Below are 70,892 nucleotides of genomic sequence, written 5' to 3'. Positions count from 1 at the left end.
ACAATATAGAAATACAAGAGCAGTTGGAACGTTTTTAGCTTGGTAGTCACAGCCGGTCCTAGGAAATCCAGGACCAGAAGCAAATTAAAAATATTTGGCTGTTAGTAAAGAGATTCAAACCCTGGCTGGGGGTAAGAAAGTCTGTAGACTTCACATTTTACCACTAGGCTAAAAGAAAATTTTGGAAAATTGTGGCCGAAATTTTCTTTAAAATAAAAAGGCCGGAAGCCACTTCTTCATTGGCTTGGCCTACGGGTCGGCTCTGTTGGTAGTCCAACGTGTGAGACCACTGCTCAAGTAAAGATGTAAAACTTGATAATGACAATTACCGCCTATGTGTCAACGAATTAAAATGAAAAGTTTGACGGAAGTGATAAAGATGGTGAAATAATAATACTATTTCTCAATAATTGAACATAATAGAACATGTCGATGCTCCTCACCCCCATATATGCATAACAGTGGCGTTGAGTGTAACATCCCAAAACCGGCCAGCTTAAAAATTTAAAGGAGAGTGGGTTTTCTACGGCACAATAAGAAATCATAAGGTTCTCCTCTCCTTTTTCTTTATAAATACAAGCCTCCACCTCCTTTTTCTCTCATCAGAAACTTAGAAGCAAAGCAAAGCTCTGCAAAGACACCCCAGAGTCAGAAAACCCTAGCCCTCAGCTCGTCTCTCTCTCTTGGCTGCCGACTCTCTCTCTTCTCTCTCTCCTCGCGATCGCTCTCTCTCCTCTCTGTCTCTCGGCTGACTCTCTCTTTCTCTCCTCGCCATGAGCAGCTGCGAGTGGTGCTGGTGGCCGTGTGGTGTTGTTGTTCCCGGATCTCATCTCTCTGTTGCTTCCTTGTTACAGATCTGATCTCAGGTGAGGTGTTTGAAACCCATATTTCTTCTCATGCTCTTTTATATTGTTGAATGAGAAACTAGGATTGATTAGATCCTGATTGATGTTAGGGTGATTAGAACATGATGAATTCTAGGATAGTAGCTGCATAGTTCATATTGCATAAGAACGCTCATACTGTTAAATGACTTTAACGGACTGCTTTGTGTTGATGTGGTGATGTTTGATGTGATTCTCTGATATGAATGTTTGACATGAATATTTGGTGAGAGGTAGGATGTGTAGGAAGAATTAAACATAGGTTAATAGTACATTGTTAACCGGACTGGATAGATGAGTGGTAAGATCTATTTGGTTGCATGCGAAATGCATTGAGTGTGACACCGAAAACGGGTGGCGTCCAGAAAATGAATTAATGAATGAGTCCAAGTAAAAGGAAGAGAAGGAAAGGAAAGGAAAAATGGGAAAAGGAAATGAATGATGAATGAATGAAATGTAGGCCACTAGTAAAGGGTGGGTAGACAAGAAACACGGGACCATAGCGTACAAAACCGGTGGATAAGATTAGCACTACAAGAAAACAGCGGTATTCTGACGGACATTCCGACGGAAAATGAAATCCTCGGAATATCCCGAGGAATTTCCGAGGATATTCCGAGGAAACACAAAATTTGGTTTCCTCGGAATTTCCTCGGAATATACCGACGGAATTCCGAGGAAATATTAATCCGTCGGAATATTCTTATGGAATACCGAGAAAAAATGTATTTCTCGGAAAAAACCGATGAATTCCGAGGATATATTATAGCCGTTAGATAGCCGTTGAGGGATTTTAAAAATTCCGAGGAAATTCCGACGAACTAGCCGTTTCCGTCGGAATTCCGTCGGAATTTTCTCGGTCTGTCGGCAGGATTTCAACTATAAATACAAGCACTCCTCTTCCTCTTCATTCACTCCATATCTTCATCCTCCCTCTTACTCTCTTTACACACGAATTTGATTCATAAAAAACATGTCTTCTTCAAATTATTTTCGTTCTTGGATCGATCGACCTCATTTGGATCCGAACACGAGATTGCTTACGGAAGAATACCAACGAGGTATAACCGAATTCATGGGGTTAGTTCACCGACAATCGAAAGCAAAAACAAGTATGTTAAAATGTCCTTGCTCTAATTGTAAAAATAGAAAGGTTATTAAAGAGTGGGATGTTTGGACTCATCTATATTTGAGTGGGTTTACACGAAGTTACAAAATTTGGTATCATCATGGGGAAACTGATTATGAACATGGTAGTACTAGCGAACCTCAGCCAGCGGTTAGATTAGAAGAACCAATTAGAACGGATGTAGATTATGGTGTAGGTACTGAGCAGATGGTAAATGATCATTTTAGAGGGGAAGATTTACTCAATGCACAAGCTAGGAGATTTTATGATATGTTGGATGCTGGAAAACAACCATTGTACGAAGGTTGCAGATATGGTCATTCAGCTTTATCATCTGCTACAAGATTGATGGGCATTAAAACAGATTATAATTTGGCTGAAGACTGTGTGGATGCGATTGCTGATTTTGTAAAAGGTATTCTACCCGAGGATAATGTAGCTCCTGGTTCATACTACGAGGTTCAGAAACTCGTAGCTGGTCTTGGTTTATCGTATCAGGTAATAGATGTATACAGCGACAACTGCATGATTTATTGGAGGGCGGATGAACAGCGGGTTACATGCAAATTTTGTGGAAAGCCTCGTTATAAAGATACGAGTGGAAGAGTTCCAGTGTCATATAAAAGGATGTGGTATTTGCCTTTGACGGAAAGGTTGCAGAGGTTGTATCTATCTGAACGCACAGCGCAACCAATGAGATGGCATGCGGAGCACTCAACAGATGGTGAGATCAGACATCCTTCAGATGCAAAAGCGTGGAAGCATTTCCAATCAAAGTATCCTGACTTTGCATATGAGAGAAGAAATGTCTACCTTGGACTATATACTAATGGTTTCAGCCCGTTTGGCAAGAGTGGAAAACAATATTCTCTATGGCCAGTCATTCTTACACCATACAACCTACCCCCAAACTTGTGCTTGCGACGAGAGTTTTTGTTTCTCTTGATTCTCGTTCCCGGACCAGAGCATCCTAAGAGATCACTTGATGTGTTTCTTCAGCCACTAATATATGAGTTGCAACAACTATGGACTCAAGGTGCTGAAACATACGATGTTTCGTGTAAAGAAAACTTTCAAATGCGGCAGTACTAATGTGGACAATAAGTGATTTTCCAGCATATGGTATGTTATCTGGATGGACAACGCATGGAAGGCTATCATGTCCATATTGTCAAGATAACACTGATGCTTTCCAACTAAAACACGGAAGGAAAACGTGTTGGTTTGACTGTCACAGGAGATTCCTACCACCTGATCATTCATATCGTAGGAGTAGAAATTTGTTTACGAAGAACAAGAGGGTGTTTGACAGTCCACCTCCGGAAATTTGTGGGAAAGATTTGAAGACACAACTAAGAGATTTTGGTGCAGAAAGGACGCCAGACGTCGGTGGACATGAGCATTTTCCGGTAGATGCTGTTGGAGACCTAGATAAGTGGCACAAAAAAAGTATTTTCTGGGATCTGCCATACTGGGAGGATCATCTGCTAAGGCATAATTTAGATGTCATGCATATTGAGAAGAACTTTTTTGACAATCTCATGAACACGATCCTTAATGTTCAAGGTAAAACAAAGGATAATTTGAAGTCAAGACTGGATTTAGTCGATATATGTGATCGTTCAGAACTTCATGTTGATGAGAATGGTAGGGCTCCTTTTCCCATATACCGACTTGATGCAGAGGGAAAAGATGCGTTCTTTGATTGGATTTCAAACGATGTGGAATTTCCAGACGGTTACGCATCTAATTTGCGTAACTGTATCGACAGAAAGGAAGGAAAGTTTACTGGCTTGAAAAGCCACGATTGCCATGTAATGATGCAGCGCCTCCTTCCGTTTGCCTTCAAGGAACTATTACCACGAAATGTTCATGAAGCAATTGCAGGGATAAGTGGTTTCTTCCGCGATTTATGCACGAGATCAGTGACTCTTGAAGGTATTGAAAATTTGAAGACTAACATAGCCGTGATTCAGTGCAACCTTGAGAAGATATTTCCTCCCTCATTTTTTGATGTTATGGAGCATCTTGTTATTCACCTGGCAAGAGAATTGGAACTTGGTGGTCCTGTGCAGTATAGATGGATGTATCTGTATGAGCGGTATATGTTCCATTTGAAGAAGATGGTGAAAAATTTAAGTAGGGTAGAAGGTTCTATAGTCGCACAGATGATCAATGAAGAAACTTCAAACTTTGCCGAGTACTACTTTCCAGCAGAAGTTCAGACCAAAAACATAAGACCTGCTCGGCATGATGATAGAGGCGAACGGGCAACATATCATGTTACGGTTCCAGACATTTTCACTGACGTTGGACGACTTAGCGGAAAACCAAAGGACCGTCGACTTACTGAGCAGGAGCGCAGTAATTTGCAAACATATTTGCTCACAAACTGCGAAGATGTTCTTCAATATGAGAGGTAAATAAATTAGCTTACAAATTTTTATTTTAACAAGTTGAAATTTAAATCTTAATTAATTACATTATTGTCATCATATATACAGGATTTTCATAGCAGAAAAGCGGTTCGAATATAGATACGCTACAGAGGACGAACTAGAAGAAATGAAGCAGAGATAATTTTCTGGATGGATGTTTACTTATGTGAGTGCTTTAAACAAATTAAAATATCATTTATCACATATTTATACTAATTCACATTTATTGATATAACATGTATATGTGCTATTCATATAGGTGTCTGCTGGTTTGGCCAGAGGTGAAACATTTGACGATTGGATACGCGAGATGGTCGTTGGACCAAAATTTGTTGTGAAGTCATATCCGAGATTTTGTACTCGAGGATATGCATTCATAACTCAGAAGAGGAGACGTTCGAGTACGACTTATGATGCTGGCGTTTGTTCTGCATCAGGAGATGATGTATACTACGGACACATACATGAGATTTTGGAAATCAAGTATTTGGACATGGTTGGATTGCGCTGTACTGTTTTCTATTGTGATTGGCACGACAACACTCTAGATCGAGGTGTGAGAACAGATGCATTTGGTGTTACATCAGTAAATTCGAGGCGAAAGCTGCAATATTATGATCCTTTCATTCTTGCTTCTCAGGCCGATCAGGTAATTAAATGTTAATTATTTAGAATGATTCATCGTCATGTGTATTAATTTATAATTTTACTAATAATTTTTTAAATGTTACAGGTTTGTTATATCAAGTACCCCCGGGTAAGGAACAGAGATGATCCATGGGTTACTGTTACATGACTCAACCCGAGAGGCCGAGTTCAGGGAAGTTCTGAGCTAGAAGACCCACTACAACCAAGCACATCCGGCAACTTAAGTGCAGCAGAAGATTTAGCTGGAGTTGGCCTTGTAGTCGATTTAACCGACTTCGGAGAGGAAGTTGTCATTCACGTAGAGGATGAACCAGTGATTGGAGAGTTTCACCAAGATCCAGATTCAGATTCATCTGGTGATGATGACTCGGAAACAGACTAGCATCGACTTATTTTTTTTTTTTAATAGAAATACCGAGGAAATTCCGAGGGAAGATAAGGGTTTCCTCGGAATCTTCCGAGGAAATTCTGAGGAACTAAGGGTTTTTAACCGAAAACAACGTTTTGCGGATTGAATAACACGTATATAACCTTCATTACGTGTCTTAACCAGATTACGAAGTCAAACTTTGGTGTTTTATCCAATAACAAACACTTTTCCGATTGTATGAACGAAATCCCCACAACATAAGAGAAACACTTATACACTTTAATGAACGGTAAAGAGAATACTTACAATTCGTTTTGAAATTTTGTTATTTCATGGTTTATGATCATCTATACAAAGAATCCTCAATGGTATGCATTACAATTGTATAAGAAATGAAATACGGCAAAAAAAATCGATGTTTTGAAACCTCAAACACTAGTTCCTCGGTATTTCCTCGGAATATTCCGACGGAATTCCGAGGAAGATAAGGGTTTCCTTGGAATTCCCTCGGAATATTCTGAGGAAATTCCGAGGAAGTTGGGTTTTTAAACCGAAAACAACGTTTTGCTGTTTGAATAACACTTATATAACCATTATTAAGTGTCTTAGACTGATTATGAAGTCAAAAATTTGTTCCTTACCCTATAATAAACACTTTTCCGATTGTATGAACGAAATCCCCACAACATAAGAGAAACACTTATACACTTTAATGAACGGTAAAGGGAATACTTACAATTCGTTTTGAAATTTTGTTATTTCATGGTTTATGATCATCTCTACAAAGAATCCTCAATGATATGCATTACAATTGTATAAGAAATCAAATATGGCAAAAAAAATCGATGTTTTGAAACCCCAAACATTAGTTACTCGGTATTTCCTCGGAATATTTTCATTTAACCGGGCAAATATTTCGCGAAAATTGAAATTGGAATTCCGAGGAAATTCCGACGGAAAGTTTCCGTCGGACCCTAGATTTTATAACCACGAGCCGCTTCTTCTTCCCCATTTCTCTCTTCTTCCTCTCCGGCTCCTCTCCCTCCTCTCCGGCGATCTCCCCCTTCTCTCCGACGATATCTCCGGCGAATCCTCTCTAAACCTACACAAATCATGTAAGGACCCTATCCCACTCTCTTAGGTTCTATTTGTTAGGTTTTTGTGTAGATTTGATAGATTTTTGTTAGGGTGATTGGTTAGGATTGTGATTTGGTTGTATAATAGGTTTAGAATTGTGATTTGGTTGAATAATTTGTTTTGTTGAATTGATTTAGAATTTTCTTATAAATTTTTTATTTTTTGTATTTATAAAATCGATTTTTGTATATAAATTCGATTTTTGTGCATAAATTCGATTTTTGTATTTTACAAAACGATTTTTGTATATAAATTCGATTTTTTAGATTTTACAAAACGTTTTTTGTATATAAATTTGATTTTTTGGATTTTACAAAACATTTTTAATATCTATAAAACTTTTTTGTGATTAAAAACTATTATTTGGGATTTAAAAAAAAAAAATATATATATATATATATATATATAAATTTCTATATTTATTAAACATTTTTAATATTATTAAAACTATTTTTTGTAATTATTAAACTATTTTTTATTTATTAAAACTATTTTTTGTTTATTAGAACTATTTTTATATATTTATTAAACATTTTTAATATCTATATAAATTTTTTTGTGATTAAAAACTATTATTTGAGATTTAAAAAAATATATATATATATTATATAAATTTCTATATTTATTAAACATTTTTAATATTATTAAAACTATTTTTTGTAATTATTAAACTATTTTTTATTTATTAAAACTATTTTTTGTTTATTAGAACAATTTTAAATATTTATTAAACATTTTTAATATCTATAAAACTTTTTTTGTGATTAAAAACTATTATTTGGGATTTTTTTTAAAAAAAAAAATTAATTTATATATTTCTATATTTCTATATTTATTAAATATTTTTTTTTAATTTACAGGTCTCATGATGATCAGACCCGGCCTCGACAGCGTCGTGGTCGTGGTGGTACGGGGAGCCAGTCTCGGGATTCCAGCCATTTTCAGGATTCCCCTTCGCCCCACAGCTCCTACCATACATCTCCCTCTGCTGCACCCGCTCCTGCTCCTCTCGCTCCCGCTCCTGCTCCTCCGGGTCCTCCGGGAGTGATGAGTGTTGCGGAGTTGGTTCGACAGCCCGGTCGTGACCATCTTCCCTATCTCACTCCGTATTCACATGGACGGGGTCAAACATGGTAATTAAACATATTTTTTTCATTAAAATTTGATTCATTATTAAGTGTTTGTTCTTTTTATTAGGTTCAACCGATCTGGAAACGGGATCAGCGCATGGATCAACCGTATGATGTACTCGGTCCTCGACGAGGGACATCCGACTTTCACTCACTTCCCTACCGACAAGCAGCATCTGTGGTTTCGTCAATTTGCGGTAAGTATTCTAGTTTTTTACTTATATTTTTAATCTTTAATATAAATTTTCTACTAATTGTGTTTTTTTTCCAGCAAGAATTCAACTGGAATTCCGATGAGATGCTCTTTATCTATCACCACTTCATCCATAAAATTATGGACAACTATGGGAAGCAGATCCACGAGCGGAAGAAGAAGTGGAAAATCAACAAGGTTTGTTTTTAATTTATTAAACAATTTTTTAATTTATTAAACAATTTTTTAATTTATTAAACTATTTTTTTTTTATTAAAAGGTCCCAAAGTCGATAAACAACACGGTCTGGACGGAGTTGTGTGCGCATTGGGATAAGGAAGAGACGAAATAAACTTCTTCCACCAACTCCACCAACCGCAGGAGTGACAGTAAAGGGAAGGGCGTCTTCAAGCATAACTTGGGTGCTCAATCTATTGCCTCTCTCGGAGATCGCATGGTAAGTTCAGTCGCTTTTTCTTCAATTATTTAAGTTTTGAAATTTTATTTTTTGTGCATTTCTTCTAATTTCTAATGTTTCTTTAATTTATGTTTTTTTCAAGGCGGAAGAAAATGATAGCGAGCCGGTTGATGATCTCGCCCTAATGAAGAGGGCGTATACCAACAAGAAGACCGGCCAGATTGATGACGGTCTTGTGAGGGAAGTGGCCAGCCTGGTCCAAACTCAGGTGCAAGACGAAGTGTCTCAGCTTCAAACCGAGGATGACGATTCGACGGCTTCGACCAATTTGTCCCGGTTTCGAATCAACGAAATCGTTGAATCCGTAAGTTCTTTTTTTTTAAAGTTCAATTCATTTATTTCTTGATTTAAATTTGGCTATTTTCTATTTCAGTCGGTTCCAAAGAAGAAGGGACGTTTGGTCGGTTTGGGCCGTTGCACCCGGTCGGTTCCTCCTTCTTCTGCACCCCCGCCCTTTGTTGATCCAGAAGTACTTACGGCTCAGTTGAAGGACAAGGATGATCGGATATCTTTGTTGGAGACCCAGATGGCGGCTCAACAGGCGGGCTATGAGGCACAGAGGAGGCTGAATCAGCAAATGATGGAGATGATGCAGAGGATGTACCCGAACGAGGTGTTCCCGAACGTCCCAGATCCGTAGTTTTTTTTTTTTCAAAAACTCGGAATATTTTATTTTTATTTGTACAACTTTGAATATAATCTAATATGTTTTCAATTTTAATTTTAATTTTATATTTTCGAATTTAAATTTCAAAAATTTTATTTTTAAAAAAAAAATAATTTTTTTTTAAATTCCGAGGAAATGAACTCTCGGAATATACCGAGGGACATGTTCCTCGGAATATACCGAGGGACATGTTCCTCGGAATATACCGAGGGACTCATTCCTCGGAATATACCGAGAGACTCGTTCTTCGGAATTTTCCGACGGCTCCGTTCCTCGGAAATTCCCGATGAAAATTCCGAGGAACATTTCGTCGGAACTTCCGAGGATTGGACCATCGGAAAATCCATCGAAATATCCCGAGGAAGTTCTCCCTCGGTATATTCTGAGGAGCTTTCCGACGAACTGGTGGTCCTCGGAGTTTCCTCGGAATTCCGTCGGAAATTTCCGAGGAAATTCCGAGGAAAAATGAATTTCCGAGGAGTTTTTTCCAAGGACTTGTTTCGTCGGTATGTCGTCGGAATAACGTTATTCCGACGACATACCGACGATTTTTTCCCTCAGTATGTCGCTGTTTTCTTGTAGTGTAGAGGTGCCGGGTAAGATTGAGTCACGCCGAGTCTTGGCGGAAAGTGGTCGTAATACACTGCAGGGGCACACTGCATCCAAGGGACCGGGTGTTGAGCATACCAGGGCAGGGGGTACATAGGGATGCAGCGAGAAAGAGGTGGTATGGACCGCTTAAGTTGTGTAGGTCCTAGAGTTCTAGGACGACTGGAGTCTTAAATCTATTTTTTGTGTATTGAGTGATGACTGAGACGACTGGAGTCTTAAATCTATTTTTTGTGTATTGAGTGATGACTGAGATCATTGCAATGAATGTTGTATGGATTGGAACTATCGTAGCTAGTTATGTTAGGATGCATTGAATTGAATGTAGTAGCTAGTCGGTTCTCGTTTCGCATTGAGCAGTATAGAAACTCGTGTGGAGAGGCTGGTATAAAATCGCTTCACTGAGTATTCTTTACTCGCTTTTCCTTTTCTCTTTTTTTTTGTCGCAGAACTGTAAGTAGTAGTGTCGAAAATGGTTGTGGTGGGGGATTTTTACAGAATGAAACACACCTGAAGTTTTTGGGACCTGTAACGAAACACATAGAAATATCGAATGTGGAGACATGTGTGTCTCTAACTCCGTGCTCGGAACCCTGGTTGGAAATGGGTGAAGCGGGTGTTACACTGAGGCAACGGTAATTCCAACCTTCCTTGCCAGATTCAAAAGCAAAAACAGTGGTAACGTTCGCCCTTTGATTCCCCGAGAGATTAACAATAGCTATTGGAGAAGGTTGAACAAAAAAAAAAGCTATTGGAGAAGAAATTAATATAAAAAAGTTGGTGACGAAAATAGAAGCAAAAAAAGAAAATTGAAATTTATGTGTTCTTTGGTTGCGAGAAGCATAGATGCGGTCGCATCGGTTATTCTGAAAGGTATTTTAGCATATATGACTAAAATATGTTAATACTAATAATAATTTTCAATAAAAAAAGTAAAGATATTAACAATTATTTAAATGTGACAGGTGAGTTTGAAATGCTGTTATAAAAACAGGTAATATGCCATCTCCCCCAAATTAAGCGACGGGTGCTACAATCCGAGTCCACAATGTCCACAGAGGTTTCCGGTATCGGTAATGTGATCAATGTGACACTACCAGAACCGCCACCAAGTCTTCCTGGTCGTCTCTGGGGTGAATAGTTCTTTGATTCTTTGTTTTAGAGACTTTTTTTACAAACTTGAAGATATATTTTGAATCGTTTTAAGGATGTATATAATTGCTATAATAAATTTCGTTTCAGCCGCTAATTGCCCTTTAAATTTTTTTAAGCACATTTTTTTTTCAACTGAAAACCCTATGACATTAGTTATATGAATATGTACTCTAAATATGAATTCATAACCACTAGCATCTTAAGAACATTTCATTGACAGATATTTAATATGTGTACACAGATACGTCAAGAGATGAACACCACAAGTATTTACTTCTATCTCATGCTATAAGTCATGGGAACTTGCAAGGTGTAAAAGATTACCTAGACCAACATCCAGAAGCCTTGAGTGAATGGATAGACAATACCGAGACGCCATTGCTCAAAGCTTGCAACACAGGACAACTAGAAATCGTCAAAGAACTGTTAAGCAGAATGTCAACCCTGGAACATTTGTTGACCCCGAGGGTAAAACAGACTCATTCCCGCCTTACACCGCTCATAGTTGTTGCGGCCACCGGGAATTTGGAGATCGCCAAGGTTTTGGTTGCAAAGTGCCCCAAGCTCACTGAGATTCCTAGTAGTTGTGGGATATTTATACCCGTCTTAAAGGCAGCTCTTGATGGTCATAAAGAGATGACAAGTTTTCTTTATCTCAACACCCCTCTTCCCATTTTACTCGCTAATGAAGGACAATTCGGTTCCCGTGTCCTTTCAACTGTTATACAATACGGATTTCTCGGTTATTCTTAAAACTTATGTTTTAATTTTCTTTTTCCAGTCAATATCCTGCAATTCGATTTGAATCCGGACGGTAACATATAAAAAAGTTGAAAATTCTATTGGTGTTTTTATTCGTAGATATTGCTAGGGAGATTTTTGAACGGTGCCCAGGCTTGATACTCAGTTCTGGCATAGATGAACGTCATGGTATTCCACTTAATCATTTGGCTCAAAACGCTGAATTGTTTGAGAGCAGTTGTGATCTTCCATGGTGGAGCCAAAAGATCTACTCGTGTAACTACTCTCTTGATTTCTTACATAACTGATTTTAAGTTAACTAACACAAATTGATTTTAAGTTAACTAACACAAATTGCGTTACTATATTATGATAGAAATTGCCTTACAATTTACAGATCATGTTATCTTATTATATATAGGTATACAAGTAGGTCCTCCAAATCATCAAAATGCTTCAGTTTCAAGCCAATATCGAAGTAAGCAAATTGGTCACGATCTGTAATGTAATTATAACATGTAATAATGGTTTGTTTCTGTCTACCTCCGTGTTAGGGCTACTCTGGTTGGTATTGCGGCTCTTTCCGAAATCGTTTGGTAGGTCATTCTACTTAAAAAAAGCTATCATATTGTCAGGCAAAATATGAATCAGTAGACTATCTGATGGTTATTTTTATTAAAGTGTATAGACTCATTAGATTGATGGGAGTATTGCATATTGGTCAAATAAGTGAGCTAAAATTTTCTGAAAAAAATGCGTTGCTAAACTGAAATAAATTTTGTACACTTAATCGCTTAATACACTAGTTCAGTTTAGAGGTATATTTTGAATAAAATAAGAATACAAATAATTGACACAAAGATGAATACAAATTAGGAATCACAAAATGTGCAAATTTATTTTTGAAATTTTACTCAAATGTTTTGTTTTTCCAATATAGCTGGTGTTTTAGCCGGGGGGGGGGGGGGGGGGGGGGGGGATCAAATGGGAAGGAAGACCCATTCCAAGACCCATTCCATCTAATTTTATTTCGCATTTTCATTTTGCATATCGTAATAATACTACGTAAAATAAACATATTGTAAATTCAATCCCCATCATTCTTGATGATCATCACGTTTATATATATAAAGAAAAAAACTAATAAGTATTCCTGATCAGCAATGTATTGTCGTATCTCGTAAGAAGCATCCTTGTTTCTTTGACGTAGGAATTAATCGCATATATGAAATGAAAGAAACACACATCAAAGCAAACAGTTTCCTAAAGCTAGTGTGTGAGTACTTATCTCCCAAGGTCAAGGATGGACGTTGGATGGTTGCTGCCGGTATGTCACTCATATACGCGACCACGAAGGGTAACAGGGAATTTGTGGTTGAGATGATCAAATCTAACCCTCATCTTCTACGGGATTTTCAGGCTGATTACAAAAATATCTTTCAGTTGTCTGTCCAAAAACGAAACTCGAAAATATTCAGCCTTATTTATGGGATGGGTGATAGAAAAATAATATTGCTTAGTGAGCAAGACAATGTTAACAACACGGTTCTTCACGTTGCTGGAGCTCTATCACCTTCCGATGAACTCTCTAAGGTTTCTGGGGCTGCTCTCAAGATGCAAAGAGAAATTCAATGGTACAAGGTATGGTTTTTGACTTTTTCTTTCTTGACCTTTAATTTATCACTAGGATAAGACGGGCATGATGAATTTATTTGTATATATTATCGATAATATTTTTTGTATATTTGATAATTTTATTTATACATATACAATATTTTTGTTGTTATTATATAATTTCTTTCCGAGGGATCGGATCAATTTTTATTAAAAATTATGGAACAAAACTATAATTAATACATCATGGGTTGATCGGATTGAACATTAAAAAATCATGACATAAAAACCTTATTTTTTCCATCGAACACATTCTTGAAAAAAGTGAACAGTATTGTTTTCACAGTTGAATTATTTTGACTTTTATCTTCCATATGGTTTTGAAAGCTTTCAAATCAACCATCGAATTGATACATGTCATTTTAATATTTTTAGTCGTATACTTAAGGAAAACTTATATTTTTGTAATTCAAAAGTCGTTTTAAAAGTTTCAAAATATAACATATATGAAAAATCTAACATATAAGAAAAATATAACATATAAGGTATCCTCATTTTTTGTATTTTAAAGTCGTTTTTTTAAAAAAAAATAACATATAAGGTTTTCTCATTTTTGTAATTTAAAGTCATTTTTTTTATTATATGGTTAATGTGATTTTTTAATTTATTTCAATAATATAAAATTAAACAAAAATGAAGAAGGATGCAAAAATTGTTATCAAATATTTATTATTCATAATCATTAATTGTCATATATATATGTAAATCATATTAGATAATTCCGTAGTTTTTTTTAAGGAAAAAATACACACTTCTTATATTTTAGGTTAATATGATGTTCTCTAGTGTTATATAATTATGAAAACGGGACAACTTTAGATTAAACTATAGTTTATATTAGATGCTCTAGAATTCTTAGAAAAAAAATTAGAAGGTATTTAGATGTGCCACATAAACAATGTATTTTTTTAATTAATACAAAATTGAGGTTACATCTTTTCAAATGCTTCTCAATTAATATATAGGGAATTCCGCGGAAAGCTTTGGTGTCGCATAAACATCTTACTGAACGTGATCTATTCACTTTCCAAAGTAAAACCTTATATTTGAATGCCCTTTCTCAAAAATAAGAAGCAAAACCTTATATCAAAAATATTAATTGTATTCATAGTATTATTTAACACATAATTATTTATATAGTTGTTAATTTTATTAAATATTTTTTTAATAAAATAAGAAATACAAGCAATCTAAGTAATTAAATATAAAAAGGATAAACTACTTTTAAACTCTTAAATATTGTTAGGTAGAAATTTTAAAATATTTTACTATAAATATAATATATTATCAGTTTTTCAATCAAATGGTTATGTTAATATTAAATCTATTTAGTATTATTAGAAGGTATTTACAATTTTAAAATAAAAAATAATTATTTAAAATATAATGGTTAACTAATTCACTTACATTGTAAATTTTAAATTTTAAAATTACTTTTACCTTTCATTTTAAAACTTATGATATAATCTGAAGAATATATAAAAAGTTCAATTATAAAATTCCAATTTGAATAAAATAAACTAGGTGCTTTGCCGAACATGCAGACATGATCTTCTTATAAATATTTATTAGTTTATATTTTATTAATTCAAAAACCAACATGATAAGTTATTATTTCTGTTTTTTTTAAATTTTAAATCAAACAGAAAATTATTTATATATAAAAAAATTCATTAAAATATATATGCTTATTATTGTATTGATTGTTTTAAAAAAATCACAAATTAGAAATATTTTAGAAAATTTCTTTATGCAAATATTTTTGCTTGATTAATAATTAATTATGAATTCTTTTATATCTTAATTTTCAATAATATAAAATATTATTTCTAGATAACAGCACAACATATAAAAAATATCTTATTTTTAAAAAATCTAAGATTATTAATAAAAAAATTTATTATATAAAAAAATTAATACATGTATAAACGATGTTAACCACTCTAGCTTTTAAAGTAGTGTTCAAATGCGAAAAGTTACTTCAAAAATAATATTATAGATTGTTTCACTATATTTGATTTAAACTAAACTTTTTTTTTCATTTGCCGTGAATGATCTACAGAGAAGTGATTTCCAATACTAAAAGCACGTATAATTCTGATGTGAGTATACATATCTTTGGAGAGCCTCCCGAAACTAAAATTCTGATCGTAGAGAAAGTAAACAACTGTTCTAAGTCTCCCAAAATCAACTTGCAGATCATCGAAAGAATATTGTTGTACAAATCTTATGAACCTCTCAAAATTAACATGCCAATCGTCCGTCGGACCGTGGGACAGTCGTGGAATCCCACTTGTGATGGACGGTCAGGAGCGTTACCGAATATATCCTTAGTTATTGGCGTTAGCCGATGTTGATAACGCCTGGCATCAATAAAACAACGTGACCATATATAGTATTAAACACGAAAATTTCACTTTACCGGATTATGAATAAACTATATCAGGATTATGTCGGAAAACTCAAGTCTTTGGTTTTGAAAATTTGATTTAGGAAGTGGAGAGCCTAGTGCCAGTAGTAACAGCATCATTATACAATCTAGAAGTCGTGACGCCACGTCAGGTATTCGAAAAAGCTCATGAACCACTCCGGAAAGAAGCAGAGGAATGGATGAAATACACTGCATCTGCGTGTAGCTTCGTCGCTGCTCTCATTGCAACGGTTACATTCCAAGCCATATTTACTGTCCCTGGAGGTACAGACGAATCTTCTGGGGACCCTCTCCATCTAACAGACTCTCGCTTCATGATCTTCACAGTCGCCGACACACTATCTTTCTTCTCCTCCTGTACCTCGGTCGTCATATTTCTCACTATCCTCACCTCGAGATACTCTTTTGATGACTTCCTTATCTCACTACCCAGAAAGATGATTCTGGGTCTCTCCATTATGTTCTTCTCTATAGCAGCTATGCTTGTAGCCTTCTCCACTGCGCTTTTCACGATGCTACGCAAGATGCCACTGCTTGTGATTCCTGTATTGCCACTAGCTTGCCTCCCCGCCGCTCTCTTTGTGCTGCTCCAGTATCCTCTTCTCGGGGAGATGATTTCTTCTACATATGGAAACCGTCTCTTCAAACGTGACACCAAACCTTGGTTCTGACTCTGGTTTCACCTAAATGCTTTGTTTTGATACTCATTATGCAAAACTCTTATCTATTTATTACCCAAATAAAAAAGAAAAAGCTATCTATTGGGAAATGTGTGTAGCTAAAAGCTAAAATACTATCTGTCTTCTTTGTGTGTATTGTTTTCGATTTTCTCACTTATTCAAATATCGTTTTATCTTATTTTTTGTTTTGCTTTGTTTATCTTAAACAACAGAAAGAACAGTTTTTCGGTACTATTGACAAGACTATCCAGCACTTTCTCAGCTATCAATTACTACACGATGGAGCACTTTCATCTAGACACTTTCTATTGATGAAATCTCCAAAATACCACACCCTAAAGTCTTAAATACTCGGTAAACATAGTTAATTTTCACCCTCTTATTTTCATCCTTATTTTTTGTTTTTTTTGTCACTTCTTTTCAAATTCTCTATTTGTTTTTATTGTTTACCTTTAAACTAAACAAACCAAAATCACTCAGTATCCACCATATATTTCTCTTCGAATTCACCCTTCACAATTTTCTTATCACTGAAAGTCCACTGATCACTGATGAATGCCCAACTTGGACGGACACTTTCGATAAAAGCTCGATTCCTCTAGCAAAAAGATGAAAAGACTTGCTCTAGTTTCTCACGGCGCCCATCTCCACATTCAGGGATAAGAAAAGTAAGCTCTCTAAAATTCGTCGACCACCGTTAAAACTTTGACAACCAATTTAGCAACGTTTTCATGCTATTCAAAGTCTCAGCTACACCTCCAACATGACATGTTTAGTTTCTCACTTACATATTCCTATCTTACGCACTTTTTAGTTCTTTAAATTTGGGTCATGTGCCAATTCATTACATCACTAGACACAATGCAAGACTTGGAGATAGTATGAAAATCAATAACTGTGAAGTGGCATTACTGGAGATGGGTTAGTTCCAATTCAAATCAACCCTATATATTTCAGTTGATTTCAACCATAAAATTTTTCAGTTGTTACATCTGAAACTGCTCATCTATATATGTGTACCTACAGATTTCAATGGATTTTCAGTTGTGCCGAATTAATCCACGATAGTGCTGATAAAAATCACTCAAACCATGATCCTTCGGCACACGTCTCCCACGTGGACAATAGTATCGTCCACGGTACACACTACACATATGTCAACGATTCAGTTGTCCGCGGCTTATAATTTCACGATTCACAAGTCCATACTATATCTGTGACACCTGACCCATCGTAGCTGAAATGGTCAGTAGTATCAAGGCACCTTCAGTTACAAAATCCGAAAATTATGTTTTTCAACAAAGAAGGATTCTATGATGCCTTTGACAAAAAAAACCCAACATGAACCGAAACTTCAAGAGGAAAGGGAAAAATGAGGAATGCATATTTAGACCAAATCTTAGAAAGGGAAGCTCTAGGAGTCTTGAGATCATTACCCAATATTCACCACACAACATAACAAAAACTCTAAATCAAGAACAATCAACAAATAACGAGGATAAACCCCCAACAATGCCAACATAAGACCACACCACCTAAGTTCGGTACCCGCGTTCCTCATGTTAACGCGTGAGAGCTCACCACCTAAATCGGTACCCTTGAGTTGGCCTTAACGCAATAATGTTACCTATATTGGTTCACGCGTGATCCACCACCAAGCTCACACGATCTCGCCACCTCATTCGATCTCCGCGCAATCCAAGCATGTTGTCTACCTGCTCCAGCGATGAATCATGCCACCTCACAGGGTCTCCACATGATCCAACAAGAAATGATACAACGACAGAGATGTATGTACCTCAATCACGTTACACCGGTACACATAGGCCTTAAGCCCTTTCCTATATCATATACACTACCCACAAATGTTTAATCCTCACCAATGCAATCACCCTCATACAAGCCTCAATCGGCATGCAGCAATATTTATGTTAGCAACATATGAGTAGATCTAGGCGTTCACATATTACAATACAATATATATATATATGTGTATATATATGATATTGTTCATTTATCAAACAGATATGGGTATGCTTATTGATAACATATGGATGAATATTTTACATAAAAACTCCTACTATGAAGCGAGAATGAAATAAAGAAGAAGAGATCACATCAATCCTCACCTTAGCCATAGATATGCGAATAAAAAAAGAGAGAAGAAGCGGATATGTAACAATAAGGCTTTTATCGAATCGGATCTACAAGAGAAAGGATTGATGTTACCACCAAAGACCTGAGAAGAAAGATCTAACATAAGAGAGAAGAAGGAGAAGAAGAAGAAAACAACAACTAGGGTTTACTTACCATCACCGTGGCCAGATATAGAAAGAAGACAAGAAATAGACCAAGATCTAATAAGAAGAGAGGCGGATAGGTCAATAAAGGAATTCGTCGTAAATTCATCGTAATATACTCTATTCATCGGAAAATTGTCAAAAAACTCTGACGAAGTGTGGATTGGGTTTCGAAGCATAACAAAAATAGACCGAAAATATTCATTGATACTATATTGATGTTTTTAGGGTTTTATAATCTTCAAAATGTTTGAAACACTTGAAAACACACAAATTCAATATTGTAAGATGAAACACGGTAAAGTGTTTGCTTAAGTATATAAGTGATAATGAGAAATGTTATGTATATGTCGATGCATACATCATGAGAATGTAAAGCTTTATAGTAATTGGTAACTGTTAACTTAACATCATTTTTATCACTTAATATATGTCATGGTGATTTTGTAGGTATCCAGTTTAACATTTATTTTGAATATTTCATATCTGAAATCCAAATTTGCTGGAAATACGTCAAACATTTCTGACAAAACTTTACAATTCGTCAAAAATTCATTAATTCGTCGGAAACTTCCAACAAATTTCTGACAGAAACCTAAACCTCAATCCTATACCCCAAATTGGTTAACATTCCTCGGGAATCTTTGGTATTATTAAAGACAAAATCTCCCACATTGAAAGTTGGAAGAGATCCTAAATAATATATAAGATATATGTGTCAATTCACTTATAACCAATTGTTTGGGTTGAAAACTCATCTAGCTTACCATGGTATCATACCCGATCCAAAAAGTTAAACCTGGTCCATTATCGATCCAGCCCAAAGTCGGTTCATCGATCTTTGCCCAAACATTCCGAGATTGATGCTCAAAGAGTCATCATCTCGAGAGGGCGTATTAGGGACAAGTGTCTCATATCGGAAGTTGGAAGAAATCCTAAATAATATATAAAATAGATGGACCAATCACTTAATCACCAATTGGTTTTATTTTGGAAGATCATCTAACTTAACAGGTATTTCGTTGATTATTTTTGACGAAAATTTGTTTGTAAAAATTCTTTAGATATTTCCAATGATGTACAGACAAATGGTAACATTTAAATATTTTTCAGAAATCCGTCAGAAATTGCCATGTTTCCTTGTAGTATTGGTGGGAATGTTACCACAAAGAAGATATTCGTAATATTGAGATTTGGTGTGACGGGATTCCTTTAAGAGACCAAGTAGAGGAGCTTTATGGGATAGTGGAATGGTCCAAAATCTTATAGACCATGGACTGCAGTGAAACTGATAGACTCATCTTCCTGGAAACATCTGTCATAGTCATGGTTTATTTCGTCCCGGCGGTTTGCAACTATCACTCTCATCTTAGGTGAGCTTTTAATATTATTTTGTGAGATGATGGAAGTAACTTGTAATCTATATTGGTAATTTGATATTGGTTTTAAGTTTTTATTATTACTAGATGTTTTGTCCGCACATGCAGACATAATTCTTTTATAGATACTTATTAGTAAATGTACTATTAGTTTAAATATCAAAATATTTAAATAAAACATTAAATTTGTAATATTTCAATTTTTAACTTCTATTGGTTTAAAAACATTATTTTAGGATAACAACATTAATGTTTTCATTTTAAAATATGTTGTTATCTTTAATAGTTTTAATTATATTAATTTATAAACAATTATCTAATCAAATAAACAAATATATAATTGGTAGTATAAAGTGATGTTATTAAACCAAATTCTTGGAGTTACTAAAACCTAAAAAATCTCAAATAATTCAAACACAAGAATGTTAAACAAAACTCAACTTTAAATACTATATTAATCAAAGCAAATAAAACTATTGATATTTGTATAATTTTATTGTTCCCATAATAACTGAACAAACACTCAAATGGATCAGTTATATTGGCAAACAAAACATTGATATGTAATATATAAGATAAGAACATTTCCTACCTGTTGCTAATTTCATTTTTAAATGTTATAATAGAGAAAAAGTAAGCTATAAATAATCTACATGTTTTAACTTTAAAATAGAGATTGCTATTTTCCTATAAAATAGTATTTCTTTATTATAAAATCATAACTTGTTATTTTCAAATGCTCTTTTAACTTTCAAATTTAAATAATTATAACTAAAACAAATCATTTTGGAAAAAACAGTTTAAAAAAAAATAGAATCACAGTTTTCTTTACATAATACTCTTTTAAAGAAACTTCAATTTAAACAAAGTTATAATTATGTCAATCTCTTGAAAAAAACATAAGTAAATATAGTTATTTTAACTTTTTTATAAATATAAGTTACCTGTTGTAAACAAAAATTAATATTTTGAAAATATGCTTTTTGGAAGCAGATATTTTAAAAATATTTTCAAAAATAATTCCATTCCCGATTAAAAAATATTTAGAAAAATTAAAACCAATGATGTTAAATTTTCAACTTAAATAAGAAATAAATGTAGTTCTCGCAACTAAATAATAAGAATTAAAGATAAAATACCACAAAAAATCACGTTAAAAAAATATAAATCAAATTTATTGTTATTGCTTATTTACCACGTTTTAATATTTTAATACTAAATTAATTTGATAATTATTAAAAATATGCCATGATATATTGCACTTACAAAAAATACAAATATTTTATTTTTTATAAAATTATTTTTAATATTTTAGTATAGTGATAAATCCAATTATTATATGTATATATACTACTAATTATAAAAATTAACAAATAAAAAAGAAATATGTATATAAACAAAAAATAAATACATGGAATTATCTTTTCTTTTTCCAAAAATGTTTTCCATTTATTTTTTAAGACAATTTTATAATATTAATTTGTTTATCAGTTAAATAAAGAATTACAATTATTCATTATTGTGACAAAAAAATATAATTGTTATTTAAAGATATCAAAACTTTTACTAGTCTAATTAAAACTATGACGAAATTTAAAATCGTGAAAAAACTGACAAATAAGCAAATTAACTTTTCTCTAACAAACAATTCTCTCAAATAGTCATTTTTAAGTTTTTGTCACAAAAATAACATTAAAAAACGACTAAAATAGCTTCTTTGATTTTGAAATTTTTAATTTTTATTTTTTAATTTTTGAAAATTTGAAATCTTATCTCCAAAACTACACCCTTTAACTTTAAACCCTAAGTCTAGATTAGTTAACCCTAAGACAAAAAATGTATTTTTACTCTTTAATAAAGATTATTTTGGTTATTTTCTTCATCGAAAACTATTTTTCTGAAAAAAAAATAAAAAAAAATCTAGCATAGAGAAATTTTTCAAAAAAACAAACAAATTAACTTATTAAATAATAGTATAGATTATTCATTCGTGTTTTTGGAGTGATACTACCTTGCAATTATATCCGTTTTTAAAGTTATTAGTAAAAATTAAAAAGTTAAAACCATTAAAAATAACCGATACTACCATCATCATCAATTTTTTTTACAACGTAACACTGAAGAAAGACTCAGAAACTCGGGACCACTCCGAACCCGCAGTAGACTCCGAAGTCGCCTCCATCATTAACTCTTGAATCAGTTCGCTTAGCAAAACGTCCTTTGAATCTTTGATCCTCGGCCTCACCTCGGCGTATGCTTTACGTGATGCGTACCTAATCGTCTTCTCGAACTTCCGATTCCTCCTCTTCTCTCTATACCTCAAAACCCTAGCCTCCCTCTCCGCCGGAGATAGCTGCACAGCTGGTGTTGCCGTCGTTCTTGATATCTCCGTCACAGCTCCACCTTCAGGCACCAACGGTACATCTAAGGATGTTGACGAAACCTAACATTAATTAACAAACACAAATCAATCAAAGTTTCCAAGATCTGACTAGCTTCTCTGGCGGGCATTCAAATGAGTCGAAAGCAATAACTTATATTCTCTCCAGCTTTTCATTCATCTTCTTCATTAGTTTATTAAAGTTCATCCAACTTTTAATGAAATGACACTAATAGATTGTAACATGATGAACAACTTCATTCGGATTTCAGTATAACTTTCCTTGTCAATTGATCATCAGATGTTATAAATCCATGATATGGATATGTGGATTGCCATTAACCATCAAGGAGGTTTACATCCGACCAGACTATCCGGTCCGTCTACACCCGTCTCCGGTCCGTCTACATCCGCCCGAGACTAGTCAAGATGAAGACTCATTCAACCGGAGCATTTATGAGCTTTGACCAAGACTATATCTTTGTGGTCAATATGTAATAAATGTGTAGATACTCTCCTTGTTGTAAACCCTTATGAACCTCCACTATATATTGATAGTGAGAGCTAATGAGAAAGACACAACTTTCACAACAACACTTCTCTCATATTTCTAACACGTTATCAGCACGATTGTGCTCTCCACCTGAGAAATCTCTCTCAGCCGGCGATCCTTTTTCCGGCCAGCTCCTCCGGTGCTCAGCCTTTGCTCCACCGGCGCTCAGCCTCCTCTCCACCAGGCCACCTCTCTCTCTCCGCCGGAAAACTCCTCTCTCTCTCAAATTCCGGCCAACTCTCACGGTGGTCCTCTCAGATTCTTGTGGTGAAAGAAGGTAAACAAATCAAAACCTTGAAATCTATAGAACACCATTATGTCTGAAACAAATCTAGGATCTATATGAATCCATAACTTATAAACAATCTATGGATTTAAAATATTGATCTTGTTTCTATGATCCATATGATCCATATGAAACTTGATTCTAAAAGTATCTTGAATCCATAAAACTTAAAATTCTCTAAAGGTTCTATGTTTCTCTAAAAAACTTATAAACTTATCAAAATACCTAAAGATCTACATGAATCTTGTTTATAAAAACTTATGAATCATAAAATTATTAGAGAAAGCTTAAACCTTTTTGATTCAATCCTTTTGTTTGGCCATTTTACCAGATGTGATAAACATAAGTGTATAATCTGGCCAAAACAAAATTCCATCAATCCCTTGTTGTGCCATTTTCGGCCAGAACTCCTAAAATCAGTCAACCCATCAATAAAATCGAAATTAAAATCATTCATTGCATATCCTTGACTATTAATATTTATTTTGTAACTATCAAAGTTTTAAAAACCTTTTATGATTTTATAAATGCATAATCGATTTTATAAATGCTTGTTTGAATTTATTAAGTGCATATCTTTGACTGAAAATTATTTCTAAAGTTTTATAAGCCATAGTCTTGTTTTAAAATTGATATGTCATAAGGTAGAATAAAATCTGGTTGAAATCATTTGATCATATTGTTAATTAAACCAACCATGAACCGATTTTATATCATACTGAATTTTGATCACATAAGTTTGCTAGTTAAAATAAAACTTGATCTAGTTTCATCCTTGAACCTGATTCTATGATTAAATTATGAACTGATCATTTGTATACCTGATAGTATCATTTAGTAAATCATTAGATCGAACTTGAATCATCCATGAACTGACCTTTGCATGCATCCAACTATCATATTGTTAAAACTGGACATAGGTATCACATAATTGAAACCAAACATACATGTTCGCATAGCTTTAGCAATGATGATACTAGTGCGTCTGAAGTGGTTCATGTTGTTTGCATCTAAATGATTCACACTGTTTGCATATAGTTAGACAAAATCGGTTTCCATTTAAAATTTAGTACATTTGCTTTATTCAAAATTATAAACCAAGTTTTAACCGATTTTGAAAATCTACTTTGGTTTACAAATATCTTGAACATTATAAAAGTTATTTGTCTTGTCCATGATGCATTTTAATCCATCCATATTGATTGACAAAATTTTTATCTTAATACATATAAAATATTTTCTGAAAATAAAATGCATAATAAACCATCAATCTCCTTGGCATATAAATTCAAATCCGGAATTATATTATGAATCCTTACTCCTTTATGGATATTTGATTCAGATGTCGAAAATCAACAACCTTGAATATGCTTCCCTCAATCTCTCCGGAGATAATTACCTCCAATGGGAGCTTGATACCAAAATCCTCTTAAGGTCCAGAAACCTTGGTGATACTATCACTGAAGGCACTGAGCCATCAGACAAGGATAATTACAAGGCACTTGTTGTCATTCGCCATCACCTTGCTGAAGGTCTCAAGGACCAGTATCTCACAATTGAGAATCCTCTGGAACTTTGGACAGAGTTGAAAACCAGATTTAATCATCAGAAAACTGTGATATTGCCAAAAGCCCTTTATGATTGGAGAAACCTGAGAATCCAAGACTATAAGTCTGTGGAAGAATATAACTCGGCTTTGTTCAAAATAGTCTCAAAGTTGAAACTTTGTGGTGAGACTATTACTGATGCTGATATGTTGGAGAAAACATTCTCCACATTCCACACCAGCAATGTTGTGCTTCAGCAACAGTACCGAGAGAAGGGTTTCTCCACTTATGCTGCCTTAATCTCTTGTTTGTTGCTAGCTGAGCAAAACAATGAGTTGCTCATGATGAACAGTGAGCTAAGGCCTCCTGGTGCTAAAGCATTGCCTGAGGCACATGCGGCCGTAGAGCCAAAGGATGAGACTCCAAGAGAGTCATACCATGGTCGCATGAGAGGCCGTGGTAGATGGCAAGGTCGTAACCGTGGATTTCAACCACGTGGCCGTGGATTTCAACCACGAGACCATCTTGGTCGCAGCCAATCATTGGCTCGAGCTCGACCAAATCTGCTTGCTATCGTTGTGGGATGACCAATCATTGGGCTAATAAATGCAAAACTCCCCAACACCTTGTTAAGCTCTACCAGGAGAGCATAAAGGGCAAGAACTCTGAGGCAAATTTGGTCCATTATGATAATGAGAATGATCTGGACCATGAGGATGATCAAGCCCATGGCAGAGATGGTCATGAGGATTTTGAGACTTCAGACCTCCTTACAAGTGGCTGAATATGAAGATTTCGATATCATATTGCTTTTGTTAACCTCATTTTAAAGAGTGCCAATATCAATACTATAGCAGGCACGGCCAGCCTTATTGAAGGCCATGGCCCGGCTCACTTAGTGATGCCTAAAGGCACGCATTTAGAAATTTCTAATGCATTATATTCTCCAAAATCAAAGAGAAATCTGTTAAGTTTCAAAGACATTCGCATGAATGATCTACATGTTGAAACTAGGGGCGAGGGAAAGAAAGAATTCCTCTTGATTTATGAAAATGCCCAAGGCCATAAGAAAGTCCTAGAGACTATCCCTGCTATATCAATAGGCCTCTATTGTGCCAATATAAAATCGAGTGAGGCTAACACTTCAATTCCTAATGAGTTCAGAGAAGCCTTTAAACAATGGCATGAAAGGCTTGGCCATCCTGGCAGATCCATGATGCGCAAAATAATCTCGAGCTCAACTGGCCATTCCTTGAAAGATAGGATAACTATCCCTATGAGCATTACATGTATTCCATGCTCACAAGGAAAATTAATAATAAGGCCATCACCTGGAAAGGTGAGTAAGGAAACATTAAACTTTCTGGAAAGAATACATGGTGATATATGTGGACCAATACACCCACCTTGTGGGACATTTCGATATTTTATGGTCCTCATTGACGCATCGACCAGATGGTCGCATGTTTGTCTATTATCATCTAGAAACTTAGCATTGGCAAGACTATTGGCACAGATCATAAGACTGCGAGCCCATTTTCCAGATTTTCCACTAAAGACTATACGTCTTGACAATGCAAGTGAATTCAGTTCCCAAGCTTTTAATGATTACTGTATGTCCATGGGGGTAAGTGTGGAACACTCCGTGGCACATGTACATACACAGAATGGATTGGCCGAATCCTTCATTAAAAGAATCCAGTTGATTGCTCGACCATTACTCATGAGGTCGAAGCTACCAGTATCAGCTTGGGGACATGCGGTATTACATGCTGCTGAATTAATACGCATAAGGCCATCCAGTGAACATAAATATTCTCCATCCCAATTACTCTCGGGTCATGAGCCAGACGTATCCCATATCAAAACATTTGGATGTTCTGTGTACGTCCCTATTGCACCACCACAGAGAACAAAAATGGGACCTCAAAGGAGGATGGGAATATATGTTGGTTTTGATTCTCCAACCATTATTAAATATCTTGAGCCTACTACTGGAGATTTATTTAAGGCCAGATATGCTGATTGTCATTTTGATGAATCAGAGTACCCAACATTAGGGGGAGAAAATAACAAGCTGGGCAAAGAAATTGTATGGAATCAAACATCCTTATCATGGCAAGATCCTCGGACTCAATCATGTGATTTAGAGGTCCAGAAAATAATTCATATGCAAAAGCTAGCTAATCAATTGCCTGATTCCTTTGCTGACCCGAAAAGAGTGACTAAGTCCTATATACCAGCTTGTAATGCACCAATAAGTATTGATGTCCAAGATGGACACAATCAAGTGGCTACAGAGTCTAAAGCACGTCTTAAGCGTGGTAGACCAATTGGTTCCAAAGATAAAAGACCTCGGAAACTAAAGAAAGGTGCAAAAGAAACCGAGGTCATAGATTGTCCAGACAAGGCCGAAATGGCCATGCCTAAGGTACCAACCAATGAGACTCGGGACGCCGAGCCTCATGGTACTGAAGGTGCTAATGATGAGATCTCAATTAATTATTTAATGTCTGGGACAAGATGGAACCGGAATGATGTCGACATCAATGATATATTTGCATACCAAGTAGCCCTTGATGTTATGGACTTAGATGAGGATCATGAACCCACGTCTATACTAGAGTGCACTCAAAGATCAGATTGGCTCAAATGGAAAGAAGCCATAAACGTGGAGTTAGAATCATTTAAGAAAAGGAATGTCTTTGGATCGATTATCCGGACACCTTATAATGTTAAACCAGTGGGATATAAGTGGGTATTTGTGAGGAAAAGAAATGAACATGGTGAAATTGTAAGATACAAAGCACGGCTTGTTGCACAAGGATTCTCACAAATACCAGGCATCGATTATGAGGAGACATACTCCCCTGTGGTGGATGCAACTACATTTCGATTTTTAATAAGTCTGGCCATCAAAGAAAATTTGGATATGCGGTTAATGGATGTTGTAACCGCATACCTTTATGGTCCACTGGATAACGAAATATATATGAGATTACCAGAGGGTGTTGAGCTCAAAGCTAATAAAGGTTCTCGAGAAGAACACTGCATAAGGCTGAACAAATCCTTATATGGACTTAAGCAAAGTGGTCGAATGTGGTATAATCGCTTAAGCGAATACCTTGCCAAAGTTGGCTATAAGAACGACCCTATCAGTCCATGTATCTTTATAAAGAAGTTTGCAAACAATGGATTTGTTATCATAGCAGTGTATGTTGATGATTTGAACATCATTGGAACCCCTGGGGAAATCGCCCAAACAGTTGAATATCTCAAGAAAGAGTTTGAAATGAAAGACCTAGGTAAAACTAAAGTCTGTTTGGGGTTACAACTTGAGTACATAAAAGGAGGAATCCTTGTGCATCAAAAGGCATATACAGAAAAGTACTCAAGAGATTTAACATGGACCAGGCTCACCCATTGACCAGCCCAATGGTCGTGAGGTCCCTTGGAGTGGACACTGACCCATTTCGTCCTAAGGACGAGAATGAGAATGTCCTGGGTCCAGAAGTGCCTTACCTCAGTGCCATAGGAGCGTTACTGTATTTGGCTAGCCACACTAGACCAGATATATGTTTTGCCGTGAGTCTCCTAGCCCGTTTTAGTTCATGTCCGACCCAAAGGCACTGGAATGGAATTAAACATATCCTACGTTACCTTCAAGGAACTAAGGATTTGGGTCTATTTTATACCAATGAAACCAAAGATGGTTTAGTAGGCTTTGCTGATGCAGGCTACGTATCTGATCCACACCATGCACGGTCCCAAACCGGTTATGTGTTCACTCATGGTGGTACTGCAATATCATGGCGTTCCATGAAACAAACTATAGCAGCCACATCATCAAATCACTCAGAAATCTTAGCCATGCATGAGGCAAGTCGTGAGTGTGTATGGTTGAGGTCAATGACTCAACACATCCGATCAGATAGTGGAATGGTCGAGGACAATGGTTCGACCATCATATATGAGGATAATGCAGCCTGCATTGCTCAACTCAAAGATGGGTATATCAAAGGTGACCGAACCAAATATGTACTACCCAAGTTCTTCTTCACACATGAGTTGCAGAAAGCCAAGGAGGTCAGCGTCACTCAAATCCGGTCAAGTGAGAACTCAGCCGACCTCTTCACCAAGTCACTTCCCACCAGCACATTCAAGAAGCTTACGCAGCAGATTGGCATGCGAAGACTCAAGGACCTTCAGTGATGTCCAAATCAGGGGGAGTAATGTGTGTTGTACTCTTTTTCCTGTCCTTGGTTTCCCTTTTTACCACATTGGGTTTTGGGTTTTCCGGGAGAGGTTTTAATGAGGCAACGTTAGCACATTACAAGCCCGATATGGTTATGGCATCCAAGGGGGAGTGTTATAAATCCATGATATGGATATGTGGATTGCCATTAACCATCAAGGAGGTTTACATCCGACCAGACTATCCGGTCCGTCTACACCCGTCTCCGGTCCGTCTACATCCGCCCGAGACTAGTCAAGATGAAGACTCATTCAACCGGAGCATTTATGAGCTTTGACCAAGACTATATCTTTGTGGTCAATATGTAATAAATGTGTAGATACTCTCCTTGTTGTAAACCCTTATGAACCTCCACTATATATTGATAGTGAGAGCTAATGAGAAAGACACAACTTTCACAACAACACTTCTCTCATATTTCTAACATCAGATTAACTTTTGGCATTTCTGCAATTGTCACTATTCTGCCTTTTGAGATTCTAATATGTTTTTCTTTTATGTGGATTTCAAAATTTATCTTTCTTTTTATATGTGCACGGATTGAGATATTTATCAAGCGGAGTAAAGAAGATGGGGAAAGTTGGCGAGTGAGTACCAAGACTGAATCCAAGATACATAGCGTCTGAGTGAATCAAGGATGTGGAGACTTTGATAGGCTCTCACATTTAAAACAGAAGAAACGTTTGACCACATTTAATCTTCTTATTGGAAAAGAAACTAATTATCACGAAAGCTTAATACTATGAAAAGTACAACTGTTTACCACTCGGATAGCTTTTAATTAAGCTTGTGTGGTGCAATAGATCATTTTATTCGCATATGGAGAGTTCCAACAACCTGGAAAACAAAACTAATCATTAAGATATCTGTAAATTCAAAGCGAGACGACTACCTTTTAATTACGTTTGTGCATGCAGAGTACAACAACAAAAAATACTTGTATATAAAGCTTGGAAACCACAATGAAGTCGGAAGAGAAAAGCAACCAAATAAAAATAGTTGTTAATGATGGATAAAGAGCAAAAGAAGATTTCGAAAGAAATGATTAAAGAGATGGAAGAAGTTTTGAAAGAGAAGAAGGAAGAGGTTAAGAAAGTACTGAAAGAGAAGAAGGAAGAGCTGAAGAAAGTAACCAAGGAAATGGAGGAAGATCTGAAGAAAGTAACCAAGGGGGTGACTGAAAAACTGAAGGAGTTTGAGGATACAATACAACAAGCACAAGAAGAATTGGATAGGGTACATAAATTTCATGTTCTCGAGAGCTAATATGTGTTTTTATTATGTGTGTTTCATTAATCTATTATCTTTCTTCTTATGATTGCAGGAATTGAGAGATTTATCAGGTGATGGAGTAAAGAAGATTACAGAAGCTGATGAAAAGCCCTTGGAACAGGCTATGTCTTGCTTGAAATTGGAGGAAGCCCTCAAGGATCCAGCTGATGCATCTGCAAGTGCACAAGTGCTAAACCAGCGTCCTAAGCGAGTGACAAAACCGAATCCAAGATACAAAGGGTCTGAGTGGGTTTAAGGCTGTGAAGAGTGAGACATCAATTGGTTTTTAATAAGTAAAATGCAATAATTTTGTTTTTTAAATTTATTAATAATATAATTGAGAAACTTTTGAGACAGATGTTTTCTTACGTTGAGAAATTGATTCAACTAAGAACATGAGGCCAAGTCTTCTACTTCTGTTAACCTTGCACAATATCCAGTGATGTTTAAGGCAATACACCTTAGTGCATTTCAACAATTAGTGTTAATTGGCAAAGTGAGTAAACTCAAGAAAATAAATAACAAACTTTCAGCAAGGTCGGGTCAGTTCAGGAGAAAGGCAAGATCACTGATTGCAGTAATGAAACATACCGTAGCATATAGGTTACTTATCTCTATCTCTCGCAAGAGTTTCTGATCGCTCCTCTATCTCTGTTTCGACAAAGACCCTAAACCTTGTTGGTTCGCACTTGCCCCAATTACCGAACATGAAATGGTACCAATCCATGCTTTTCCTTAGGAACATCCCGGATCTCTAGTTGTCCTCGTCAATATTGGTTCAAAGATTTACCGTTTGTAACTAAAAAGATAAGCAAAAAAGAGTGTTTGATGTATCTTAAATAGAGATCCGTTTGGTGGGTTTGTTACCACTTACCACAAAGACCAAACAGAGAGGAGCTTTTTATGGTCCAAGATCTTAAATACGATGGACCGCAGTGAAACCTGGTGGCGTTGAATCTTCTGCCATATTATGATTTTGCGAGATGATGGAAGTAATTTATAATTTATATTTGCTGATTTGATATGGTTTTGGAGTGACACATATCAGTTGTTCGACGTTAATAAAAAACATTTTAACTATTAAATATTTCTCTAATAACCGTTACTTTAGCTACCATCATCAATGTTTCTTACAAGAACACACTGAACAAGACTCAGAAACTCGGGACCACTCCGAACCCACCGTAGACTCCTCCGTCTCCTCCATCATTAACTCTTGAATCAGTTCGCTTAGCAAAACGTCCTTTGATCCTCGGCCTCACCTCGGCGTATGCTTTACGTGATGCATACCTAATCGTCTTCTCGAACTTCCGATTCTTCCTCTTCTCTCTATACCTCAAAACCCTAGCCTCCCTCTCCGCCGGTGACAGCTGCACGGCTGGTGTTGCCGCCGTTCTCGAAATCTCCGCCACAGCTCCACCTTCAGGCACCAACGGTACATCTAAGGATGTTGACGAAACCTAACATTTAACAAAACACAAATCAATCAAAGTTTTCAAGATCTGACTAGCTTCATCTCCACGAGTGAGAGAGAGAGAGCTTACAGTTTGATTAATGCAGCTGAATCCGTGTGGGAATGTTGTTTTGGAAGCTGAGATGTCGAAGCTGAAGTAATCTTCGCTGAGAAACAGAGCTTTGGTCTGAACAGGAACGACTCCGTCGTTGCCGGAGCTATTCTCCGACGCCTCCATCTTCGGATCAACAACCGCCGAGTAATCAAGATCGGCAAACAAGTTTGGGATCTCTACAACTCCTTCCTTGACACTCGAGTTAGGCAATAGCCAAGACGCAGCCTCCATGCTGACGTCAGCATCTTCAGTGTTAAGGAAATTGGCGGAGGAGGAGGCGGATTTGGCGGCCGATGACGATCCTCCCTGAGCAGAAGGAGCGTCGTAGAAAGGCGTGACGGGGACGCGCTCGTGGCGGCGGGAGAGTGGGTTAGCGGAGTGGATGTCTCGGTCGCACGTGACGCAGAGCGCGGCTGCGTCGGCTTTGCACGTGACGTGCGCGGGAGATTGCTCGCAGACTTGGCAGAGCCAGACTCGCTCGTGACGCGAGGCGAGTTTGTTAGCTGAGTGGATTTTTCCGTCGCATTCGCCGCATAGGAACGCCGCGTCCGCGCGGCAGAACAGAGTCGCAGCCGCGGATCTGCACGAATCGCACGGTCTCGACGCCATTGATTAACGTTTCTCTCTCTCTCTCTCTTCACTTTCACTCTCTCTCTATTAAAGACAGAGGAATCATAAAATAGAGTCAGCTTCTACGCTCCTGACTCTTCATGGTCTGAAAGTGGCGCTTGTGGCGTACGCGCGGGGCTCAAGTGGGCCCATGGAGATCTAAGAATAGCCAATAGAGTAATGACGTGTTAGCAAACCTTAGCCGAATAGTTGAAAATTAAGACATTGCGGAGAAGTGGGGAAAATTGAAAGTACATGTATCGGTTTCGTGTTCTTCTCACGGACTTTCACGTAAGGAAAATGGACATAGGAGAGGTGTGGAAGATAATTAAATTCTACTCTCTCTTCGTTTTTGTTTGCCGACGCAAATGATAATTAGACAGCTTAGCTGTTAGATAAGAGTTCATTGTAGCACCATCTTTGTCTGCATTACCAGTAACTTCAAAGTGTTTTAAAACATATTGATTAAACTTTTTCGTGTAATTATATTCATTTGGTAATTTTAAAACCTTTTTTGGATGAGTGAAAAATGAGAGAGAATATGCAACTGATTGATAAAATCAAGTGGTCCACTGAGATTTAATTTGGGAGCAGAAGCATGTGTAAAGGCCACACAGATCTTTAAAGCAAGAACTGTCGGTGTTCGTGTTTTGAATTCAATCATTTTTTGGGTTTATTGTGGGTTTTACTCTCTAGACGTCTTCTTATCGTTTTACTGGACTGCGAACAATATGATTTAGAAAATATATAAAAAATTTGCTAAAACACTTTTAAAGTTCTTATACCAGTGACCCATTTTCACATCAATCCTAATTTTTAAAAATCATATGAAGTAGTTTCCCAAATTATTTGTTTAGTGTTCAACTAACACATTTAAGTACGTTTGACATTCTCCAGTTTACAAGTTTATATTAATGTAAACTTAAGCTATTGAGTATTGAATTATGTTTGTTCTGTAACCGGCAAATTTAATTCGAAAAAGAAAGAAAAGTGGAGAAAAACTTGATGAGGCAAACATTTGTATAAGTTTTTTAATTAACTTGTCAATAAGTTACAAATTCTTAAACTCGTATTTATAAGCGTAAAAAACCTGATTTAGGTCATCGTTTGATTAACAATGTTGTTTGGTAACAATGGTCAGTTAAACGTGCAGACATTTTACTCTGAGAATCGGGGTCAGCAACATGAATCATATCATGTTTGGACTCGGGTGGTAACACATCGAAGTCCGAAAACCACTAGTACAAACCTCTAAGCTGTATATATAAGTCATGGTTAATAGAACGAAATCATTTTAAAAGGCGAAGCCGTTGAGTAGATGAAGATGAGTTTAGCCACTTCCCGACTTCAATGCATTACACAACCTAGAGAATATTACCAAGATTGCAACGGGTTTTGTTTGATGTTTTAATTTAATAAAAATCATAAAATAATAAATCATTTACTATAGTATTATGATTGTTTTTTTTCATGTTGTTTGAAATTTATTTTATAATAAAAATCCGTTTTCACAGATAAGTTCAAGTTAATATTTGTATTTTATAATCAAGGCGCATAAATGAGTTGTTATAAACTTTATACTAAGGATTAGAAAAAATACTATACATAAACATTTAAACTAAAAACAATCCTAAATAAGAAATGAAAAGTAAAAAAAGATGAAAGTTAATTACATCAATCGAATCAATGACAACATTATATATGTTCTTATGTACTAGTTTAATGTATTATTAAATAAGTCTTTAAAATTTTATTTTGCTAAGATTTTTTTAAAAAGGAGAACATTCTATTTTACAAATCTCTTTTTTATTTACAATCTTATTATATAAATCTTATTATTATTTACTGTCATATAACCTAGTACAATTATCTTCTGTTTAGAATTTCAGAAAAAATATATTGCTATCAAATAATTATTTTTAGTTATTCATAAATATTTTAAAATTGTTATTTTTTACAATTCATATCAATACTAATTTTACACTTTTTTGTTAATTAAATAATTTTTAGTATCATGTTCATCATCAAACACTCTATTAAAAATATTATCAAATAAATTTTTACAATTCTCTTTTGGTTAGGACTTAAAAATATTATAAAAATTATTTTATTTAGGATTTTTTTTAACAAATAATCTTTTACTATTATCTTCTGATTAGGATTTTAATAAAGGAAAATTACTATTAAATAATATATATAATAAGAATTTTAATAAAAAAAAATTTTGTTAATATATTAGTATATATATTTTTAATTATTAGATAGATTAACACATATCACAATCTTAAATATATAATTGTTATGTGTCGCGATCATTGTTAATAATCAACTTTGAAGAACAAAGTTTTATATAATAAGATTTAACTATTCCTAGTAAAAAAGGCATCTTCCCACTGTTAAGAAACTTATAAAAAGGAACTATATATATATATATAATTTTTCTTTTTCTTTTAAGGAACTATATTTTCAGCTGGGAAGTAAAGGGAATCAATATTTTCGCCGGCAATTTCGTGAGTATCTCGATCATCACATATAGGAAGGAGCGGTTCTTCATTGTCAACTTACTACTGAGATTTCATGGTGGCTACAAGCCTACAAGACAAGCCCAAGAAAAATCTCCAACTTAAATAGGTTCTTAACTTGTCGTCAATACAGTTAAAAAAGGTTTTACCCTGAGCTATAGCGGCTAAGCAATCAAAAGTGTTTTGGTAAAAAAAAGCTTTATTATATAATTTAGATTATAAATTAAAACTTTTCGGGGTATTCTTTAAATCTGCAGAAAATTTTCTTAGATAAAGTAAACATGTTATATCTCTTAAGGGTTCCAATCACAAATCCGTGTAGAGTGTTTTTTCTTTTCTCTCAAAAGGAAACAAAAAAGAGTAATAAGTGAACATGTCATTGATATTAACTCTTTAAAATGAAGAACTAAGCAAATTACTAAACATAAGTAAAGAAGATAAGATACAATGTTGAGGGGACGACGAGAAAGTGTATGAAGATGAATCTACCCACTTCCTGACTTCAATGTATTACTCAACCTGAAGATCAAAAAATGGACAAGAAAGATGAATATTTTAAAACCAAAACGAACATTGATGTGATGTAAAATGTAGTGCTTACCAGTCCAAACCCTCGAAAAGCCCCTCGCCTTTAACAGCACAAGTTTTGAAGATTGCCCATTGGCGACTCTTTATCTTATGCAACTCCAAGGCTTCTGTCACAGCGGCATCATCGAGTGCACCAGGAAGATCCTGTCCAATTGGTTTAAGGGAAACTCAGTAACAAGTTTTATTACCGGAAATGCTTACAGAGAATGAAAATAAATATTCTTCTTCATTTACAGGAATCAATACAACTTCCAGATGACTCAACCAAAAAATTATTCAGAAGAGCTACCATTACTAACCTGCTTGTTTGCAAATATGAGAACCACCGCTCCTTTCAATTCCTCTTCCTGTAAATCAAGGTTCAGAAGAGAGCCAGAGTTAGAAGAAGAAAGTGTCTATAACAATTCTTAACAAGAAACTAAACCAATATAGACGGCCAGAAAGCTCTCGCTGAATTATCTTGAAAATAGTTTTTTTTTTTTTTGATGAAATGTTAAATTTATTAATCATCAATGAAAGGAATGTTTATGCACAAAGGAAATTAGAACAGAAAACAAAACTCTTGATCCTATGAAGAGGAAGCCTCAGCAGCATTTTACCTCCAAAATTGCATGAAACTCCTCTTTTGCCACCCCGATTCGATCTGTGTCGCTTGAGTCAACAACGTAGATCACTGCTTGTGTATTCGGAAAATAGCATCGCCAGTATGGTCTGTCACAAAAACAAGTAGATATTTTGGAAAACACATTAACAACTAAAACTTTTGATTTCATGCAATTTCCATTGTTCCAAGAAATGATAAAAAGATGTCATTAAGCTACCTGATGCTCGTTTGTCCACCTGCCACAAGAAAACTCTAGTTAATATATTTTGTCTTCCACGGAACCAATTCATTTATTCAAAAAAATGTGAAACGTAACTTAGCAACTATATGTAAAAATCTACTGAACAGAAAACTTAATATTCATGCACTTATGCAGAGCATTCAACAACCTAAATAGCAAGTAAAACGTGGTACTAATCGAATCATCACTTTTTTTTTTGTTAGAAAAACGCAGAGCTTTTTGTCAACCGATATTCAAATACATTGAATTATATTCTTAAAGCCTGATTAGCCAGAAGAGAAAATATCATGGAACATAAACTTCAGCTCATGAAGGATATGTAATCTAAAGGGTCCAAAGTCAAACAATTTTCTGATCACTAGTTCGATTAATTGATCCATAGACAAACATTCCAATGATTCACATGTGTGACGTGTCACTCAATCATCTGATCCAGTCAACATGGAAAATGCTTAACAAAAAATAAAGCATACATTTTGTTAGGAAACGAACCTAAATCCCAGACCTGAAACTTGATATTGTTGTACTGCACAGTCTCCACGTTAAACCCAATAGCTGCAAACCAATAATAGCAATCTCAAAATTTAACAATTATCAAAAAAATCAGATCCAGAGATGAGTGAGAGAGTACATACTCGGAATCGTGGAGACAACTTCCCCCATCTGAAGCCGATCTGTAATTTAAACATCAAATTCACTAAAATAGACAAATCTAAATCACAAATACAATATAGATGGAGAGAGGGGGAGTGATGTTTTACAGAGGATAGTAGTTTTGCCAGCATTGTCGAGACCGAGGACGAGGATCCGAGCTTCTTTGTTGCCAAACACTGAAGAGAACATCCGCGTGAACAGGATTCCCATCTTCTTCTTCAGATCAGATCAAACGATCTAAGACTAAGAGAGATTCTCCTCGACCATTCGACCTTCTTCAGATCTTTCTCCTCTTTGAGAGTTAGTGAAAACAATCCCCCGAGAAAAGGACGACAATATACGTTTTAAAAATCATATTATTATAATAATGAAATAGTTGTATAAACTATGAATTAAATGTAACTAATAGTAATATTAAAATTTTATTTAATTTCTTAGTTGGATGAAAGATTTAATATAAAAGATTTTTTATAAATATTAATACTAGGTTTTCAAATTTTGATATATATTATAGTTGTTAGGTAATAGTTGTAGAAAATATTTTGGTTTAAAGTTCTTATAAGTATAAACTATGCTACAGTGTATATAAATTAGAAAATATAAAATATATTTATAACTATAATATCTAAATTTTAAATTTTAAAGATTTTTAATATTGTAATTCATTATATATATATTTCAAAATATATTTTGGAAAATTTGCTTTTTAATTTATCCATCCATAACTCTAACATTTTTTGTGACGCCAAAGACCGCTACTATTCCGAGATGATAGTAGCAAAACCAATTGAAACCTAACTTTCACTAAATCTAAGAAATTAAATACATATTAAATTCAAGTTTTGATAGGTTCACAAAACGCAATAACATCAAAATAAATTGTTTGAAATACTATGTATTGGCTACCATATAAAAAAAAAAATTTAACCAAAAACATTTTAACATTTGGGTTTAGAATTTAATAAATATGTTTAGGATTTAGTATATTAAGGTGTGGAGTTGAGTTAATAAAATCTTATAAATGATTATTAAATATTTAGAGAACTTATGAAAACAGTCAACATATAAAAATAAATTGGAAAAATGATATCAAAAGTTTGTGGTAAAATTAAAATTGTCTGGGACTAACGAATCTTTTATTGATGTTCTCCATAGTCCATACACAACAAACATTCAGACAGACTGGTTGTTGCTTAGTTTCTGTTGTACTTATTCAGACAGACTGGTTGGGTTACTTGTGTCTGATTGGTTATTTGCTTGGTTTACTTCCTGAGTGTTGTTGTTAGGCATGTGTGGGCTTGATGAACACGAACATTTCTCCACCCTGTTGAGGTACGAATCCATGTCTGGTTGATTAAACTCTTGCCACAGATTATTCACTTGAGTCTTCTTGAAGAAAAAGAAGCTGAATTTCCCGAGGGTGAAAACACACATGGCAAAGGCAATAAGAAACAGAACCCAGAAACTGTCTACACCGAGCTGCCTAGATTTTGTAGAAGGATTTGGATCCGGGTTGGTGACAGGATCAGGGCAGGTTTCGTCTTTGTTTTTGAAAAATGCTTGCTCAAGATCCCTCCCTTTGGTTGACTCTGCTACTTTTAGGATGGCCCTTGATACATCAGCAACCAGAGGTGATCCAATTGGAAAAACCTGCCAAAAAATGGGAGCATTTAGTTTAGAAACTGCCACACAGAGAAGTTTCTAAGGGAGACAAGACTTACAAAGCCAAATCCATCAACGCTGAAGGGTTCTTCAACCACTTGATAAGCTTTGCAGTACTGTCCAAGAAAGAGCCTCATATAAGGTAATTCCATGAAAGCTGCAGAGACACCGCCATTTTCTGGTCCTTTTCTCATAAGTTCATCGCAGTCGTCTGCGGTATCAAAGGGTATGAGGCTAGATCGAGCGAAACCTGCTTCAGTAAGTTTTCCAAAGATGAAAGATGTCCTTGTATATCCCACCTTTTCTCCTTTCTCAATCAAACTTCTCATGCTTGTTATGGTTGGATCAAGTTGTCGTGTTGTCAAAAGGGACGCCAAGCTGGCCGTGTAACTTTGAGTCAACACGAGCACAATAAAGTACCATGTGATAACCAGAAGCCTAGCTCCAAAGCTCAACACTCTTTCTCCTGCAAACGGGAAGACTAAGCATTAATAAGGAAAGTCATGATATATTCAGAATGATATACTGAGATGTAGAGAATTTACTTGGAGCAAAAACCATGGTAGAGAAGGCAAACCAGAAGATTGTACTAGCTTGGTACTTAGCTGGTCCCCGAAAGTCGGGGTTAATTCTATGTTCAACAAACCAAACAGTAAAGCCAATAAGGAAGAAGAAGAAAAAGGAAGTCATCCACAGTTTCCACGTTAAAGGCTTCAAGAAACTGATACTGTCTCTTTTAACTTGGTCTTCTACAGGGACAATCAACCCCACTCCTGATTTAGTGTAGGGAAACGTGAAGTCGACATAAGACGACCTATTTGCCAGTATAGTCGTATCTCCTACAACCGCGTCATATTTCTGATTCAAAGTAAAGGAAAGAGAACATACTAATTAAGATGCATAAATAAGATATATGATACGTTCACAATATATGATACAACACGATAAGATAAATAAGTGTTTTTTTTTTGTAATTTATAGTCATACTAAAATCATAATAATTATTATATCTAAAATTTGAATAAAATTCTTTTATTTTTTTTTGTCAGCATATTGTTTCTTTTTCATTTCAGAGGAATTCATAACTTGTTTTTTTCTCCCCTCTTCAAAACATCTTAACATGATTTTCACATTCTATCATATATATATATATTATTTTTATACAGGAAATAATCTAATAAGAACAATAGAAAAAACAAAATTATAAAATTTCATCAATCTATAAACCCTGAATACAATTATTCTCCTTCACATAAAACATGATTGAAATATATAATTCTAAAAAATATAATTTTTAAAAATAAAAACTCAATAAATTGATAAAATTTCATAATCCCAACACTATGGATTTATAGATTTTTACTATATATAAGGATAAACAATCTGTTGGGAAGTGATGGTCAAAACTCACCCCGAGATACACTTGGTAGACCAGGTCGTTGTGATCCCCGGCTGGTGTGCCATCAGATTTCTCGAAAGGAAAGAAATCATAGGAGACGTCATAAGGCATTGCTTCGGTCACAGCCTTGAAAAAAGCTATGCAAAAACCTTCGACTACTTGTGAATTTGTGATAGGATCCTTTCTGACCCCTACAAGATCGGTATAACCAGTTCTCTTTGGAACTCCGATGCGTAACCTCTTCCCGTTTGTTGGGATCTCCCATCCTTTGGGAACAGAATTAGCCTCTCCAGGCCATATAATATGTTTAAGATGATCTTTCCAAGTGGATAAAGCTCCCACGCTTTGCTGTTCTTGGTCTAGTTTCTTCACAAGACCAATTTCTTCCGTCCAGAATCCTATAGACCTTTCTTTGGTTCCAATTACATTTACAATCTCAAACACTGATGGTTGCAGCTGCCCCTTGAAAAAGCGAAAATCTCCGGCAAGTCCTTTGAACTGAACTTGTGAGAGTATCTGAATAAGCTTTGGACCGTATTGAGATAAACCAAGAGCTTCAAGTTCAGAAACATTCCTTCCAAGATCTACATTACTAAAAGTCATATTATTTGTTCCAGCTTCTTCAATGGCTATTGCCAGCGCGGTGACAGCATCATAAGCCCACAATCCAAAAGCATTCAGCTCCATCTCTGGAAACATCTTCCTCCAACGAGCTCTAAACTTTTCCAGCTCTTTAAATTTCCGAACATAAGTTTTAACACCCAAAACCCCCTGCATAGCCTCAATGCCCGTCTCATTTATTGAACTTAACTGATCGGCAATTCCATTGGTAAGAATCCAGACATATCCTGCTTTCATTAAACCGATCTCATTAATTTTAGTGAAGATTCTCGAGGCAAGAGAAGTGGACATGTGGACAATAAACACTCTTGTGGGCATGGTCATCATCTTAGAAAGCTCCAAAGAGATTTCATGATAAGTAGCATTGAGAGATATTACAGAACGGTATGGTATTCGAACGTTGATCTCTTGTAAAGCATCAGTAAGATGTGGCATTATACCTTCACCAAACGTGTTTTCGACGTAAACAATGACAACCTCTCTCCACCCGAACAGCTTGATGATAGAACTTATGGCGTTTACTTGAAATGAGTCCTCATATGTAGCTCGGAAGAAGTATGGACTGCGAAGAGAAGTGAGAGAGGGGCTTGTTGCTGAGTAGGAAACAATTGGCACCTGCGATTTTTGCCCAATATCAATCATAAAATGAGCTTGCATGGATGTCTGCGGCCCCAAAATCGCCATAACTTGCTTGTTCTTTATCAGCTTAAGGGCTGTTACCACATCAAAAGGAAGAAAACATTGGTTGATTAGACGAGGAGTTGACCAAACATTAATCAAAAAGAAATATAGAAACAAGCATGTCATGACGAGGAAAAAAATTATTTTATTGTTCTGTTAATTAACATTTTGACAACTATAATTAATTCAAATAGAAGAACCTAAGAGTACAACCATGAAATGTAATCTGTAGAACACGAGATCATAGCAATCAACTCAACCTACATATGTTTCAAAAGTCTTGTATCATCTATAAATTATTTTTATGGTTCAAGGTCATTCATGAACATGCATTATCGTTCGTACCCCTAAAATTTTGTTTCTCACTATCAGTGAGGTGTTAAGATAATGATTAATGAGCACGTAGTCCCAGAACCGGATCTCTGAGGTTATAATATTTACTAAGAACTTTAGTAAAATATTTTTTTAATAACTAGAAAACTTATATTTGTTTATACAACTCCCAAAAAAATTGGGAACAAAATCATATATTTATCCAGATCGGCCATGCGTGGTCCATTGGAGTTGGAAACGGGGTGCTTAATTTTTTTTATTTTTTTTTTGGTTTTTTCTCTGATTTTTTTTTAAAAAAAATTAAAAACGAACCAATCGCGGACCGCTATGTGTCAGTGGGGCCCGCAAAACAGGGTTAACACCGGCGCTTAATTAGGCAGAAGAAGCACATGTGCTTAATTTTTGTATGGATTCCATCCACTATTATATTAATTTTTTGCTAAGTTCCCCCTTTAAGCACCCCCCATTAATGCTGCTCTTAGACCATTTCCAACCCACTCCTATTTCTATCTCTATATTTTCCTCTAAAATAGAGAAATTTTATCATAGAAGTGAAAATGCTCCAATGTATGCCTGTATAAGAGAGTTTCTTTATTTATAGGGGAAAATATAGAGATATGATATTTCTACTTTTAAATATAGAGGCAAAAATAAATTTCCTCTATATTTTTCTCTAAAATGGAGGAACTCTATTATATAAGCATACATTGGAGCATTTTCGGTTCTATAATAGAGATATATATTTTAGAGAAAAATATACAGATGTACATTGGACAGACTTTTAGGAAAGAGTCATTGACATAAAATAAATAAGTCAAATCCACCGGTTTTGTCTCGTCAACGTTCTACGTGCATGAAAATCTTGCTTTGATTTCCAGCCGCGACTTATTATTATATGATTGATTGTCGTCGGTCAAGTCAACCTTTAACTCATTCGTCAAAACATGATCGTTTGCTATTTAAGATCTAACTAGGTCGAGACAAGCCCAGGGTGAGAATCAGGGTGAGACGATTACTGAACTACAAAAGTTACATTATAATTCATGATATATATATATATAGTTACATAATAATACATTTTAAATCGAAAAGTAAATGGATCTCTATAGTAGAATAAAAGTACGTCAATACTAATCACGAATCACGTAAAAAAAAATGATTGTAATTACTTTTACCTTCAAACTCTAATTGTTGACATGATTACTATATAATGCTTCTTCCGTTTCTGTTATAAATCCATGATATGGATATGTGGATTGCCATTAACCATCAAGGAGGTTTACATCCGACCAGACTATCCGGTCCGTCTACACCCGTCTCCGGTCCGTCTCATCCGACCAAGACTAGTCAAGATGAAGACTCATTCAACCGGAGCATTTATGAGCTTTGACCAAGACTATATCTTTGTGGTCAATATGTAATAAATGTGTAGATACTCTCCTTGTTGTAAACCCTTATGAACCTCCACTATATATTGATAGTGAGAGCTAATGAGAAATACACAACTTTCACAACAACACTTCTCTCATATTTCTAACACGTTATCAGCACGATTGTGCTCTCCACCTGAGAAATCTCTCTCAGCCGGCGATCCTCTTTCCGGCCAGCTCCTCCGGTGCTCAGCCTTTGCTCCACCGGCGCTCAGCCTCCTCTCCACCAGGCCACCTCTCTCTCTCCGCCGGAAAACTCCTCTCTCTCTCAAATTCCGGCCAACTCTCACGGTGGTCCTCTCAGATTCTTGTGGTGAAAAAGGTAAACAAATCAAAACCTTGAAATCTATAGAACACCATTATGTCTGAAACAAATCTAGGATCTATATGAATCCATAACTTATAAACAATCTATGGATTTAAAATATTGATCTTGTTTCTATGATCCATATGATCCATATGAAACTTGATTCTAAAAGTATCTTGAATCCATAAAACTTAAAATTCTCTAAAGGTTCTATGTTTCTCTAAAAAACTTATAAACTTATCAAAATACCTAAAGATCTACATGAATCTTGTTTATAAAAACTTATGAATCATAAAATTATTAGAGAAAGCTTAAACCTTTTTGATTCAATCCTTTTGTTTGGCCATTTTACCAGATGTGATAAACATAAGTGTATAATCTGGCCAAAACAAAATTCCATCAATCCCTTGTTGTGCCATTTTCGGCCAGAACTCCTAAAATCAGTCAACCCATCAATAAAATCAAAATTAAAATCATTCATTGCATATCTTTGACTATTAATATTTATTTTGTAACTATCAAAGTTTTAAAAACCTTTTATGATTTTATAAATGCATAATCGATTTTATAAATGCTTGTTTGATTTTATTAAAAGCATATCTTTGACTGAAAATTATTTCTAAAGTTTTATAAGCCATAGTCTTTATATGTCACAAGGTAGAATAAAATCTGGTTGAAATCATTTGATCATATTGTTAATTAAACCAACCATGAACCGATTTCATATCATACTGAATTTTGATCACATAAGTTTGCTAGTTAAAATAAAACTTGATCTAGTTTCATCCTTGAACCTGATTCTATGATTAAATTATGTACTGATCATTTGCATACCTGATAGCATCATTTAGTAAATCATTAGATCGAACTTGAATCATCCATGAACTGACCTTTGCATGCATCCAACTATCATATTGTTAAAACTGGACATAAGTATCACATAATTGAAACCAAACATACATGTTCGCATAGCTTTAGCAATGATGATACTAGTGCGTCTGAAGTGGTTCATGTTGTTTGCATCTAAATGATTCACACTGTTTGCATATAGTTAGACAAAATCGGTTTCCATTTAAAATTTAGTACATTTGCTTTATTCAAAATTTATAAACCAAGTTTTAACCGATTTTGAAAATCTACTTTGGTTTACAAATATCTTGAACATTATAAAAGTTATTTGTCTTGTCCATGATGCATTTTAATCCATCCATATTGATTGACAAAATTTTTATCTTAATGCATATAAAATATTTTCTAAAAATAAAATGCATAATAAATCATCAATCTCCTTGGCATATGAATTCAAATCCTGAATTATATTATGAATCCTTACTCCTTTATGGATATTTGATTCAGATGTCGAAAATCAACAACCTTGAATATGCTTCCCTCAATCTCTCCGGAGATAATTACCTCCAATGGGAGCTTGATACCAAAATCCTCTTAAGGTCCAGAAACCTTGGTGATACTATCACTGAAGGCACTGAGCCATCAGACAAGGATAATTACAAGGCACTTGTTGTCATTCGCCATCACCTTGCTGAAGGTCTCAAGGACCAGTATCTCACAATTGAGAATCCTCTGGAACTTTGGACAGAGTTGAAAACCAGATTTAATCATCAGAAAACTGTGATATTGCCAAAAGCCCTTTATGATTGGAGAAACCTGAGAATCCAAGACTATAAGTCTGTGGAAGAATATAACTCGGCTTTGTTCAAAATAGTCTCAAAGTTGAAACTTTGTGGTGAGACTATTACTGATGCTGATATGTTGGAGAAAACATTCTCCACATTCCACACCAGCAATGTTGTGCTTCAGCAACAGTACCGAGAGAAGGGTTTCTCCACTTATGTTGCCTTAATCTCTTGTTTGTTGCTAGCTGAGCAAAACAATGAGTTGCTCATGATGAACAGTGAGCTAAGGCCTCCTGGTGCTAAAGCATTGCCTGAGGCACATGCGGCCGTAGAGCCAAAGGATGAGACTCCAAGAGAGTCATACCATGGTCGCATGAGAGGCCGTGGTAGATGGCAAGGTCGTAACCGTGGGTTTCAACCACGTGGCCGTGGATTTCAACCACGAGACCATCTTGGTCGCAGCCGAGGCCGAGCCTACAGCCGAGGTCATCAAGCTAACCGTGGGTATAAGTCCGACTTCAAAACCCATGGCTCGAGCTCGACCAAATCTGCTTGCTATCGTTGTGGGATGACCAATCATTGGGCTAATAAATGCAAAACTCCCCAACACCTTGTTAAGCTCTACTAGGAGAGCATAAGGGGCAAGAACTCTGAGGCAAATTTGGTCCATTATGATAATGAGAATGATCTGGACCATGAGGATGATCAAGCCCATGGCAGAGATGGTCATGAGGATTTTGAGACTTCAGACCTCCTTACAAGTGGCTGAATATGAAGATTTCGATATCATATTGCTTTTGTTAACCTCATTTTAAAGAGTGCCAATATCAATACTATAGCAGGCACGACCAGCCTTATTGAAGGCCATGGCCCGGCTCACTTAGTGATGCCTAAAGGCACGCATTTAGAAATTTCTAATGCATTATATTCTCCAAAATCAAAGAGAAATCTGTTAAGTTTCAAAGACATTCGCATGAATGATCTACATGTTGAAACTAGGGGCGAGGAAAAGAAAGAATTCCTCTTGATTTATGAAAATGCCCAAGGCCATAAGAAAGTCCTAGAGACTATCCCTGCTTTATCAATAGGCCTCTATTGTGCCAATATAAAATCGAGTGAGGCTAACACTTCAATTCCTAATGAGTTCAGAGAAGCCTTTAAACAATGGCATGAAAGGCTTGGCCATCCTGGCAGATCCATGATGCGCAAAATAATCTCGAGCTCAACTGGCCATTCCTTGAAAGATAGGATAACTATCCCTATGAGCATTACATGTATTCCATGCTCACAAGGAAAATTAATAATAAGGCCATCACCTGGAAAGGTGAGTAAGGAAACATTAAACTTTCTGGAAAGAATACATGGTGATATATGTGGACCAATACACCCACCTTGTGGGACATTTCGATATTTTATGGTCCTCATTGACGCATCGACCAGATGGTCGCATGTTTGTCTATTATCATCTAGAAACTTAGCATTGGCAAGACTATTGGCACAGATCATAAGACTGCGAGCCCATTTTCCAGATTTTCCACTAAAGACTATACGTCTTGACAATGCAAGTGAATTCAGTTCCCAAGCTTTTAATGATTACTGTATGTCCATGGGGGTAAGTGTGGAACACTCCGTGGCACATGTACATACACAGAATGGATTGGCCGAATCCTTCATTAAAAGAATCCAGTTGATTGCTCGACCATTACTCATGAGGTCGAAGCTACCAGTATCAGCTTGGGGACATGCGGTATTACATGCTGCTGAATTAATACGCATAAGGCCATCCAGTGAACATAAATATTCTCCATCCCAATTACTCTCGGGTCATGAGCCAGACGTATCCCATATCAAAACATTTGGATGTTCTGTGTACGTCCCTATTGCACCACCACAGAGAACAAAAATGGGACCTCAAAGGAGGATGGGAATATATGTTGGTTTTGATTCTCCAACCATTATTAAATATCTTGAGCCTACTACTGGAGATTTATTTAAGGCCAGATATGCTGATTGTCATTTTGATGAATCAGAGTACCCAACATTAGGGGGAGAAAATAACAAGCTGGGCAAAGAAATTGTATGGAATCAAACATCCTTATCATGGCAAGATCCTCGGACTCAATCATGTGATTTAGAGGTCCAGAAAATAATTCATATGCAAAAGCTAGCTAATCAATTGCCTGATTCCTTTGCTGACCCGAAAAGAGTGACTAAGTCCTATATACCAGCTTGTAATGCACCAATAAGTATTGATGTCCAAGATGGACACAATCAAGTGGCTACAGAGTCTAAAGCACGTCTTAAGCGTGGTAGACCAATTGGTTCCAAAGATAAAAGACCTCGGAAACTAAAGAAAGGTGCAAAAGAAACCGAGGTCATAGATTGTCCAGACAAGGCCGAAATGGCCATGCCTAAGGTACCAACCAATGAGACTCGGGACGCCGAGCCTCATGGTACTGAAGGTGCTAATGATGAGATCTCAATTAATTATTTAATGTCTGGGACAAGATGGAACCGGAATGATGTCGACATCAATGATATATTTGCATACCAAGTAGCCCTTGATGTTATGGACTTAGATGAGGATCATGAACCCACGTCTATACTAGAGTGCACTCAAAGATCAGATTGGCTCAAATGGAAAGAAGCCATAAACGTGGAGTTAGAATCATTTAAGAAAAGGAATGTCTTTGGATCGATTATCCGGACACCTTATAATGTTAAACCAGTGGGATATAAGTGGGTATTTGTGAGGAAAAGAAATGAACATGGTGAAATTGTAAGATACAAAGCACGGCTTGTTGCACAAGGATTCTCACAAATACCAGGCATCGATTATGAGGAGACATACTCCCCTGTGGTGGATGCAACTACATTTCGATTTTTAATAAGTCTGGCCATCAAAGAAAATTTGGATATGCGGTTAATGGATGTTGTAACCGCATACCTTTATGGTCCACTGGATAACGAAATATATATGAGATTACCAGAGGGTGTTGAGCTCAAAGCTAATAAAGGTTCTCGAGAAGAACACTGCATAAGGCTGAACAAATCCTTATATGGACTTAAGCAAAGTGGTCGAATGTGGTATAATCGCTTAAGCGAATACCTTGCCAAAGTTGGCTATAAGAACGACCCTATCAGTCCATGTATCTTTATAAAGAAGTTTGCAAACAATGGATTTGTTATCATAGCAGTGTATGTTGATGATTTGAACATCATTGGAACCCCTGGGGAAATCGCCCAAACAGTTGAATATCTCAAGAAAGAGTTTGAAATGAAAGACCTAGGTAAAACTAAAGTCTGTTTGGGGTTACAACTTGAGTACATAAAAGGAGGAATCCTTGTGCATCAAAAGGCATATACAGAAAAGTACTCAAGAGATTTAACATGGACCAGGCTCACCCATTGACCAGCCCAATGGTCGTGAGGTCCCTTGGAGTGGACACTGACCCATTTCGTCCTAAGGACGAGAATGAGAATGTCCTGGGTCCAGAAGTGCCTTACCTCAGTGCCATAGGAGCGTTACTGTATTTGGCTAGCCACACTAGACCAGATATATGTTTTGCCGTGAGTCTCCTAGCCCGTTTTAGTTCATGTCCGACCCAAAGGCACTGGAATGGAATTAAACATATCCTACGTTACCTTCAAGGAACTAAGGATTTGGGTCTATTTTATACCAATGAAACCAAAGATGGTTTAGTAGGCTTTGCTGATGCAGGCTACTTATCTGATCCACACCATGCTCGGTCCCAAACCGGATATGTGTTCACTCATGGTGGTACTGCAATATCATGGCGTTCCATGAAACAAACTATAGCAGCCACATCATCAAATCACTCAGAAATCTTAGCCATGCATGAGGCAAGTCGTGAGTGTGTATGGTTGAGGTCTATGACTCAACACATCCGATCAGATAGTGGAATGGTCGAGGACAATGGTCCGACCATCATATATGAGGATAATGCAGCCTGCATTGCTCAACTCAAAGATGGGTATATCAAAGGTGACCGAACCAAACATATACTACCCAAGTTCTTCTTCACACATGAGTTGCAGAAAGCCAAGGAGGTCAGCGTCACTCAAATCCGGTCAAGTGAGAACTCAGCCGACCTCTTCACCAAGTCACTTCCCACCAGCACATTCAGGAAGCTTACGCAGCAGATTGGCATGCGAAGACTCAAGGACCTTCAGTGATGTCCAAATCAGGGGGAGTAATGTGTGTTGTACTCTTTTTCCTGTCCTTGGTTTCCCTTTTTACCACATTGGGTTTTGGGTTTTCCGGGAGAGGTTTTAACGAGGCAACGTTAGCACATTACAAGCCCGATATGGTTATGGCATCCAAGGGGGAGTGTTATAAATCCATGATATGGATATGTGGATTGCCATTAACCATCAAGGAGGTTTACATCCGACCAGACTATCCGGTCCGTCTACACCCGTCTCCGGTCCGTCTCATCCGACCAAGACTAGTCAAGATGAAGACTCATTCAACCGGAGCATTTATGAGCTTTGACCAAGACTATATCTTTGTGGTCAATATGTAATAAATGTGTAGATACTCTCCTTGTTGTAAACCCTTATGAACCTCCACTATATATTGATAGTGAGAGCTAATGAGAAATACACAACTTTCACAACAACACTTCTCTCATATTTCTAACAGTTTCAGTTTAATTGCTATTGTAAAGCAAAATTTTCGTTACAAAATAACATTCGTTTTAGAATCTCAATCATTTTTTTTAACTTTATATGATATACAAAATTAACTTTTCTTTTTAATTTGTGTTTACAAATCTAAATCAACAATTAAAATGAAACAGTTTATCAAAAAAATTAAAATGAAACAAAGAGAGTACAATGCAATGCTTTTAAGTAGTATCAATGGCATTATTCATAATTAGTCTAGTGAAAAATGGTAGTTATAAATGTTGGGTGAGAAAGCATGAGAAAACGACATATCAGCAAATGACACAGCTGTAATTAAAATATAAAAGCAAGGATAGTTTTAAAAATTGCTTCTCCTTTTTTAATTATAAATAGTATGTTGTAAATATTAATGAATATGAATATGTCTATATAGTATGCTATTTAGTGTGATGTAAACCATGGTCCAAAGAATATTAAGAACCGATAAATTAGAACAGAAATATTTATTCAGCTGTATCAATGTATTAATGAATATGTGCTTGTATGGCTAACTCTATGATCAATTAGAACAGTTCATAAATTACATTTTCAACTCATATTTTTGTGTTATTTCTCCAGACCAAGTTACACATTTGAACATTTAACAGTTTCTTACGTTTGTATTTGACTGGTTTATGATTATGAGGGTTTTCTAGTGTGTTGTTTATGATTCTTTATAGTGGTCTAAATGATTATATAAATCGAGGACAGTATAATGATAACGTCTGGGATTATTCTTTAATGAATCATAGTATTAATGATATGTTAACTTTATATGATCCATAAATGAATTATTCAGTGGTGGGAGGTAAATAATCTAGTAATTCAAGGGCATCAGCTGGTTTGGTTGTAATTAACATACAAAAGCACGGTTATTCTTTCTCAATGTTCCTCGAATAATAAATAACGGATAATGATATAAAAAATTTCATTAAAAAATTAATTCATTTTTAAATGTAACTATACTTAGTAATTAATACAACGGCTTTTAGGGTCACCAAACAAATCTAAAAGTATGTATGTAGAAGTAGAAAGACATTTTTTGTCTCTTTCAAAAAGACATCGTCTTTTGTCACTTTCAAAAAGAGAATTTTGTCATCTATTGAGGAGAAGAAACTAAGCCTAATTGTCACAATGTAGAATTTTAACAAACTAACAAAAACTGTTAAAATTGACAAAAAAACAAAAACAAAAACTGTTAAAATATTTCTCAAATAAAAAAGACTACGTCCTCGTTTCAACCAACCATATTCAAATCCGATAGAATGAACGTCGTTAAGAAAATAAGAAAAAATACATATATTTTGGTTGTGTGTATATATACATAAGGTACCTGCGGCGGCTGCACCAACAACGTCGTTTCTGGAGTCCGCAATGTTTGGAATAAGCCTTGTCTGAAATTGGGGACGAGAAGAGTAGAAATCGGCGAGAGACAAATTGATGCAGCGCATTTCAATGTCCGAGAGCACTGTTCCGACATCTGTTACAACACCCACATTGACTTCGGTTTTCCTATTGTTCTGCCCTCTGCTAAGTTCCACCAAGATGATGATAGAGATGAAGAAGACCAAAAGGCTCTTGTTTCTCTTCATCGCTCTACCTTTCGTTTACCAAAAGTATTTGAAGTTTTTGTTTCCTCTTTTTTGAGATGAATGTGCTTAAGGATGACAATTAATGGACTATCCGTTGGTATGTACGGATACGGTGATATTATATAATAGGTTTATGAGTTTCTGTTGACCTCGTTTATAGCACTTCATCCCAAAGATGTAAAGAAAGTTCTTAAAATAGTAAAATAAAAATAATTATTAAATATTAGTTGGGTATTTCAAAACTTTAAAACTCTATAACCCAATAGTTTCAAAATCTTTCTTATTAAAACATTATCATGCAATTTTTTCATCGGTGATTTTTAAGTTGAATCAGTCGATAATGAGTTTCTTTAATTAATATTTTATTAAATAAATACCAATAATCACTAAAAGTATAACTGATGCAATAATTGTTTGCCATCAACTAGTAAGAAGATGCCATGTATTCTAAAAGTTTCTCCAGCATTTGTTGAAGTCTCTCCAGGAGCCGTCGACTCTTTATTTCTCTCTCCATTTTTCTACACTTTTTGTTTCTTTTTTCTGAATTTTATAGTCATTAGGTACTTGTTTAGGTATCTGCATTGCGCATGTCCTCAGAGCATCTTTAACATAGAGTTGTTGCAGGGTTATTAACCAAAATTTTAGCTTAAAAAAATTATAAAATTAAGTATAAAGCAAGAAAGAGAGTAAAAACAAGTTCATATGTTAGGTTTTTTAGATACTGCGAAAAAGAAATCATACAGCTGTCAGCAAACTAGAGTATTAATTGCTCAGAAAAAAATTGAACATGAAAATGTAAATAAAATAATAATTTTGTTTTTTAAGATACTATCACGGTGTACAACCGTTAAAAGTGCTCTTAGAACACTAGCAATGGTAGTTAGGCCTAGGATGGATCCGGATATCCAGGAAATTCGGGGTACCCAGATCCAGATCTGGATCCGTCGGATTCGTGGTTTTCGGATATCCGGATATCCGTCCCGATATTCTATTACCCGCGGATATCCGGATCCGTAAAAATAATTAGAAATAATATTTTTTTTAAAAAATACAAATTTTTTAATATAATATATAAATCAAATATTTATAAATATATTTATATATGTCTATAATATTGTAAAAACTAAAATATAATATTATAAGATTAATTCATGTATAAATATTAATATATCAAATATAAATATTAATGAAATTTAAAAATTTAATGTGTTTTAAAAATACGGATCCGGATCCGGATATCCGGACCTAAAAATTAAGATATCCGGATTCGGATTCGGTTTGGACGGATCCAAGATTTTACTATCCGGATTCGGATCCGGGCACCCCGGATATCCTATTTTCGTAGTGGATCCGGAGCGGATCTCAGATCGAATCCGGATCTCGGATAATAAGTCTCAGGCCTAATGGTAGTATCTAAAACAGTTTCTTAAACAATAAATATTGTAAACTAATCAAAGCATGAAAGAGAAAGTAGTAAAAGAAAAAAAATGTCAAGGGTCGTTTGTTTAATGAAGAATTATTAGAAATACGTGAGAGACCTCTTAAACATTTGTCATTTTATTACTTGTTCAATTTTGTTTTTGATTTAAAAATTAATTAGATAATTAAACTGTATAAAACATCTTATATATTAAAACAGAAGTCACAACAATGATTCATGTGTGATTTTTTTTAAATGGATCTAATGGACATATTTCTAGAAAGTCATGTTACTTTTAATCTCTAATCTTATCATTTAAATTTTGGACGTACCATAAATTTTTATTGGGCTATCAATAATTAGATTTAAACAATAGATGATTCATTGGATTTATAGATAGCATAAATTAAATAGATATAATTTAATGTTATAATACTATACCTCCATATGTTAATTATTTAAATATTTGTCGATGTTAACTTTTAAAATTATAAAGATTTTTTTTTAAATAACAAAAATCATATTATCTAACAATGATTAATCTTTACTACCTTAAACCAATGAAAATAAATTTTAAACTATATAGTTTATTTTAAAAATTAAAAAAAAAAACTAAATGTTTAATTATTTACTCGATAATATAAATGTATGAAGCGAAAAGTTTAATTTTTTAAAAACTTTCTAAATTTGTGAAATGTTACAATATCTTTGAATATGAAAATAAAACAATATTTTACTAATCTTTATATATATAATTACAATTTTAATAATGAAATAATAATCCGAAAATATATATATAGAAGAAGATACAAATACATGTGAAAGTTTGAAACAATCTTTTCAATGAAAAAAATATACCGTAAATTTACTATGTTTTAAAAATTGATAGACGCATTTATATTATAATATATACTAATTTAGAATTAAAAATAAAATATTTATATAAAAATAAATAAAAACAAAAATTCTAGCAGAGAAAGAACTCTTGTGGTCTCTTGACCGATGATGATGCCCTTAGAGCATGCGCAGCGGCAGACTCCGACCCAATCTCTCACAATTATTATAATAAAATCAAATACAAAATGTAAAAAGAGAATGGAAATTATTAAGGTACGTCTCTGTGGGAAAAACAAAATTTCTGACAGTTGAGAAACTTAAGCAAACGTGTTTATTTCTTATTAACTTACTTTTCTTTTGTTTTGAATTTTAGTTACAAAAATAAATGATATTATTAATATATACATCATGTACTAATAAGAAAGTATCCACCGATGCTCTAATATATCTAATATTCATGACAAAACGTAGCATATTTAACCACTAACATGCGTGGCAAAATCAGAGCTTTTCAGCCATATTAAGATACAATTTGAAATTGGTATGAACGTATAACCCCACATTTTCTTTTTGTGGCTTTTAGTTCATACAACCAAAAAATTGGCTTATAACCACGAAATTTGGCTTATAGCCACGAAAAACCTTGGCTATAACCGATTATTTTATTAGTGTGTTGTTCTGATCATCACTCTTTTTGTGACGAATACAATGCTTCAGTTTATTGATTTTTCTTCCTCTCCACTTGTTTCTTTCTTGAAAGTTGAACTGAATCACAGCCACCTAAATGTCAAATTTACTATACAAATGTAACGAAAACAGAATCTCAAACATACCAAACTTGTCTTTAACTTTAGTTTTGTGTGCTTAACTTTAGTCTCCAAGTCCAAGGCATAAATTAAGAGATCGACATGACACATCTTACGATAATGCAATGTACATTATTACATGTTTGTTGTAGCCATGAAGGTGGTTCGGAAGTCCAAACAAGCCACCGTTGTGCATCTGCTGCTGCTCGAGTACATGGAGTTCAAAGTTTTCATATGATTTGGGACTAAAACTAATTTTTTCAAACACATGACCAGGCCAAGAACACTGCCAGATACGTTTGAAAGACTTCATGAGACGATTATTTCCATAAACAAAGCTGTGTGTGTGGTAACAACAAGGTTGTGAGGAATAGTTTTGAAACATATTTTTTTTATTAAAACGACTTGTGTGATCTATCTTAACCATGTCACAAGATACACAATCCAGAAGAATGGCTAACATCAGAGATCACATAACCTAAACCTAAACTCAAAGATAAGTTTATTTAAGATATGAAAAAAAAAAAAAAAAAGCAAGAGAATGTCTTAGGTATCCAAAGCATGTTTAGCGCTCAACCCGGAGAGCCACAACCGGAAATGTGTTGAGGATCACCCCACTATTCTCTCTTGAGGTTCTCCAAACAGTCTTGATGTTCCCATTCACACCACACCCATCAGGAAGCTCTTCCGCACTTCCTTGGTATGGTCCATATTTATAGAATAATGCTACATCTTGTGGCCAATTGGTGAATACAATTGAGTTCCCACTCACACCACACCCATCAGGAAGCTCTTTAGCCGAGAATGAGACATTTCCCAAGCGTGCAATAACCAAAACACGGTCTCCCAAATCACTGACCTTGACCCATTTACCAGCCTCCTCATCTACCCTACTAACGTTACATGTGAACCGGTTAAAATCGAAGTCCCCAGACGGTACCATTACCTCAACCAGGAAAAGCTCATCGTCGCCAGATGGAACCAGAAAGTTTAAACCAGTTTGTGTTAAGGGCATCAGGTCAGTCACCTCCAGCGAATGAGGGTCGATAACAACAACGGTTCTTCTGCTAAGAAAAGATACGTAAAATCGACCTCTGAAAGTGACCACATTCGAGCATAAAGTCTCTGAGAGTTTCTCAAACCGTTTCCACTTCATTTCCACACTTGTTAACACCATTAGCTTTCCATAATAGTAGTTGAGAAGCACAACGAATTCTCCTCCACGTCCTTCCTTGTAGAGCGGAAGAAAAGCTACGCCTCTGTAATCTTTAAGTTCCCAACCAAACATTCTGTACTGATGGCCTAGAGGAAAGATCTGGCAATCATTCATCTTCAAGAAGGTTGGGTCAGATCCTTGAATCTTCACTTTCACTGAGCACTGAATAGGACATGGAAGCTCCTCTGACTCAGCTTGTCCTATCCCTCCAAAGAAATACTCGGAAGGCGACTCAGCAGTAAGAGCTGGGACTCTGAAGAGGAAATAAGGGATCTTCCCGAGGATGTACGAGCCTTCTTCGTTTGTCTCGAGAGAGAGCTTATCGAAAGTGGGAAGAGAGTAATTGGAGCGTAAAAGGCAAGAAGGAAAGGGAAACGTGGATCGCCACGAGGTGCAAACAGAGCGAGCATGAACAATATCGAAACAGTTCACATTGTCGGTGATAATCTCAAGTAGCTCTTTAGGGAGCTGAGACCAGTCTGGCAATAACGGTGATGATCTCGTCTTTTTAGCGGCAGGTTCTTCCATGTTTGGTAATGGAAACATACTGTTATTTTCGGAACTTGAACCGTAAACCCTAGAAAAGTTTAGAAGCCTAAAACCAGATAAAAGAGAAAGATATGTGTAAAAACACTTTTTAAAGTGTGATGCTCTTCATGCGGTAACGACTTCTCTGAGTTCTCTTCCGTAACGGTCCGATTTTCAAAACCAGCGAAAAATAAAGAAGAGATTGGTTGACCGAGATAATTGTTTCTTATAGTTTGTGAACGATTCAAGTGGGGGAAAAGCTCAATTTCTACAGATTTTAGGGATTACTGCAACGGTGGAGATTGGTTAACTTCTCACAAACGTAATTTCCTTTTTTTTAAGGAAACTTTCAAAAACTTTTTAGCAAAAAAAAAAAAAAAAATTTCAGAAACTACTTAACTAGGGAATTTTCTAAAAATGGAAACCTTATTATTGTTCATCTATATATATATATATATATATATATATATATATATATATAATTGGTTTTTTCCCTTTTTCTGAGTCCTGACAAGTGATAAGAGGAGTGGAAGCACTGTAACCTACTAGGTAAGGTTTAAAGGCTTCTTCACCCAGGTCTGGAGTTCGAATCCCAGACTATGCAATTTATTGCAGATGACAGGAAATCCAGGTTTCAAGTCCTGGAGATAGCGATTTATTAAACAATTACACATACTACGGAAGAAAGGCTTACAAGGGATCTTCAACATGGTGCAAGTAAATCTGGTCAGGCATGGATTTTCGTAGGACGGCTCAGGTGATTCAGTTAGGCGTAGGTCTTCATAAGGCATGTAGTATTGTCGATCGTCGAATCGTCTATGTAATCTTTCTCATATCATAATTGTAAGTAATAAATTAGCGTTAAAAAAAAGACAAGTGAAAGGAGGATTTTTCAACACGTGTCATCAATATTTTTTTTTTACATTTTAGGTCTTTCTTCTTAAGATTATTGTAATTTGGCCAAGTATTTTCTAATAGTGCACTATCTAATCTTTTTCGCACTAACTATTATCGTATGAAATTTGATAATCTATTTTATTGTTCACTAAAATTCAAGATGAATAAAAAAAATAGAAATATATTTTACATATTTAATTTATTCACTACTAAAAATAACATAAATTTTTGTTATTTTATTATTTTATTGTTTTTACCATTTTCTATTATTTAATTTACAAATTATATATTTATTTAACTGTTAAAAATATAAAATGACCAAAATAATAAGAAGAAATTAGAGTGAAATACATAATCTAACCATAAAACTTCTACGGTCATAGAAAAAAAGCAAAATACCATATTAAAACTAACTCAATAAAGGTTTGAAGCTGAAAAAAGATCAACTAAGAAGACTAACCTATCTCATCTTACTATAGAATGTCTTGGCTAAAATAAGCAGATGTCACAAAAAGATAAAAAGAAAAAAAAATAAAATATGAGACAAAGCAATCTCCGGAACACAAAGGATCGGGATCAAGCACCAGCGCAAACAACCAAAAAAGCGGGTCAGAGAAAGAATAATCATCGGAAGAACAAAGTCACCACGAAACAAAAAGACGCATGTCTAAAACACCGGAAGCACAACCACCAGCTAAGAGATAAGGAGCACCTCACAAACTAAACAAGCACATACAAAGCGCCCATGCCAGCGAAGAACCACAAAACTCTGAATAGAAGAAACCAAAGCTTCAAAAGATTAACTCCGCAAACCTACACCAATGGATACATGAGAAGAAGATAAACAACCTGAGTGGGGGAGAATGGAAGCCAACCACCGAGAAACTAAAGCTTAAGCTTGAGACCATAAACAACATTCTAAGCGCAGAAAGCATATACAGAGAAAAACACTATCTAAACCTGGAGTAGTAAATATGGCAAAAGAGAGAGCCACCAAAGACGTGATCAGCGATGAAAGATGCAACAAGATGAGAGAACAAAGAGATAAAAAGAGACAAAATGAAATCAACAAACCGTGGAGCCATCTTCGAGTTATGAAAAAAGCATAGAAGTAAGATCACCAAAGAACATATTTTAAAAACCAAGACGAGCAGAGACTATCGACGGTAAACCAGCGACGAGGAAAACAACTTCAATGACAATTAAACTCTGACCCAACCCAACGAGGATGTAGTTTCTAATTACCTTAGCCAAAATCTAAGGAAAAAAAGGACCAATATTGACCGAAATAACATACAACGCCATAAGAAATAACCGCACAACATGGAACTAATATGTCTGATCTATAATAAATACCAGATAATTTCACAAAAAAAAGGTGAGGAAAAACAATAACACAGAAGTAAGTTTTTTCCCACTGATGGTGAGAAACAATGCACACTAGAAAAGTAAACGAAATACATAGATGGTGACGGCTCAAGATTAAAATAATATTTTGCGCGAAGCGCGGAAATCCTCTAGTTTACCATAAATTCAAATTTAATGGCTTTTTTGAAAATTAGACGCCCTTATGTTTCTTAGTTAATACTATAAAAAAAAATTAAAGTTAAGAAAGTTACAATGAATATAAACATATTTGGAAATCTATTAAAAAGAATCTAAAAATTTTGGACTCTCCCTTTAATTGCTTTATGACGACCTTTGTATTGACAAAAAAAAACTCTAAAATTTATAATTATTTAATATTCATGCGAAACAGATATTTTAGTTCCATTCATCGTTTTTATGTATTGAAGTTCAAATTTCAGGTTTCAGAAAATCATACATAGTTTATGGGATTGAAAGTGTTCAGATAATTGTCTAGTATCATATTTTTATTTACTGACAATTCATAATATCTTCGTTTGCAAGTTAATGTAAGCTAACGTTAGGTGTTTCCGTTTTAAAGCACTTTATTAATTTTGATAAATCACCGGCCTTCTTATGAGAGTTGAATTGGATAATTGTCTAACAAAGGAAAGTAGGGCCAATTAATATCTGATTCATCGAACTAATTAAAATTCAAAAATTAGGTGTTTCCGCTTTAAAGCAATAATATTTTCTTTTGCAAGTTAATATAAGCTAACGTTAGGTGTTTCCGCTTTAAAGCACTTTATTAATTTTGATAAATCACCGGCCTTCTTATGAGAGTTGAATATGATAATTGTCCAACAAAGGAAAGTAGGACCAATAAATATCTGATTCATCGAACTAATTAAAATTCAAAAAGTAATTTAAAAAAAAACATATATGAAATAATATATTACAATTTTAAAATTATATCTATAACATATTTTGTAATGTCTAGAAGTATTGGATCCAAGACCCGTCATCTTTTATATCAATAATCCAAATTATTTTAAATTAATAATGCTAAGGAGAGCAGGAGGGGGAATTAAAACTACGATAAACATGTGTATTTACATCATATTGAAAATAATTATCAAATATTTATCAAATATGTTTTTGTGGTTCTGCAAAATTTGTATTCTATGGGAACTGAATCCCAAGTATAAGGTAAACAACACTAAGTAACCTCTTCATCGATAGTTTGCAAATAAAAAATAAAATACCGTAATATTCATAAGTTGTACAATCTATTGTAATATTTGAATGTTAGTAAAATAGTTATATGGATTTTGAAATGTGAAACAAAGATGAAAGATTGTTCACACCATAATAGGGAAAACGGCTGTTTCATATCCAATATATTGCAATATGTTCAATTCATACCTGACTTATATGGCCGTGATAAAACATATCTAAACTTAAAAAAAATTCAAATAACATACCTAATGTTTATATTTTTAGCCAAATCATACCTTGGTTATTACATCAGCTGCTACATCATCTAAATTTACTGATTTGGATGCTACGTCAAATAATTTTGCTGACGAAGATTCCACATGTACACGTGGCATTTTTGTAAGCAAAATTAGATGACGTAGCATCTAGATCAGCAAAATTAGATGATGTGTGAGCTGATGTTGCGATTGAGGTTTGATTTGGCCAAAAAATAAATATTAGATATGTTATTTGAAAATTTTGAAAGTTCGGGTATGTTTTAGCACGACTATATAAGTCGGATGTGAATTGAACATATTGCGATATGTTGGATATGAAATGACCGTTTTCCCCATCATAGTATATTTTAAAAATATCTCATCATTATCTGAAAGTTTTCAATATATGGAACTCAATCCAAAAACACAGTGTAAATTTTAAATACACACTTAATCAACCATTGTATCAAGTAAGATTCGTCATTTTTATACAATTATATAGTAAGAAGAAAATCAGATGAAACTATCACTATAATGTATGAATGCTAAATAAACACTTAATCAACCATTGAATCTTTCGTTTTCTACCTCGAAGCGGTTCATTTTTCGCCGAAGTCTCTTCTAATCTAGTACTGTTACGACCAAAATGGTGGTAGTAACCACACCAGAAAAGAAGAGAATTCTCCGAAAAAGGAATCGCTTCGAGGTAAAATGAAAGGTGTGACCCGGAACCACTAAAGTTTGCCAAAAATTAAGCACAGCTGGTGAAATTTGTAAAAAGAGAAACTTGATAGGAGAAAGTAAGATGTGTTGGAGAAGGAGAGAGAAAGAGATAGATATATATAGCACCAAAAAATAAAGACGGTCTTATCAGCACGCCATGTTCAATGTTTCTGTTTGTTAATTTCTTCTTTTGATTTTTTTTTTCTTTTGACTATCTTTGTATTTTGCCAACTTTTGTATTTGTTTCCTCTATATACACATACCTGATATACCGACAAATTCTTTCACATCTTTTCTCTAATATTTTCCTTTTGTAATTTATTATTACATTTTATTATGATAGTACATACAAAAACATGTTTTCTATATTCTACAAATTCTTTTAACCAATTTTCCTATATTTTATGCTTAATTATTCTATTGTATTATGATAGCAATAAAAAAATAATTTTCTTATATATTATATTTTATAATTTATTATTTCAGTTGTATTTTAATAAAATAAAACAACAAACTGAAAGCTGGTTCCAACAATCGAAAGTTGAAAACATGATACATAGCTTTATAGTCAGCGGAGTCGGCATCTTTCACTTCTACATAGATAAAAAATAATGACAATTTTTTCTGGTTGTATTATATATAATTTTTATTATTTTGCAAAATTAGTGTCATGTGGTATCCAATCTCAAAACCTTAATGTAAAATATGAAATAAAAATTGGTCCGTAATTGGATCAAATGGGCTTCCACATTTTCCACATTTACTATAAAACTAGATTAAGATCTGCGCCTTGCGCGGGATAAACATTATATATAAAAATTATTTTATGTATTATATGTTCTTACATATTATGAAATAATAAATATATATTGAATAATTAAAACTCAGTAACTATTACATATATAATTAAATTGGTGTGAACGTATAAATCAAATTTATTAATTCAAAACAATTTTTTTAAAAAAATTGATAGGATATGTAATTAAATTTAAATGATATTAACATACATAGTATATTTTTAATATTAATGTCTATTAAATAATGATTTCTACTCATATGTTTTTTTTATCATGTGTATCTTTAAATTACTGATAAAATTTTTTTTATTGTGGGATTAATAATTTTAGTAATTTATAATTTAAAAAAAATATCAATGTTAGTTCAAAACTTTTATCAAAAAAAATTATTCAAAGTAAATTTTGAAATTAAAATATTTATTTATTCAATATGGTTTATAGTTTAATTTAGAATGATATATATACATTTATATTTTAAATCTTAATGATTAATTAAGTTAGACTTTTATTTATATGATTTTCTAATTATTTGTATTTTGTCATAACAAAAATTTTAAACCATGGATCGCAAAATTTGAATGTTAGACTTTTAACACTTTTAGTAATTTATAGTCATTTTTAAAAATTCAAAATATAACATATAAAGAAAAATCAAAATTTCTTATAATATGGTTATTGTGATTTTTTAAATTATTTTAATAGTTAAAAATTAAACAAATTTGATAGAAGATACATTATTTTTTTTATCAGATCTTTATTATTCAAAATCATTAATTGTCATATATATTTTAGCCACATTAGGCAATTCCGTAATCTTTATTTAAGGAAATAATAAATGACATTAATAATGAATTTATGGTTAGTTTAATAAAAAGCTTATTATATAATTAGATGGACCAACATATATATTTCTCTAATAATTCTAAGAATCATCCTAGTGATGACACGTGACTACAAAAAGAAGTTGTAATGTTTCACAAATAATATATAGGGGATTAATTAAGTTAGACTTTTATTTATATGATTTTGTAATCATTTGTATTTTGTCATAACAAAAATTTTAAACCATGGATCGTAAAATTTGAATGTGAGACTTTTAAAAGTTTTAGTAATTTATAGTCATTTTTAAAAATTCAAAATATAACATATACAGAAAAATCAAAATTTCTTATAATATGGTTATTGTGATTTTTTTAAATTATTTTAATAGTTGAAAATTAAACAAATTTGATAGAAGATACATTATTTTTTTATCAGATCTTTATTATTCAAAATCATTAATTGTCATATATATTTTAGTCACATTAGGCAATTCCGTAATCTTTATTTAAGGAAATAATAAATGACATTAATAATAAATTTATGGTTTGTTTAATAAAAAGTTTATTATATAATTAGATGGATCAACATATTTCTCTAATAATTCTAAGAATCATTCTAGTGATGACACGTGGCTACAAAAAGAAGTGATAATGTTTCACAAACAATACATAGGGGATTTGTATATATAAGATAAAAAAATAAGGGAAATTTGGGCTCATGCATATAGCAGGCCGGTAAAATAAGCTTCTACCCATAGGTCGTGGGTGGTTACAATATTTTGTATATTTTATGTATAATACCCAAATTACCCATCAGTGCGCGTGAGAAAACGTAGGCCCCGCACTAAGCATGGGCACTTTACCCGATACCCGAAGCTGCACCCGAACCTGACCTGAAAAACCCGAACCGAAGTAGCAAAATACCTGAACGGGTATTAATTTATGAGATATTGGATATTCGAACCCGAACGGGTGATATCCGAATCCGAATGGATACCCGAAAATAACCGAACATAAGTATATATAACCTTATATTTTTAATTTAAATCTTTTATTTTATTGAAAATAATTATAGTGATGTTATACATACTTTAAAATCATATAATATGCATATAAGTACATATAAAATGATTTGATACTCACTTAAAATGCATGTCAAGCTTTTTGTTTTATGTATTAACAAAAGTTACATCCAATTTTTTTTTAAAAATGACCAAATTAATGTTTATTTATTTTTGCAATGTTATCTCCAAATCTATTAATCACTCAATCTATTAAAAATAAAAAAGATTAGTTAAGTAAAAGTTATATTTTTAAATACAAGAAACTTAAAACAATGAAAAAATTAATTTTTTATTTCAAAATCTAAATATCCGAACCCGATCCGAAATAACCGAACCCGAACTAAAAATATCCGAACCCGACCCGAAATACAAAAATACCCGAACGGATCTATATCCCTATACCAAAATACCTAAAAATCCGAAATACCCGAGCCGAACCCGAAAGGGTACCCGAACGCCCACCCCTACCCCACACCGTCTTCTGTTCTCGATAAACAATGGCAACTAAACAGTTTTTCCTCAGTTTCGAAAACAAAAGAACCCAACAAAAGAGAGATTTGGATAGCATATAAGTTTATCGCAACTGTGAAAGAAAAAAGGTTTGGGTGGTGTTACGCAGAAGGAAAGCGATTGCGTCAAAGGAAATTAGAAGATTGGTTAACAGAGGCCGTGGTGATTAACGGCTTGAGCCACGATTGTACAGTGGAAAACAGGGCCGGATTCAAGGTATGCATGGTCGATTTACTAGGGTAAAATCATAGTTTATGCTTCTCGCTGTCCACAATATTGGGTTTTACCTAAGTTAAATCGGAACTCTCCCATAAACTGCAGATCTGGGTCGGAGCGGGGAACAAAAACGGAAGAGAAAGGTTAGTCCCCAACCGTGTTGGTGTTTATATATGTTGTCTGGAAACTGGGTAGTGGTTTGAGTTGGAGGTTATAAACATAACAACTTCAGGAACTGTGACACGTTGGTACTAGAGTATATGGAACTCAAAAATAGTACAATTGACTATATTTGATGGTGAGATAGTATCGCTGTAGTATCATGGCCAATGTAAAGTAGGCACGCGAACATTGGAGTAGAATACCTCAAGTTTCAGCTGATCTATTGGAGTAGTTTTACTGTGTTAATAATTTTCGTTTGTAAAGTTGTAGACTATGTCATGAGTGTAAATAGTATATCATATATTTCTTATAAACGTATTCTGAAGTCCATATGATAGTTGCATTGCCTAGATGGCAGTGGGTTTTGTGATATATAAACCTCATATATTTTTTGTTTCCTTCCTAGGATAGAAGAGTTTGGTTTGCCAGAGCGCTTGTTTCAGACAGGTTATAAACCTACAGGCTGTAAAATAATAAACAACTACTTCAATTTGTGTTGGATTGAGATCGTAAAAGCAACACTGTCAGATGCGCAACAGCAGCTGTTGGCGGAATCACAGTTTAGACAGCTAATGCTAATGGGGGAGCATAGTTTTCTGTAATGTTTGCACACCAGTTAACGGTTACCTAACCATTCTATTAGGTTTTTATATATAGAATAGTTATATCTTGCAGTACCATTGCTTTAACTGTAACACCTCCATTGTTTACACGCCACATGATTATCGTATGTTGCAACGCATGTCCTTATGGAACTTAATGCGAAAGGGAGCCTGAACAATGCAGCCCAACTAGCAGAAGACAATCTTGGCACTGCAACACAGACATACGTAGTAGAAGCTTTCTCATGCTTCAACCCCGACCACCTCCAGCAATTTCCTGTGGAGTGACATTTATGTGTTTTACTTCCCTACTATGTTTTCAACTTTTAATGTTATTGTATTTGTGTAACTAAACATTAAGAACAACTCCCTTATTGATGGGGGGGGGGGGGGGGGGTGCTATTTTATATGCTATCTTGTTGCACACATTACTACAGTTACATCAACTTTTTGTTTTGCCCGGTTGTAATCTTCAAAATCAGTGTAGTTACAAGTTAGATATGCAACTCTAAAGTTGTGCATGCATGTTATATATCAAGGCCAACAATGTAGGACACCATTAGTAGGTTTGCGTAGTAGTTGAGTGTAATATAGTAAATGTTGTTGTATACAGTTAGACCTAGTCATTTGCACTAACCCCAACAGACTATAACATTCTAATAATTGTTGACGCTGCTCATGTTCATCCCTAACTTAGTAGGTCCATTATACGTTTAGTCAATGGTAAATGCAGACAAAAAATACTATACCTTTGTAAATATAGTATAGTATGTTAATCAGATTGACAAACTTAGTAGATGCATTAAACCGTTGGTGTCCGGCAATTGCAGAAATCCCAATAAACTATCCCGTTGGTATTGAAGTGTAGGTTGTTGCATGTATTTCCGAACTATGTAGTTTCCTTATACATTTGACCCCATGCATGTCAATTGCACAATGTATAACATACTAAACCATTGAACTTATAGTATATGTTGCAGATGTTACAATACACCGTTGGTTAGTGTACAAACGTACCCACTATAGTCGCCTCCACTTGAACCACTTGTTATGCCTTCTCCAACAAAATGTTTTTCCATAGCAACCTCGACGGACTATACTATATCACATAGTATACTAAAATTTCCACCTTTATTGTCCTTATATGTCCTGTTAGCATATATATGTCTCGTATACTGTACAATCCAACACTTTCAAGCCTTTTATGGTCACCACTGCTATAAGGTTTATCTTATTGAATTAGAGTCAACCTTCGCGCCCCAGAAACACCTATGCTGCTGGTCTCTTTAGCTTTTGCGGTGCTAATACTACATCATATATATTATAGTATAGTGTTGCCTATCGTGTAATACACTTACAAAAAAAATTGCGTTTACAGTTTTTGTGAATATAGTAAGCTAATGGTTAATAGAAATGTGCCACTCTCTTTATCTTCACGTGTACGCGAGTGCAAGGCGAAAAAATCAATATTTAGCTCTAATTGTCACATCCTATGACTTTCACTTTACTATAGCTATATTCTTTATTTTGGGGTCTCTTATGAATATTGATCAAATTCACCCAGAAAATAATAATAAAATAGTAACACAATTTGGTAAGATACAAATTACTGTAATAGTTGAAAGGATGTTCAGTTAAATAAATTATAAAATGTATGAAATAACTTACTCACGGAAACCCTAAATATCATAATAATTTAAGAATTACATTAAATTCATATATGGTTTCGATTCCTCATTATTTTATGTAAATCCTAAAACCCTAAACATTATAACGACATATGTTCTGGTTTTTTACTTCGTTAAAAAAAACAGACAAACATATATAATTTATTTATTGATGATGTAATATCTTTTATTTTGTAAGTTACAATAAACTAATTTTAGGTGTTTACAAATATTATTAACACTATGTTGGCGCTTTTAAGCACTATCTTAATTTTGATAAATCATATCTTATGAGAGTTGATCTAAGATGATAGAAAAATTCTGGAACTTTGTGAATAACAAAGTAAAAGAAGAATAATAAATATTTGAATTTGTGAATATTTTCGTTTGTCGGCGTTGGAGAATCTAACCGGAAGCTATGGGTGTATGTAGCCTCCCCTGGAGTTCCGACGAGATCTGAATGGTTTGGTGGTCTTTGGGTCCTTCCATTCAAGCTCCTGCTTTTTCTTCGTTCTCGCCGGAGAGGAGAACCGAGCGTCGCTGCCTCCCTTATTTCTTCTCTGGCTTCAATAGTGTAGGAGATGGATTACATCCCTCCACAAGGCCCAATCGAATAACATGCCCTAATCCAGTAAGTTGGATCAGTTTGGTCGGCTCGGCGGCCAAACGTATCGGCTCGACCTTAGAGTACTTTTAGCCGGTCGAGTAAGCCGACCAAAAGTACCCGGCTTGGAGGGAACCTTGTCCAGGCCCGCATACTCTGCCTCTCGCATCAAGGCCCAAAGAGGTACGAAATTAGAGCATCAAGGGCATGAGACCTATAAAAGGAGGAGGAGAAGCAACAAGAGGAGGACTTTTGGACGATTAAACAGACTAAGCGGCTAGATCTAGGGTTTTAGGCGACCTCTTTGATCTTGTTGCTCTTTCACTTTCCTGTCACTCTTGTAACCCTTCAGTTCAAATCTAATAAAACGTCTTTAGTCATCCCTTTTCTGACTTCTTTCATTTTAGTCGACTGAATCCCGTTCAAACAATTGGCGCCCACTGTGGGTCTCTCAAGCGTTGCCTCTCTCCAATCAATTTCTCAACTGCAGCGTCCCTTTCCTCGAGTAGCTCAGTCTTCTCCTTCTCAAGGGTCGCAGCCGCTTGCTCCAAACAGGTGTTCTCTCGGGCAAGCTCTTTCTTGGCCGCGCCGGCGGATTTGAGCTTACCCTCCAGCTCTTCGAACTTCACTCGAAGAACTTCTTTCTCCTTCGCAGCCTTCTCGTTAGCCTTCTTATGCTCAGCCCTTACCCTCTCAATGGCCGTCAACCTTGCTTGAGCGAGCTTCTCCGAAGATCCCAACTGGATCATCGTCTGCTTCAGGGCGCTATCGTACTTCTCAACAAGGAAGTTCATGCTCCCGTCACTCTTCAGAACGACAAACACGGACCACGTGAGATGGATGAACCCAATAAATCAAAGAAGGAGATAAAAGGTGAAAGGTAGCGCAGATACCCGCGCTCTCGAGGAAGCAGCGTCGATGTATTCATTCTTGAAGTAAAGGTCCTCCAATTGCGGCATCTCCTTCGTCCCACCACGAATTTGACGCGTCAGCTCCGCGCACCTAAGGGGATTAAGGATCAGGGGAGTTGTCTCGTTGTACGAGAACTCGACGCGATCAGGGAATTCGATCCTCTTTTCTCTTCGCTACGGAACCTTCAGATCCATATATTTTTCTCACAGAAGAGTATGGAGTAGACCTCGTGGGATCACCACCAGAACCTCCTTCTCGCGAGCAGGTTTTCCTCCTTTCCTCTGACAGGTTTTCGGGAGTGCCGCTGGCCTCCCCAACAGCGTCGACTAAGGTCGCGTCAGCAGCGTTCGCGTCAGCAGCGTTCGCGTCGGAGGTAGAAGTACGGGGCTCTGCCTCAACAGACCTCTTAGTTCTCTTCCTCGGGTGACCATCTGATGCCGCCCCGACTAAAACAGCCTCCTGCCCTTCTTCTAGGCCCTCGCCTCTATCGGCAGAGGAAGCTGCCCCGCCACGAGACCTTTTCCTCCCATCCTTCTTCTTTTTGGCCTTCGAACCCTCGGAAGTCGCATCGAGGGAAGCAGACTCTTCGGGAGGAACCTCGTCGGTCGCTCCCACCTTAGCCCTTGTGGTCTTTTTCTTCTTCTTGGGACCTGAAGCAAAAGTCTCTGCCCTGCCCCCCTGATCGATTGCAATAGGGCCCTCCTCTCTGGAGGCTCCTTCTTTGGAGGCCCCTTCTCGGGAGGTTCCACCACCTTCAGAAGTGACGTCGACTCCGGAGTTAGACGGTCCCTGAGGATCGACTGTAGTCGATTTCTTCGTGAGCAGTTGCAACTTCCCTTTTAACAGGGCGCTTAGATCCGGAACTCCATCCATTTCTCTGGCTTTGTCGAGAAGTCTCTGTTGTTTGCGAGTAAACAAAGGGAGGTGCGACTTACGGGGACCGAGAACGCAAGGAAGCCTCGACTCCCAATCGACTACAAAAGGAGAGAACCAACATGAAAAATCGCAAAAGGAAACTCGAGTAGGCCCTAAAAGCAATCAGCAGGCTTACCTCTAGCGATCCTAGCTTGCTGACGACGTATCCACTCCCGACTGAGATCCGGCCAACGAAGATGACTGTGCACCGCGATCGCTTGAGCACTTTCGAAAAACTTCTCGGGGTAGGCGATCGTATTCGGATGACGAACTGCAAATACAAGGACAAGAAGAGTTAGGACTAACGACTAAAACGAAACTCCAACAGACGAGTCTCTACCGAGTTGCCGATTCCACAGAACGCGGTAGTCATCCCCCGGCGGCTCTTCGAAAGCATGTTCATCAGATTTCACGAAGAAATACGTGCGTTGCCAATCATGCGTCTTATTTGGATGACCGGTCAAGACGTTGTAGTTCGAACGCATTTTCACCGAGAAGATCCTGTTTGGCTCCGCCTTCGTAAAAGTCAACTCCTCGAAGACCCTCACGCTCATCGAGATGTCCATCTCAGCTGCCATTACCATTAGCATGACGGCTATTCGCAGCGACCCGTTCAAAAGTTGAGAGATGGCAATGTCTCGGCGGAATGCATAAGATGTCACTAATCGAGGAATCGGGAACCATAGCTTCGTATGATCCCCGAAATAGGACTCATACACGCATTGGTAACCAACCGGAGGCGACCAGGGACGCTGCTCGGGAGACGGGATGATGTAAGTAACGCCAGCACCGCCGCTCGCCCTTAACAAATCCCTCACGGTATGATGAGAAGCGGAAGATCCAAACACGTTCCCCCACGACTGAGCCCGCGGGTCCCGTAGCATTCCGGGTGACAGCGGAGCCAGCTCTTCGAAGATCCCACCAGGATGGTAAATAGTTGGGCGACAATCTATCTGGTCGAAACAAACTCTCTTGCGAACCTGTCTCGAAGGCGTCGGAGACCGACCAGACTCATCAGTGTCGCCACGTTCGGAACCAGTCACAATATCGCCTTGGTCTCTCCCTCTATCCTCACTTCCGCTCACATCACTGTTCCCGACTTCAACACGATCTGCGTCTTCATCACGAATCATCCTATGAGCATCAGCGACCAAAAGACGCTGAGATAGAGTCATGTTTTCCGTGTCCCGAAGAGCATCGCGATGAATCAAGTCGAAATCGTCCAGTGGACTACCGGTCGCTGACACATCTCTGGTCGGACTCGGAGAATCTGCGATGTCCTTCCCTTTCTCTTCTCGCGACAATCGACTTCTCGGAGGCATGTTCCTTAATTCAGGGGACGACTACAACCGCCGAACGATACCAACGAGTCTATACGAAGAAAAACCTATCTAGAGAGAGAAAGTAAAAGTAGAGAGAAGGGAGAGAAAACGGGATACCTGAATCTGCAGAGAAGAATGACGAAAGCAAAGGAGAGAGACCTATTTATAGCAAAAACGAAGGCACGTTTCCTGAGCACAATCATTAGGTCTACAAAGGCCTAAATGGGGCTCAAAAGGCCGCCTAAATGCCCAGAAACCTACTCGCGACGGTTCGGTTTCTCGCTCGAACCGATTTTCAATCAGGTTGTCAGACCGGAATCAATTCCTGGTCTTGATTTAAACCGGTCCCCGGTTAACCAGCAAAACCGATCCCCGTCGCTTTATCCAAGTTGATCTATCACCCGAGTAAACTGTATCCCATCATAAAAGCAGGTAGGCAAGTAAGCGAGTCAAGACAGGCGCTACTCTGAGCGACCAGAGACACCTACAGAACACCACGCGACTAAAAGAACATACCGACGACTAAACGGGAAGGGTTATCACTTGTATTTGAGCCTGCTATCCGAATAAACCTGACCCAC

General features: G+C 35.6%; 6 protein-coding genes and 1 long non-coding RNA gene across 8 annotated transcripts; 3 read left to right on the top strand and 4 right to left on the bottom strand.

Annotated features, from left to right (window-relative positions):
- Positions 1-10,731: 10,731 nt before the first annotated feature.
- Positions 10,732-11,887, top strand: LOC125586166. Its single transcript, XM_048755988.1, has 3 exons — positions 10,732-10,816; positions 11,080-11,580; positions 11,700-11,887. Exons 1-3 carry the CDS (start codon positions 10,732-10,734, stop codon positions 11,885-11,887), a joined length of 774 nt encoding a protein of 257 aa, XP_048611945.1.
- Positions 11,888-12,809: 922 nt separating this feature from the next.
- Positions 12,810-16,355, top strand: LOC125586164 (ankyrin repeat-containing protein ITN1-like). The gene is made up of 2 exons (XM_048755987.1): positions 12,810-13,220; positions 15,747-16,355. Exons 1-2 carry the CDS (start codon positions 12,810-12,812, stop codon positions 16,353-16,355), a joined length of 1,020 nt encoding a protein of 339 aa, XP_048611944.1.
- A 5,737-nt stretch (positions 16,356-22,092) lies between these two features.
- Positions 22,093-32,649, bottom strand: LOC106391078 (zinc finger protein CONSTANS-LIKE 3). Of its 2 annotated transcripts, none has more exons than XM_048756410.1 (2): positions 31,881-32,593; positions 22,093-22,486 (listed from the first exon to the last, which is right to left on the bottom strand). In XM_048756410.1, the coding sequence occupies exons 1-2, from the start codon at positions 32,511-32,513 to the stop codon at positions 22,148-22,150; spliced, it is 972 nt and encodes a 323-aa protein (XP_048612367.1). In that variant the 5' UTR covers positions 32,514-32,593; the 3' UTR covers positions 22,093-22,147. The 2 variants fall into 2 exon arrangements, with proteins under 2 accessions (XP_048612367.1, XP_013687100.2); XM_013831646.3 differs by lacking the exon at positions 22,093-22,486 and adding an exon at positions 31,326-31,796 and having other exon boundaries at positions 31,881-32,649.
- Positions 32,650-35,287: 2,638 nt separating this feature from the next.
- LOC106391079 (ADP-ribosylation factor 1) lies at positions 35,288-37,485 on the bottom strand. The gene is made up of 8 exons (XM_013831648.3): positions 37,230-37,485; positions 37,104-37,142; positions 36,961-37,023; positions 36,445-36,463; positions 36,223-36,334; positions 35,923-35,970; positions 35,637-35,767; positions 35,288-35,554 (listed from the first exon to the last, which is right to left on the bottom strand). The coding sequence occupies exons 1-8, from the start codon at positions 37,330-37,332 to the stop codon at positions 35,521-35,523; spliced, it is 549 nt and encodes a 182-aa protein (XP_013687102.2). The 5' UTR covers positions 37,333-37,485; the 3' UTR covers positions 35,288-35,520.
- An 846-nt stretch (positions 37,486-38,331) lies between these two features.
- LOC106393908 (glutamate receptor 2.2-like) lies at positions 38,332-51,470 on the bottom strand. Its single transcript, XM_048755986.1, has 5 exons — positions 51,212-51,470; positions 40,196-41,517; positions 39,330-39,642; positions 38,844-39,250; positions 38,332-38,772 (listed from the first exon to the last, which is right to left on the bottom strand). The coding sequence occupies exons 1-5, from the start codon at positions 51,468-51,470 to the stop codon at positions 38,332-38,334; spliced, it is 2,742 nt and encodes a 913-aa protein (XP_048611943.1).
- Positions 51,471-53,870: 2,400 nt separating this feature from the next.
- On the bottom strand, positions 53,871-59,343 carry LOC111206304 (F-box/kelch-repeat protein At1g64840-like). The gene has a single exon (XM_022702865.2). It carries the CDS (start codon positions 56,293-56,295, stop codon positions 55,099-55,101), a length of 1,197 nt encoding a protein of 398 aa, XP_022558586.1. The 5' UTR covers positions 56,296-59,343; the 3' UTR covers positions 53,871-55,098.
- Positions 59,344-63,105: 3,762 nt separating this feature from the next.
- LOC106393909 lies at positions 63,106-64,755 on the top strand. Its single transcript, XR_007322873.1, has 3 exons — positions 63,106-64,127; positions 64,233-64,270; positions 64,696-64,755. It is a non-coding gene; the product is annotated as an uncharacterized LOC106393909 (long non-coding RNA).
- Positions 64,756-70,892: the final 6,137 nt, after the last annotated feature.

This window comes from Brassica napus, chromosome C4 (assembly GCF_020379485.1).
Source record: "Brassica napus cultivar Da-Ae chromosome C4, Da-Ae, whole genome shotgun sequence".
NCBI classification, from domain to species: domain Eukaryota; kingdom Viridiplantae; phylum Streptophyta; class Magnoliopsida; order Brassicales; family Brassicaceae; genus Brassica; species Brassica napus.
This window is presented reverse-complemented; position numbering and strand designations above follow the sequence as displayed.

Excerpts from the sequence above, each read along its gene's own strand:
- LOC125586166 (XM_048755988.1), top strand. The coding sequence starts at position 10,732 with ATGTCCACAGAGGTTTCCGGTATCGGTAATGTGATCAATGTGACACTA. Across the intron at positions 10,817-11,079 it reads TCTTCCTGGTCGTCTCTGGG|ATACGTCAAGAGATGAACAC; the intron begins GTGAATAGTTCT and ends ATGTGTACACAG. Across the intron at positions 11,581-11,699 it reads TATACAATACGGATTTCTCG|ATATTGCTAGGGAGATTTTT; the intron begins GTTATTCTTAAA and ends TTTTATTCGTAG.
- LOC125586164 (XM_048755987.1), top strand. The coding sequence starts at position 12,810 with ATGAAAGAAACACACATCAAAGCAAACAGTTTCCTAAAGCTAGTGTGT. Across the intron at positions 13,221-15,746 it reads GAGAAATTCAATGGTACAAG|GAAGTGGAGAGCCTAGTGCC; the intron begins GTATGGTTTTTG and ends AATTTGATTTAG.
- LOC106391078 (XM_048756410.1), bottom strand. The coding sequence starts at position 32,513 with ATGGCGTCGAGACCGTGCGATTCGTGCAGATCCGCGGCTGCGACTCTG. Across the intron at positions 22,487-31,880 it reads TCAGCTGCATTAATCAAACT|GTTTCGTCAACATCCTTAGA; the intron begins GTAAGCTCTCTC and ends AATTAATGTTAG.
- LOC106391079 (XM_013831648.3), bottom strand. The coding sequence starts at position 37,332 with ATGGGAATCCTGTTCACGCGGATGTTCTCTTCAGTGTTTGGCAACAAA. Across the intron at positions 37,143-37,229 it reads TGGCAAAACTACTATCCTCT|ATCGGCTTCAGATGGGGGAA; the intron begins GTAAAACATCAC and ends TTTAAATTACAG. Across the intron at positions 35,971-36,222 it reads AGTTTCATGCAATTTTGGAG|GAAGAGGAATTGAAAGGAGC; the intron begins GTAAAATGCTGC and ends CTTGATTTACAG.
- LOC106393908 (XM_048755986.1), bottom strand. The coding sequence starts at position 51,470 with ATGAAGAGAAACAAGAGCCTTTTGGTCTTCTTCATCTCTATCATCATC. Across the intron at positions 39,251-39,329 it reads TACCATGGTTTTTGCTCCAA|GAGAAAGAGTGTTGAGCTTT; the intron begins GTAAATTCTCTA and ends TCCCGTTTGCAG. Across the intron at positions 38,773-38,843 it reads GCGTTGATGGATTTGGCTTT|GTTTTTCCAATTGGATCACC; the intron begins GTAAGTCTTGTC and ends ATTTTTTGGCAG.
- LOC111206304 (XM_022702865.2), bottom strand. The coding sequence starts at position 56,295 with ATGTTTCCATTACCAAACATGGAAGAACCTGCCGCTAAAAAGACGAGA.